The sequence below is a fragment of the Phyllobates terribilis genome, unplaced genomic scaffold, assembly GCF_046119375.1.
Source record: "Phyllobates terribilis strain yellow unplaced genomic scaffold, ASM4611937v1 Scaffold_3__8_contigs__length_932513732, whole genome shotgun sequence".
Lineage (NCBI taxonomy): Eukaryota > Metazoa > Chordata > Amphibia > Anura > Dendrobatidae > Phyllobates > Phyllobates terribilis.
Window position 1 is genome coordinate 499647542 of NW_027362763.1, and position 72089 is coordinate 499719630.

Below are 72089 nucleotides of genomic sequence, written 5' to 3' on the forward strand. Positions count from 1 at the left end.
CATATAGGTTTCCGCTTCATTACCATAGCAACCGCTCAGCGTAGCTTTCACTTTCCACAACTCTGGTAAAGTGAACGCTTCTTTGTGATTGGTTGCTATGTGGAAAAGATTCCTTAGATAAATCTGCCAGTAGGTTACACGGTCGTGCCCTGGTCTTATGTGAATAGGACTACTAGCCATCCACTCCAGTCAGGTAGCCGAGCACTAAGAAGCAACATGCCATGCAGCGCACACATGCACATGCGCAGTGCTGGACTGCCTGCTTTCCTGAACCAGTTTCAGCTATTTGATTGGCCAGCAACACTCCTGTGTGAACTCCAGCTGTCCAATCACTTGCGGCAGCCGCTCAGAGCCCTCCCCCCACCTGTGCCTCCACGTGAGGCTGCGCTCGTTATATAAGGCGGAGCTCTGGCCCAGACTGTCTCCTCTTTCTATCCAGTGTCAGGTCGTTGCGTCAGCACAAATGGGCGTGGTTCCTGGCAGTGGATGGTCGCGGAGGTCGAGAGTTCGCGCAGGCGCACAACGATATTCTACTTCACTCATTCTCTGGGCGACATTGTGTTTACTTCTCGTCGGACATCGGGACAATGAAGCAGAACTCCAACGTGCCGGCGTTCCTGAGCAAGCTGTGGACCCTGGTGGAGGATGCCGACACCAACGAGTTCATAACTTGGAGCCAGGTACTCGCCTTGTGCGCGGAGGTGGCACGGCTGCCATATTGTGGCAGCGGCCCTGGGCTGTCATGATGGCACCGCCTTGTCCAGGCCCGTGTGCTGCCTGTACTGTTCCTCCAGGCAAGCCCGTGGTACGGTCCCGTAGGCCCAGCCTATAATAAGCCGCTGAGCGCACTGCGCGCCATATACAGTGTGCACCAGGCCTGCGCCGGATTACTGCGCCCACAGCGGCGGAGAGCGGAGCCCCGGGCACCTCCCGTCTGATGGCTGCCCCTCCGATCACCACTGCAGCCTATGACCAGTCACTGTACGGGGTGATGGCTGCCCCTCCGACCACCACAGCAGTCTGACAGAAGTGACCGGCCACTATGGGGTGATGGCTGCCCCGCCGACCACCACTGCAGCCTATGACCAGTCACTGTACGGGGTGATGGCTGCCCCTCCGATACCACTGCAGCCTATGACCAGTCACTGTACGGGGTGATGGCTGCCCCTCCGATACCACTGCAGCCTATGACCAGTCACTGTACGGGGTGATGGCTGCCCCTCCGACCACCACAGCAGTCTGACAGAAGTGACCGGCCACTATGGGGTGATGGCTGCCCCGCCGACCACCACTGCAGCCTATGACCAGTCACTGTACGGGGTGATGGCTGCCCCTCCGATACCACTGCAGCCTATGACCAGTCACTGTACGGGGTGATGGCTGCCCCTCCGACCACCACAGCAGTCTGACAGAAGTGACCGGCCACTATGGGGTGATGGCTGCCCCGCCGACCACCACTGCAGTCTATGACCAGTCACTGTACGGGGTGATGGCTGCCCCTCCGATCACCACTGCAGCCTATGACCAGTCACTGTACGGGGTGATGGCTGCCCCTCCGATCACCACTGCAGCCTATGACCAGTCACTGTACGGGGTGATGGCTGCCCCTCCGATCACCACTGCAGCCTATGACCAGTCACTGTACGGGGTGATGGCTGCCCCTCCGATCACCACTGCAGCCTATGACCAGTCACTGTACGGGGTGATGGCTGCCCCTCCGATCACCACTGCAGCCTATGACCAGTCACTGTACGGGGTGATGGCTGCCCCGCCGACCACCACTGCAGCCTATGACCAGTCACTGTACGGGGTGATGGCTGCCCCGCCGACCACCACTGCAGCCTATGACCAGTCACTGTACGGGGTGATGGCTGCCCCTCCGATCACCACTGCAGCCTATGACCAGTCACTGTACGGGGTGATGGCTGCCCCGCCGACCACCACTGCAGCCTATGACCAGTCACTGTACGGGGTGATGGCTGCCGCGCCGACCACCACTGCAGCCTATGACCAGTCACTGTACGGGGTGATGGCTGCCCCGCCGACCACCACTGCAGCCTATGACCAGTCACTGTACGGGGTGATGGCTGCCCCGCCGACCACCACTGCAGCCTATGACCAGTCACTGTACGGGGTGATGGCTGCCCCGCCGACCACCACTGCAGCCTATGACCAGTCACTGTACGGGGTGATGGCTGCCCCGCCGACCACCACTGCAGCCTATGACCAGTCACTGTACGGGGTGATGGCTGCCCCGCCAACACAGTAGTCTGACAGAAGTGACCAGTCACTGTACGGGGTGATGGCTGCCCCGCTGACCACCACAGCAGGCTGACAGAAGTGACCTGTCACTCTATGGGGTGATGGCTGCCCCGCTGATCATCCCTGCTGCCTATGACATAAGTGACCGGTCACTCTATGGCAGGGGTCTCAAACTCGGCTGGGTATATGGGCCTCACATGGAAAAAATTTGAATTTGGGGGGCCGCATTCTTTGCAGGTCAAAGTGACAATTTTAGTGATACGATTTTTTTTTTTGTATACACCATCTGACCATTTTTGCCGCGTTAATTTTATTTTTTTTATAGCTTGGGTCGTTACGGATGTGGCGATAATAAACGTGCACTTTTTCTGTTTAATTTAGTTTATATATAAAACAGCATTCTTGGTGGCAAAATATTTTTTCATGCTTTTTTAATTTTTTTATTTTTACAATTGTTTTCTCCAATTGGCCACATACAGTAATATTGCATTACAATTAGCACCCTCTAGTAATTCTGGCAAACATCTAGTAATGGGCCCCATCCTGGTGGTCCCCATCTTGTCTCACACTAGCGGAGACCAGCTACACCCCATCATGTCTGATGGCATGCTTTCTGAATGTTGCCATGCTATTTGCGGGTTTGTAACAGCTGGCATCGGACACTGAATACACATTGTGTAATGCATAAAGGGGTGATCCACTTAGACAATCCCTTAATGGCCCCATGGTGCTGCATAAAGACCCTCAATACTTGTGTCCTGGATTGGCTCAGCTCTGCTGCGTCCCCCACCGGTCTCCTGACATAATGTCGCATGGCCGCTGCAGCAAGTTACTGTTCCATGCTGTTATCAGATTTGTGTTAGCCAGTCACACAGCATTGATTGTCAGGAGACCGATGGGGAACACAGGGCTAAGAGGGGTGCCGGTCCGGTGTGGAGGTCTTGATCAGTTTGTTTTTGTTTTGTTTTTATTCATCCAGCACTTTGGTCCAATGTCACAATTGACATGTCTGTTTTTTCTTACCCTGGTCTGCATGGAGACCTGTCTAATATATTGGTCAAGTGGCCGATCAAACTCTCCAATGCAAGTCTAACAAAAAATTGGACAGCACTTGGATGCCGTCCTTTTTCACAGCTGTTTGATAAAGCTTGACAATCCTACATCAATGTTTCTTTTTTTTCCCCTCTCCACCCCCCTACCCCTTTCCTTCGAGAAATACTTTTAACTCTGACCAAACTGTTAGGGTATGTGCACATGGCTTCTCTTACATGCCGGCACACCAGCTGAGCTTTCCCAGACTAAGCCGCTACTGGAAAATGCCGGCTGTCACTCTCCTGAAGCGGCTAAGCTGCTGATTTTTCGGCCGTACTTTGGGCGGCTCCGACATCGGTGTCTTTTACGCCATACTTTAAAGAATAGAGTGAGCATTTAATTTGTTTACTGCTTCAATCTCTGAACTATGAAGCAGTTAGAGGTATTCCTATCTCCAAGATCCTATCCCAATGCGTAATAATATTAGCAAATACCTTCAACTAGAAATGTGGTATAGTTCTTCTGATTTGTTGCTTACCCCATGTGCAGGGCATTGCAGTAGCTTAGGTATCCATGGTAACGACTCGTATAGTGACAGTTGGTTAGCTGTGGTTGTAACCATGGATACCTCAGCTACTGCAATGGCCTACATAAGGTAAGTGACATGGCGGATCAGAAGAACTATACTACATTTCTAATGAACATGGTGCACAGCAATGTCTAAACGATATTCCTGTGCACATGTTCAGACTTGGCAGTTCTGTTAAAGGGATAGTCCCATCTCCAAGATCCTATCCCAATATGTAGATGTAATAGGCTGTAATGAAACTGATTAAAAAAGATTGATGAAACTTGACTGTTTTTTCCTAGAAAAATCACTTATGGGAAAGGGCTCTGAGGCTAAGGTCCTGATGAGTTGTAGTTTTTGTCTTTCTCTAGCCTGTTTTTTTGTCTTTTTGGTATGTCATGTTGCAAATAAAACTGCTTTGGCTGCTTCTTGTTACTTGGTGTTAATCAAACTACTGCTAAAGTCATGTGCGGATTACATGTGTTTTCAATGTGATTCTTGCTGTGTAAATACCATAAACGCATGCGCATTTTTTTTTTTTGCATTTCATTTAAGTGGCGTGGCGTGTCTGTGTGGCTACCAGGAAAAATTGACTTCTCCCACGAGCCACCTGCTTTGTCATGGGGGCACTATACAGGGCTCCTCCAGTGATATGCTGTGAGCGGCAGCTGAACACAGCCAGCTCATCTGTGCACAGCCAGCTGTCAATACCAGGGCATATGGTGAGCAGTGACTAACCGTTCCGTGTATTACTAAACATTGGCAGCGCTCAGGAGGAAATGTGCTGCTGCACTGTAATGTCCTTTGCCTACAGATTGACCCTATATCTGCAGGTCAATGGCATTTTGAGCTGATTGGTTCCCTTATATAAAAAAAAAAGCAGTGCTGGGACAGAAGGTGCTGTTTGTTTTTTTTTCTGTGGAAATATGGATCAGAAAAAAAACATCAAATACTCATCATCTGAACTTGGCCTAAAGGATTTTCCTTCTAGTAGATAATACATAGGCTATACCATCCCTTAAAAGGAATTGGTCACCAGGTTTTTGCCATCTGATCTGAGAGCGGCATGTTAATCCAGACCCTGATTCCAGCGGTCACTTATTGAGCTGCTTGCTGTAGTTTTTGATAATCAGTAATTTTATCACTAGAAGTCTGCCATGTAGTTTTTAACCCCACCTCCTCTATTAAACGCCAGCTTTCTGCCTATTTACAGCATACACAGGTGCTGAGGGTGGGGTTAAAAGCTCAAATCCATTTTTGTAAAGACAATGCTGACTGCCATTAGATCAGTTACATATAGTACATGCCGGGGAAGGAAGGGACAGAGTGTGAGACAGTTAGACACACACCCATGTAATTTCTGTCTAGTAAGTGTTTCTCACCCCAGTGCTGGATTCACAGCTACACTGCTCAGTACTGATGCGGCTTTTGAACATATAATAGTTAGAAACAGGAGAGCAGGAACTCTCATTGTCTGTGTGTTGTGTATAGGAGACACCATAGCAACAAATCTCCATCCACCATCTCAGAGGCAAGAGAAAATTAAAGAGCCCGCAAAGGACAAAACTGTTGAAAAATGAGATGCTTTAGTCTGGGCATTATTATTGTGCCATTTATTCCATGACTCTTTACATGTGAAAAGGGCTAAACATGATAAAAAAAACAAGTCCAATAATCTTTAATAATACAAGTCAGACTGGTACAGGAGGAGAGGACCCTGCCCGCGAGGGCTCATTGTGAAGAGCCCTTGCCACACATTGGATGGACCTCAAGGCACTTTCAAGCTCGTTTTCATAAGCAAAGTTTGTTTTGTTTTTCTTCTGTGATTCATCTATATGCACCTACAAAGGAGACCTGCGAAGAGTGGGTGTGATTACAGGAAAGTGTAAAGTCCTTTATGTACAACGCATGTTATAGGGCAGCAGTAGAGCAGATTCTTGCTGAGTCTTCTAACACATGTCCTATATCATGGTGTCCACACATGGGGCCACATATGCAATTTGTCAGGTTCCCTTTAATGGGCAGTGTACATGACAGTTTGATCTCATTTGATAGATGGTGATTCTCCAGATTTGATTATTGCATCACTTAAAATTATATGGTCAACCCCTGAAAAATGTCTCAAGTGCTGTTCACAAGCTGCATACGATGAGATGAAGTACTGAAAGGGGGTTTGGGTGTCTACCCCCTTTCCCCTCCCCCACCCTCTCCTCCCTTGCTCTGCTGTTTCATCAAACTGCTTACAGGTATAACAGATGTGGGCTTTCAGTTCAGGCACACAAGCCCTAGACCTTGGTAAGGGAAATGCTTGCTAGAAAGGAGGTCTAGGCCCCTATAATGCTGGCAGAATAGTGGATAGCAAGTTGGAGAGCTTTATAACCTGGAGTTGTTCCTGGCCATATTAGACCGGTGTCCCACCCTCAATAGCAGCTTTATTGTGTGGGTAATGAGGGCAGCAGGACTATGCTTTTCTACAGTTTTTGCACAAAAACACGGGTATGCTGTGTACACTGCTGTCATCTTTGCTAATAATACTTTTATTTTATCTTTTTTCAGAACGGCCAGAGTTTTTTGGTCCTTGATGAACAACGGTTTGCAAAGGAAATCCTGCCCAAGTACTTCAAACACAATAACATGGCCAGCTTTGTGAGACAGCTGAATATGTGTAAGTCTAATGAAATCCCAGTGTATGATGATGGTGGTGGTCTGGCGTAAGCAGAATGGGGCAGGTAAAATGAGAGGACCATGATGAGACCTAGAAGTGCACCTCTTTGTGTCTAGATGTGTATCTATGTATATAAGAAAATCTTTCCAGTACCTGATTATCAGTTTGTCCTTGTGCATTGTTCCTCCCTCTCTCCCATACAGATGGTTTCAGGAAGGTGGTTCATGTGGACTCTGGGATTGTAAAGCAGGAGAGGGACGGACCAGTGGAATTTCAACATCCTTTCTTCATCCAGGGGCAAGACGAGTTATTAGAGAACATAAAGAGGAAGGTAAGACTCTGATTTCTTTCATTCTTATCAGTGATTCCAACGCTCCCACCTTCCAGTCTGCTGAAACACCTGGTAATTAGCTGGTATTGCCAGGGGAAGCTATACAGCAGGGGTGGGGAACCCTCAGGCCCACGGGCTATTTACGTCCCTCGTTGACCCTTTATCCGGCCACTGGGCAGATTCCCACGGACCGCAGAGCTTGAGTCTGCTGCTGTATTTTGCCGGCCGCCCGCCCATTAGTTTCTTTCTCTGTGAACACACGTATGCAGTATTCACTACTGAACGCTGAAGCGTGTGCAGTGATTGATTATATCTCAACACCAGTGCCAGCATCAGGGTGGACTTGGTGCACAATTTGTATGGCTTGTAAGGATGGTATAAATATCCAAATGGCCATTGGCAGAAAAATTCCAAACACCTGCTATACAAGATCACCCATATAGATACTGGCATAATGTCTATGGGTTCCAGTTTGATCTATGACAGGTCTTTGTGAGAGCCCTTAAAGGGTTAGCCTGGCACCTTAAATGTCCTTTCTAAATTTCTGTCTTTACACCCGAATACCTTTTTTCTAGTTATCTTTATTACATAATACCCTATTCTTCTCCCTATCTAGCTAATCCCTTTTTTTTCTCTTTTTTTTTTTTTTTTTTTACGTCCCTTCCTGGGACGTTTTGTTTGAGAGAAGTCTAAAAACATGATATGACAGGAGGCTGGGGCTGCACTCCCTTTTCTGCAGTGTTTATCGGTCCTTGTGGAACAGGATGTCATCAGGGGCAATGATAGAAGTGACACCAGCACCCCCCTAATGATTTATTTGAGGGTGATGCTAGGAGCTCACTCAATGCTTTAATTTTTTGCCCCACTGACAAGATCTTGTTTCACAGTTAGAAGCAGAAAGCAGGGGCTGCACTCGCCTCTCCCACAGCATCTTATCACTCAAGATCAAGACTTCTTCAGAGGGCAACGATGCAAGAAACTGTAGTAACTGCTGCACAGTCCACTGATGACTCCTGTTCCAGGAGGGGTGATGGACGCTGCAGGGAGTGAGTGCAGCCCCAGCTTCCCGTGAATTCCTGTTTGAGACGCCTCTCAAACAAAATACCATGGGAGTGCAGTAAAGAAACACATTTAGAGATTATATAGGGGAAAGTATAGGGCACTGTAATAAAGCTAATTACAAAAGTGTCTGGAGTGTAAAAATAGATATTTAGAAAGGACATTTTAGGTGCCGGACCACCCCATTTTAAGGATTAGGCCCAATTCGGCCTTAAAAGGCTGAGTTCACACGATGCGTTTTTAATGCGTTTCCGCGGCGTTTTTGCAGTTGCGGAAACTCATTAAAAACGCATGGTAGAAGGGCAGCAATGTTCCCCAATTGAAATCCGCATGTGCTGTGCCCATGATGCGGATTTTTCCGCAGCGTAAACGCTGCGCTCAAAAATCCGCAGCATGTCAATTAATTTTGTGTAAACACGGCGTTTTCGCCGCCATTGACTTGCATTAGAACGCGCCAATTCTGCAAGACTGCATTTATACTTGCGTTATTGGCACGTTCTAATGTGCGGATGGTACCCGAGTGTGGAGGAGAGGAGAGTCTCCTCCGGACCCAGGTACCATTAAAAAAGCTGTAAAAAAAGAATAAAATAAAAAATAAATGTATACTTACCTTCTGTCGGCCCGCGCACCGCTCCTGCTTGGTTCCCGGCACTTTGCAGTGAGTTGAAGGACCTGCGCTGACTTCAGAGTCATGTGACGGGTCGCGTGACGCTGACGTCTGCAGGTCTTTCAATTCAAAGTTGCCGGCGAGGGAGAACGGATTGAGCAGGACAGCGCGGGCCATCAGAGGGTAAAGTATACATTTATTTTTTTATTTTTACCACTCTCTCAGGTCACACTATATAAATCCATGCCGGTTGCATGGATTTATATAGTGTGACCTAAGCACTTTCCAGGTGATGCTAAAATAGCCTGGAAAGCGCTTGTCAACCCGCATGCGGAAACGGATGTGAATCCGCAGGAAAAACGCATGCACAATCTGCATGCGTTTTTTCTGCCAGGGAGATGCAGAAATTATGCAGAAATTTTCTGCTTCATTTCTGCATCGTGTGCACATACCCTCACAATGTAAAATGTAAAAATATACTGATTTGGTATCAGTGTCCTTGATCTATCAAAATATAAATACTGTAAAATAAATTGAACCACTTGATGTGGGTGTTCCTTTTCTTCAGGCCCGTTTCACAGCTGACCTGCCTTAAACCGATGTTCTGTACACACATCTTTAGATGAAAGCTTCTGGTATTATGTAGTGCCAGAGAAATTAACCCCAGAATTTATTTTATTTTTTTTCCTCCCCTTCTTCCAAGAGCCATAACTTTTTTTTATTTTTCCACCAATATAGCCAGGACAAGTTTCATTTTTGAATGACACCATTCATTTTACTATATTGTATACACTGAAAAATAGGGAAAAAAATCCTAGTGCGGTGAAAAGAGTGCAATTCCACAAATGCTTTTTGGGTTTCTTATTTACCATGTTCACTATACGGTAAAACTGATTTGGCAGTATGATTCTCCAGGTTAGTACAAGCATGCAGATACCAGACATAGTATATACACTGCTCAAAAAAATAAAGGGAACAGTCAAATACCACATCCTAGATCTGAACGAATGAAATATTCTCATTGAATACTTTGTTCTGTACAAAGTTGAATGCGCTGACAACAAAATCACACAAAAATAATCAATGGAAATCAAATTTATTAACCAATGGAGGCCTGGATTTGGAGCCACCACCAAAATTAAAATGGAAAAGCACACTACAGGCTGATCCAACTTTGATGTAATGTCCTTAAAACAAGTCAAAATGAGGCTCAATATTATGTGTGACCTCCACGTGCCTGTATGACCTCCCTACAACGTCTGGGCATGCTCCTGATGAGGCTCAGTATTGTGTGTGGCCTCCACGTGCCTGTATGACCTCCCTACAACGCCTGGGCATGCTCCTGATGAGGCTCAGTATTGTGTGTGGCCTCCACGTGCCTGTATGACCTCCCTACAACGCCTGGGCATGCTCCAGATGAGGTTGCGGATGGTCTCCTGTGGGATCTCATCCCAGACCTGGACTATGTGTGTATGTATATATACACATATAAAGTGGTGGAAGAAAAAAATTGGAATTTTTGTATGAAAAAAGCGTCTTAGTTTTTCGGGATCTGGGGCTGTGAGTGTGCTTATTTTTTGTGCCCTGAGCTGGACGTTTTTACTGAAACTATACTGGCGTAGATACAATGTTTTGATCACCTTTCATTGCAATGTTGTGGCAGCCAACAAAAAAATTATTCTGGCGTATCCATTTTTTATTTTTTTTTCCGCTTCTCTTTAAATTCATTTTTATTTTGATCGGATATTTATTTTGTTTTCAGTGTTGCAAAAAGAGAGCGCTTTGAACTTTGTTGTGCGGTTTATTTTTTATTTTATATTTTTTTTAAGCTTTCTACTGTATTTAATAGTCCCCTTAAGGGACTTGAAGCTGCAATCATCTGATCGCTTGTGCTATACATAGCAGTGAACTTCTGTGAAAAGTCAGTGGAGTGATGGGATGGTAAAGAACACCATGTAAGCTTTTAAAGTGATTGTAACCCTTCGCTTGCTGTGCAGTATCTGCAGATATTGGAGCTGCAGCGGCACAGCTGATCAGTGCTGTATAATGAATGGCTGAGTGTTCTCATAGCTTACTTAGCACTGCAGATATTGCACATGTGCTGTGTGCTGTACAAGGACATTACTTTTCTCTGCCATCCTTCTATATATAATCACATCTGGGTATTTTGTACTTTGCTAGGTATCCTCTGCACGACCTGAAGAGGCAAAGGTGAGACAGGAAGATATATCCAAAATCCTGAACAGCGCGGCTAAAGTTCAAGTCAAACAAGACACTATTGACTCCCGATTATTCACCCTGAAAAGGTAATTTGCCCTAGAACTGTAGACTGTAAAGACTTTGTGGATATCATGGGATGGGTCCTCCTCTATATTTAGGGGAAGAGTTGCTAAGAAAGGGCAGTTCTCCTGTTGGTGGGTGCAGCTCGTCCTCTAATACATAGGTGCTGCTGTCTGATTGCCATGGTGCTGCCTTTTCAAATTGGGGGGGGGGTTGCTGTTTTGTATGGGTTTTATTTTTTGGCTAAAGCTGTTTTAGGGATTTTAAATCCTTTTTTTTTTTTTTTTTTGCTATTGTTAACTCGTTCCTCAAGGGGACTTGAACATGTGATTGTTAATACACTGTGCTACCTAAGTTGTACAAGGCATTATCTCATCTATCCGTACTTGACGGACAGTTAATGTATCGGGCCCATCCCCCGGCAGCATCTGATTGGCTTCCATGTCTGCTATATTCCTTAGCCTTTGTCAGGAATCTGGTTGCCATAGTAACCTGTGGACCCCCTGCGATAGCACTGCGGGGGTTGCTTTTGTCCTAAAACTGTGCAGTTTTCGCATTGTTTGGAGGGGCCGCTTTGTAGACTTATTCTCATAGGTGACCTTGGGTGAAAGCACATGCTTGAAGGCCTATAAAGCCAATTGGGGATGTGATTTTTATCTTTGTTATTTCATGAACTTTCAATTTTGAGTTTTTATCCAGTTTTATTCTAAAGCCCAGAGTCCTAATATTGTATTCATTCATTACCTGCTGTATGGTGACAGTCTGTAGATCGGGTGTGATCACATGCTGCCACAAGTTCTGCAGTCAATTTTCCAAAATGTAGGAGCCAATTGCTTTGCAACCTTAGACGTGTGAGCGTGGCAGTACTCTTTGCCACCCCTACCCCCATTCCCCTAATCGTCCCCTTGTTCTCACAGAAGCCCTTCATACAGAAGTTCTCACAAGTAGTCCCGTCTCATGTATGTGCCTTCTGATGCCCCCTGGTGGTGGTAGCTATACACATCACTGCTGTGTGCTTTCTCTGCTGAGCTGTATCGGTCATTCTTTTTGGCTGCTTGTACCAGGAGAAATGGATCTAAATGCTAGATATGTATGCAGCCGAATGTATAAAGGGTGCTAACAAATGTCTGCTTGATTTGCAACTCGCTGAGACCGGGCAGGTATCTGCATTACAAAATACCTTTATGTACCTGGTTTATACATGGATGGCGTGGCATTACTGCAGAAATAAAACATTTGGGGTCTCTGTTTGTCATGGACTCTGGCTGTCTGGTTTTATACGGTTTATGTGGATTTGTGTCCCGTTTATACGTCACGTTGTAAGAGTGGTTGCATAGTGGTGTCGTCATGCAGCCGTATTAATGGTCCCGTGTGACTATTACTGGGGTGTCTGGGATTACCAATTGGGAATGTTGGTACCCCATTAGTCGTATTCGTCTGTAGTCCTCATGTCGGCATATCTTCTGTGCAGGGAAAATGAAGCACTATGGAGAGAAATTTCAGAACTTCGTGCACAGCACTCTCAACAGCAGCAAGTTATTAGAAAGGTAAGGCTTACTTTTACTTCCATGCTTGTCTCATGGGATGAACGGGGCTTCTCCAGAATTATATACAAATAACTAAAGGAAATGTCATTATCTATAAATATATCGAAATACATTTAATTAGCAAATCATTCATTTTGTCTAGAGGTGATCACTATAGAATTAAAATGGCCGCTGTCTTGTTACACTGATAGGAAGACCTGTCCTAGAAGGTTAGGACAGGAGCCTGTGAGCATGTGCAGTAGGAAGCTCCGCTCCTGTGACCTGGTGATACTTGTATTGTTACTCAGAAAGACAGAGCACACAAGTGAGCGGCCTCCCTCTCGCCTCAGCGCCCGTAGTGGGCCGCGGTGCGAGCGGCCTCCCTCTCGCCTCAGCGCCCGTAGTGGGCCGCGGTGCGAGCGGCCTCCCTCTCGCCTCAGCGCCCGTAGTGGGCCGCGGTGCGAGCGGCCTCCCTCTCGCCTCAGCGCCCGTAGTGGGCCGCGGTGCGAGCGGCCTCCCTCTCGCCTCAGCGCCCGTAGTGGGCCGCGGTGCGAGCGGCCTCCCTCTCGCCTCAGCGCCCGTAGTGGGCCGCGGTGCGAGCGGCCTCCCTCTCGCCTCAGCGCCCGTAGTGGGCCGCGGTGCGAGCGGCCTCCCTCTCGCCTCAGCGCCCGTAGTGGGCCGCGGTGCGAGCGGCCTCCCTCTCGCCTCAGCGCCCGTAGTGGGCCGCGGTGCGAGCGGCCTCCCTCTCGCCTCAGCGCCCGTAGTGGGCCGCGGTGCGAGCGGCCTCCCTCTCGCCTCAGCGCCCGTAGTGGGCCGCGCCGCGAGCGGCCTCCCTCTCGCCTCAGCGCCTCTGGTATTTCCAGCATTAGTGGAGTACATCCTAGATATGAAGGACAGAAATTCTACTGCACATGCTCACAGGCCCCTGTTCTAAGGACATCCTAGGACAGGTTTCTCTCAGTGGAACACGGTTGCGGCCATTTTAATTGTCTAGGGAGGTAATCACTAGAAAATCGAATATAATTTGCTGATGAAATGTGGTTTGCATGACCGTCACTTGACTCAGAAGAGAACCAGAACAGCGCTGAATATCGGATAAGACAACAATCGGTGAGTGTAGAACACTTAACTACACTAACGTTTACACAGGTTTAGGCAAATTTTTAAAGGGTTGGTTCACTATTTGGACAACCCTCTCTCAATTACTATTTTACCAAGGTAAAATAAAAACAGCCTGTACTCTCCTCCAGTGTTGGTGCTGGGTCTTCTGGGGATCTTGACATTTCGAGCCCTTAAGCCAATCAGCAGCCACTTCTTTTTCCCTTCCTTTGGATGATACTGACATCTGGAAGAAGCGAGATCTCCTGCTGCTGACTTCCACCAGAAATCAAGCCTATTAGCGGCCGCTGATTGGCTGAAGGGCTCACAATGCTAAGATCCCCAGAAGACCCAGCACCAACACTGGAAGAGAGTACAGGCTTTTTACGAGGGAACATAGTAATTCAGAAGGGGTTGTCCATATAGTGAACAACCCCTTTAATTAAAGTGTTCTTTAAAGCACTCCTCCAGTGTCTGTCACCCCTGGAGCGGTATGTTCCCTGACTGGTTGCTGTCTTCTGCTGTTCTCAGTCCTATCCTGGTCGTCTTATGCTAGTTGTGACTAGCTGGATTGCTAAGGTTTCATTGAATAATAAAAGACAAGGTTTACTGAAACTTTTCCACAAAAATGTCTATCAATGTGATCAGCCCCTGCTCTATAACATCTTACCTGCAGGTCAGATCTTTTCTTAACTTGACAAGTTCTCTTTTTAACATCCTAGAATTGAGTCTACAATTCCATGATCAGACATATTAGGCAGTGTAGTCTGTTGTGCCATTGTTTTGGGTTTAGTCATAATCTAAGATGACACCTATAAAAATGTTCCTCCTGTCACTACACACCTAGTACAGAAGGTAGATCAGGCTGGTCTAGTCCTGTTTTCAGCCGTTTGCCATGAGACTCGTGCTTTTCTCCCTCTCTTTCTGTTTTCAGATCGTACAGTTCATTGTGACCTTGGTGCAGAATAACCGACTAGTGAGTCTGAAGAGGAAACAGTAAGAACATTTTGTTCATTCTAGGCCCAAAGAAACAAGCAGATACTAATATTTTCTATTCCTATTCTGAAGGCCGTTACTTCTGAACACAAAAAGTTCCCCTAAAGGCACTATTCTACAGACAATGGTTAAAGAAACCGGAGCGGACAACCGCCACGTAAGTATCTTACACAGTTTAGTAGCCCACAGCCCCTTTTCATGTAGCAGATATGGCCAGTCTGAGAAATCCTCATCTAATCCCACCATACAATACATTCCCACCAACTTCTGATCCCTGCCGTATATATGCCTTCGCCCATGGCCCCACTATCAGTATTTGGTCAGTATTTTTTCTCAGCAGTGGGAGCCAAAACCAGGTGAGGAACGATCAGAGAAAAGATATAATAGAAACAAGTCACCAATTCTGCATTTATCATCCACTCCTGGTTTTGGCTCCCACTCCTGAGAAAAAATCCTGATCAAATACTGATAGTGGGGCCGTGGCCTTCCTGTGTTGCTCTGACAGGCATTATAGACTGCTGTACAGAGTGATTACATTCTTATCAAACAGGAGAAATGTCAGACTCCAGTGGCCAACAGCAAAGACTTGACGAAAGGCCAAGAGACAGAAAAAAGCCTGTCATTTTGAATGGCTCATCCTGTTTTGTAGGTCCCACATAGGACAGAAGAGATTTCCGATGATATAGTAATTTATGACATAACGGACAACATGGAAGAACAAGAGAAAACCTCCACCGCCCCTGAAAATTCAGCCAGTCCTTCTGAAACAGTAAAGTAAGACCTCTTATATTTGGAATTGTAGCATTTTTGGTGCTTTAGTTCAATGACTAATTGCATATAAAAAAAAATGTAAATCTGAATCCTTGTTCCTTCTAGCGGTAAGCTTTCACGCGAGGTTGTAATAGTGGAGGATGACAGCGAAGATGAAGATGTCCCAGTTGTTCAGGATCACAGCTCACATCTAATTGGGCAGTTAAGCCCAGTCCGTGAGGACATTTCAAGCCCGTTGATGTCTGGTCCTCTGCAGCTGAATAACCAGTCTTCACTTAGCGCAGAAGACCCCTTCACCATTATGGATTCTATTCTTAATGAAAGTGGTGTCATTTCCCAAAATATCAATCTACTTGGAAAGTAAGTGTTCCCAATCCATAGATCTGTGTTAGTCACTGTAGTGCTGTAAAGTGCCCAATAGCTCGATTTCTTATTTGGCTTTTTTACTCCTGTTTGTTTTTTTTAATCTGGCCTTATTTTTCCCATGTTGCTTTTTGTCCAATGTTGCCCTGGCCCTCCAACAATCTCCATATTCTTTCTGGCTAGAATAGAGGTCCCATTGTCCCCCAATTTTCATTGTCTGAGGTCTAAAAGCATACAAAAGGACTAGGGTGCAAAGCCCCACTAGAAATGGCAGCTCTCTAACAGGCCAGTTAAAATTAAAGGGGTGGTCTGAAGTCTAAGTAAATTTCATTGTAAATCCCTATTTATTTGCTCCCCTAATCAAAGCTATTTTCTAATGTACTTGCATTAAAAATTCCATACAGTTTCCTAACTACACAAACTGCTATTGTATGTTTTTCCCAACAGTGTCATCAGGGGATTCGCGCCATTGTCCCATCCCCTGATGATGTTGTTTCGGTGAAACCTGTTGGGTGGCAAGTGCTGCATGGTTAATGTTTTATAGGTCCTATAATTGCCCACAAATGACAGTATAAGAATAAGCAATCTGTGTACAGACTCTAACAATAGAATTATACAGGGCAATTTAAGATGATTATTTTAACAAATACTCCACAAAATAATCAATTGACTTTTAAGTTTACTACATAACAATTATATGTTATTGGCCTATTAGTGAGGGGCCATTTATAGTGGGGTTTTGCCCCCTAGCTCTTTCTGTATAGATACTATACACCTCCCAGGTGTGATTTAGTTATAGGATCTAAAAGCAAAGTGATGTACAGAGACACTGCAGCTCCTAGTGATCCTTGGTTATAGGGTAGGTTGTTTTCACAAGGCTGTTACATGTACAGATCTGTTAAGTTATTTTCTCTCATTTTCCAGAGTGGAACTGATCGATTATCTCGATAGCATCGACTGCACATTAGATGACTTCAAAGCGCTGCTATCAGGACGTCAGTTCAGCATAGACCGAGATCTGCTGGTAGATGTATGAACACTTTTCCATTTTGCTTAGTTTGTACAATTTTATTATATCCAGAATACAGAACATTTCTTGGGGGGGATATAAATTAAAATATCTTTAATCCCTTAACACAAAATGATGTACATGTACGTCAGCGCTGGGGTGCCCATGTGTTGAGGGGACTCGGGCGCGTAGATTCTGGTTGTTAAATAGTTGCTATTTGTGTCATTCAGCAGCGTCTGGAACGGACTATCTCTGCTGTAAACTATTTAAATGCTGCTATAAATTTCTAACAATGTTTAAATAGACTGCTCATGATCATGGTGCACTAATGGGTTACTATAGTGGCCTGCTAAAGTCCCATGTTGCTGCCATTTGGCTATTTCAGAAAAGCCCAGCCAAATGCTGTGTTTCAAAGGAGACCGTGATATCTTCTATATCTATCTTCTATATACTCCAGTATCGTGGCATTGCAGTATATAGTATCCGCAATCAAACTATCACAGGTTCCAGGCCCCTAAGGGGACTAAAGAATAAAGTAATTTTTTTTTTCTTCATTTAAAAAAATAAATGGTATCACTGTGTCAAGTTTTGTATATAAAACTATAAGAATAGGCACACTAAAAGCGAGAAAATGAGAAAATCAAAACGCCGTCACACATGGCTGTTGATTGACAAAGTTATGGTTCTTGGTAGTAGGTAAATGTAAACATTGGCTACAGAGGTGAGGGGGTTAATACAACTCCTGAAAAGGTAAAGCTCCTTGTCAGTAAACCAGAAAACTAACTGCTTAGGATGACTATGCAGCTGGTCATTTTGCCCCTGCAGACTAGCTTCATGAAACTGTAAATCGCCTTCATTACAATACAAGTCTGTTAGAATACAGACGATTATTGGATAAGTCCTTCTCATAGCATTAGTTTTATGGTAAGAAGTTGGGGTGATAACGTCTCATGGTCACAATTTGGAGTACTTCTCTCCATGGCTTATAGTTAGCTCACATGTGTATGCACACACACTGCCTTCAGTTATCAGACATGGCTGACCTGACTACAAGACTTTGGTATCCGTGTACCTGTAACAGTATATGACCCTTATAGGGGCTGTTTGATCTTAAGGCTATGTGTCCACGTAGCAGATTTGATGCAGAGCGTTTTTGCCTTTCTCTGGCAGAAAAAAACGCATGCAGATTTTACATGTGTTTTCGCATGCGTTTTTTCAAGCAGTTTTCCAAGCGATTTTAGCATCACTTGGAAAAGTACTTGACAAGTTGGTCACACAATATAAATCCATGCAACCGGCATATATAGTGTGACCAAGTAATAGTTAAAAAAAGAATAAAAATGGTAAAAAAATCTAAAAAAAAATAAAGATTATACTCACCTTCCGGTGTCTTCCCAGTGTCATCTCTGCTGCGTCCGGTCTCTTGCATTGCTTGCGGTGGTGTGAAGGACCTGCGGTGACGTTATGGAGTCATGTGATGGGTCACATGACTCAGTGACGTCATGGCAGGTCCTTCACAACAGCGCGAACATTGCAAGAGACCGGACGGCGACACTGGGAGGACATCGGAAGGTGAGTATAAACTTTATTTTTTATTTTAAATTCTTTTTTTTTTTTTTTTACAGATTCTATGGTACCCAGGTCTGGATGAGTCTCCTCTCCTCCAGACTTGGGTACCATCCGCACATTAGAACGTGCCAATTACGCAAGTACAGATGCAGTCTTGCGGAATTGGCGCGTTCTAATGCAAGTCAATGGCGGCGATTACGCTGCTTGTCCGCAAAATTAATGAACATGCTGCGTATTTTTGAGTGCAGCATAAACCCTGCGGAAAAATCCGCAGCATGGGCATTGAAAGTGCGGAATTGCATTGGAGACCATGGGGGAAGGTTTACCAAGCGTTTCCCAAGCGTTTACGCTATGGAAATTCTGCAGCGTAAACGCTTGAAAAACGCATCGTGGGCACACAGCCTAAGTTACAAGGCTGCAGTGATTTCAGACTTGTTAATCCTCACATCATGATCATTCTTGCTGGGAGTGGCAGCCTTGTGGCCACAAGTATGTAGCTTTCATACATGCGGTCACATGCGGACTAGATGGGTGCGGCCTCGCTCAGAGTGTATTAAGCAAGCCCAGATACAGTCTAGTCTGAATGTGGCCTCAAGTATGCAAATTGCATATTTGAGGTCACATAATTGCCCGCTCCCAGCACTGGATAATCCTCAGTGTGTGATGTGAGGGAGGGTTACTGCTGACTTGTAGCTTAAGACTGGACAATCCCTTTAATGTTCTTGTTTTTGAAAGAGGTAGAAAATCACCAGCAAGGAAACTTTTAATTGCAATTAAAATCATTAGTGTGCCTTTATCGCAATATGTTATGAAAGGAAAGTAAGGCTTGTTCTAAGCAGGAATGTTTTCATATATAAAAAAAATATTCAAAATTAACTAGATTCGTTGTTGCAGCCATTCCTATCAGAGAGACACTGCTTAAGGATGTGTCACTGGGCCAGTGAATATTACCAAAGCCCCTTATTCTGTGGTGTTCTTTGGCATTGTAAAACCCCTTCCACTGCTGTACGGGTGCAGTTTTTGTTTTCTTTACTGGAGAAACGAGGTGAACAAGCACGTTTACCTCCCACTGTGGCTTAGGTTTTAATTAACTCCAGAATAATAAATTCTCCTTTTTTTTGATAAGGAGTGATCGGATTATAAAATGATTTACTTAAATATTAATACATTTATTTTGGGGCTAAAAATAACTGCAGTTGGATTTCATTAAAAATGTTGCAGTTTTGCTCTTAAAGACATTTTTTTTCCCCTGCAAATTTAACTTTGATGTGGGCTGTGGTCATAAATCAGCTGGAATCCAGAAAGCTTTACTCCCTTTCACATAGTCGCATTAGCCCATTATTAGATTCTGACTACTCATTCTGCAGCCAGCAAAATGGTGCAAACGTTTTAATGAAACACAATTGCAAAAATGATCATTGGCCACAATTGCATGCATTTAAAAAGAGAAGAAATTGCTGCCTAAGGTGGACGACCGATTTTTAATTAAACCCTGCCCCTTCCACCCCCACGTTCCTTTATATGAAAGTCATGCAGGGGTGGAAATATTGGTTCAACCTATGCAGCTGCACAGAGGCTCAAGAGCGACAAGCAGCCCGTGTCAGAACTATTGGACTGTAATAGGTGTATATCCTGCTCTTGCACAGGGCCCTTTTTGTCTGTCAGCCACTACAGTCATAAGATTATTACTGTACAGTTATCAGATCTAGGTGATTTAGGTCTTAAAGCGCATCTGTCAGCAGGATTGTGCTCAGTAAACTACATAAACAGTCAGGTGGGCGACATTACACTGATTAAAATGATACCTTGGTTGATGAAATCCGTCCTGTGGTTCTTGTGTAATCCTTACTTTCAGTTTGGAGATAATGATATGCCTGTGCTTCGGGGCAGCCTGTGGGGGGGCGCTCTATCTGGTGCTCTGCTTATATATTAATCTATGCTCTTATGACAGCTCACTGATCGCTCACTGACCTGCCTCCTATTTTACCTAGCCCCGCACTACTAGATGCATTATGGAAAATAGGAGGCAGGTCAGTGAGCGATCAGTGAGCTGTCTTAAGAGCAAACAAATGAATATGTAAGCAGAGCACCAGATAGAGCGCCCCCCACAGTCTGCCCCGAAGCATGAGCATATCATTATCTCCAAACTGAAAGTAAAGATTACACAAGAACCAATCAAGGTATCCTATTAATCAGTGTAATGTCGCCCACCTGACAGTGTATGTGGTTTACTGAGCACAATCCTGCTGACAGGTGCCCGTTAAACCAGGGCTGTGGAGTCGGTAAGCCAAATTTTCCAACTCCTCAATTTCCACGACTCCGACTCCCTCATACATGGCTCATGTTTAAGTGATAAATTTACAGTAGCACAGATTAATCTCAGCCAAAAGTCTAGACCCTTAGATCAGGAATAGGACAGACATTTCATAACTTTCCCAAATTCTTATGAAAAAATATTTCCCACAAACTGCATTTAACTACTGTACCTAATTTATTATATATTTTAGGAGTCGGAGTTGGTCCATTTATACCGACTCCGACTCCACAGCCCTGCTTTAAAGTACGCCTGAAAAGGTTCCAATTAAATGACTGCAAGCAAAGAACATGAAGGTTGTGAAAGGTTGATACAGAAAGTATATTGGAAAATGACATAAGTGTTATTTCTATAATGAGGGAAGCTTTATATGCTGACGTTATTGCCCCATAGAACAGTGCTGTGAACAGGTGATTGGCCTTCTGCCATGTATTTCTGAGGCTGCTTGCAGCATGTGTTAAAGGGGCAGTCTGAAACACAAATTAATTTTAATCCTATGCCTATCGGTTTTGATCTCATAATGTAATCTTTTTTTTTTTTTCCTTCTAATGCACTTTAAGTAAAAATTCCCTATCCTTCCCTCACTATACTAACTGCTTTATTTTTTTTCTACTTCGTTGACTCTTCCTTCAAGTATCACAGTGCATGCTGGGATACCCAAATTAAGCGTCACCAGGGGGCAGAGGCTGCAGTCACTACCGTAGCCCCTCACTGAAAATAAGCATCATCAGTGATGTTCATTTCAGGGGCTGGGCTAGTCCCTGCTCTGCAGTCCTCACTTGGGGAGTGGCACTGGTTTCTGCACACCGAGTATTCTTACAATGTGCACTGACAGTGCACTCTTCTGCCGGCTCCTTACGTCAGATCATAGCTGGCGAACGAGCGCAGTGTTCTGCATATTGAACAGTGATAGGAATCTACTGAGGAGGCTCTAGTCCAGCCCCTAAAATGGAGGCCACTGACTGCTCGTTTCAGGGAGGGGGGGGTAGGCTACAGCAGTGACAGCAGCATCTGCCCCTGATGAGTCTTTGAGTATTGGAAACCGCAAAAGGGTATTTGTGTGTGTGTGTGTGTGTGTGTATGTATACTTTTTTGTTAAGTATATAATTCCACATGTGTTAATTCATGTGGAATTATATACTTAACAAAAAAGGGTGAAACAACTGAAAATATGTCTTATATTCTAGGTTCTTCAAATTGGCCACCTTCTGCTTTGATGACGGCTTTGCACACTCTTGGCATTCTCTTGATGAGCTTCAAGAGGTAGCCACCGGAAATGGTTTTCACTTCACAGTTGTGCCCTGTCAGGTTTAAGAAGTGGGATTTCTTGCCTTATAAATGGGGTTGGGACCAGTTGTGTTGTGCAGAAGCCTGGTGGATACACAGCTGATAGTCCTACTGAATAGACTGTTAGAATTTGTATTATGGCAAGAAAAAAGCAGCGAAGTAAACAAAAACGAGTGGCCATCATTACTTTAAGATATGAAGGTCAGTCAGTCCGAAAAATTGGGAAAACTTTGAAAGTGTCCCCAAGTGCAGTTGCAAAAACCATCAAGCGCTACAAAGAAACTGGCTCACATGAGGACCGCCCCAGGAAAGGAAGACCAAGAGTCACCTCTGCTTCTGAGGATAAGTTTATCCGAGTCACCAGCCTCAGAAATCGCAGGCTAACAGCAGCTCAGATTAGAGACCAGGTCAATGCCACAGAGAGTTCTAGCAGCAGACACATCTCTACAACAACTGTTAAGAGGAGACTTTGTGCAGCAGGCCTTCATGGTAAAATAGCTGCTAGGAATCCACTGCTAAGGACAGGCAACAAGCAGAAGAGACTTGTTTGGGCTAAAGAACACAAGGAATGGACATTAGACCAGTGGAAATCTGTGCTTTGGTCTGATGAGCCCAAATTTGAGATCTTTGGTTCCAACCACCGTGTCTTTGTGCGACGCAGAAAAGGTGAACGGATGGACTCTACATGCCTGGTTCCCACTGTGAAGCATGGAGGAGGAGGTGTGATGGTGTGGGGGTGCTTTGCTGGTGACACTGGTGGGGATTTATTCAAAATTGAAGGCATACTGAACCAGCATGGCTACCACAGCATCTTGCAGCGGCATGATATTCCATCCGGTTTGCGTTTAGTTGGACCATCATTTATTTTTCAACAGGACAATGACCCCAAACACCTCAAGGCTGTGTAAGGGCTATTTGACCAAGAAGGAGAGTGATGGGGTGCTACGCCAGATGACCTGGCCTCCACAGTCACCAGACCTGAACCCAATCGAGATGGTTTGGGGTGAGCTGAACCGCAGAGTGAAGGCAAAAGGGCCAACAAGTGCTAAGCATCTCTAGGAACTCCTTCAAGATTGTTGGAAGACCATTTCCGGTGACTACCTCTTGAAGCTCATCAAGAGAATGCCAAGAGTGTGCAAAGCAGCCATCAAAGCAAAAGGTGGCTACTTTGAAGAACCTAGAATGTAAGACATATTTTCAGTTGTTTCACACTTTTTTGTTAAGTATATAATTCCACATGTGTTAATTCATAGTTTTGATGCCTTCAGTGTGAATGTACAATACATACACATATATATATATATATATATATATATATATATATATATATATATATATATATATATATATATATATATATATATATATATATATATATATATATATATATATATAATATTATGGAGCCGCTTTATATCAGATACAAACAAGCAAAAAAGTGGTGAGAAAAGTTAAAATGTAACCTTTACTAATAAACAGCTAAAATATACCAAATATAAAAAGTCACAAGGACCATAAGTGCATCAAGATACCTGCCACAGGTATTAAAACACACACTTCCCTAAACAAATAGGGGTGTTTAGGGGTGTACAGGTCATTAAGTGGCACATGATAGGTATTTTCCTATGCCACTTAATGACCTGTGCACCCCTAAACACCCCTATTTGTTTAGGGAAGTGTGTGTTTTAATACCTGTGGCAGGTATCTTGATGCACTTATGGTCCTTGTGACTTTTTATATTTGGTATATTTTAGCTGTTTATTAGTAAAGGTTACATTTTAACTTTTCTCACCACTTTTTTGCTTGTTTGTATTTGTTTGAGTATCCCAGCATGCACAGGGATTCTCAAACAACCAGCATCATAAAAGAGGACGTTGGGGAGGGGGGAATAAAGCAGTTCGGGTAGTGAGGGAAGAATAGGAAATTTTAAATTGAAGTGTTTTAGAAAAAAAATTAGATGACCTCAACTAGATAAGCATTTAGGATTAAAAATTAATGTGTTTCAGACCACCCTTTTAAATGTTTAAGCCCCCAGTGAAAGTGTGTGCATGCACTGTTTGGTTGCAACACTGTTCAGACTGAAAACAAAATGTGGGTGTGTTCCTTGGAGACTGAAGTTCCAAACCCGAATTTTACCCGTATTATTTTTTTCTTTTTACATTTTTTCCTCTTAGATTTTCTCCAATGTCCAAATGAGTCCTTCAGACTATCTTGATGGTCCAAAGGTGCGGATCTAGAAAGGAAATGGCTTTATTCTCTCACTTTATGCATTTAATGACAGTGAGTCACAGCAGACTGCTGACTGTGCTAAGTGATAGCCTTCTCCCGGGAATACCCTAGCTCTTACATGGTGGATAGCGGATTCTGAAAAATCAGACCATGTAGTGGACAATTTCTAGTGACAGGAAGGTTCACCATGTGCCAGTGTAATGGATTCCAAGTGGCCAGTTATTAAAGGGAATCTGTCAGCTGTTTTTTTCTGAGAGCAGCATAATGTAGAGACAGGAGACACTGTTTCCAGCTTCGCTTACTCTAGTTCTTCTAATCTGCTGATAAGTTTTCTCACTAGAGGACTAGTAAACATGCTGCCATGTAGTCCAACCCTGCCACCACTACTGACCGCTTTCTACCTATACATAAAGCACATAGAAAGCGATCAGTGGTGTGGTTGGGGTTATACAGGGCTCAGCATTCAGACATCTGCTAGAGCTACAGAAGACAAAACTGTGATTTTAGCAAAATGTCAGCAAACAGCCCAGTAAGGAACACATCACTGGAATTGGGGTCTCTGCTCCTCCATCATGCTGCTCTCAGATGGGATGGCAAAAGCCTGCTGACAGATTCCCATTAAAACATGGGCATGTTAATTCTGTTCTCTGCCAATATAGCTACTAGAGAGAAGACACCCCTTTCTATTTTACAACACAGGACCCCTAATTTTGGGGCGGGAGATGATGTAAACAGCGGGGCTGTGGAGTCGGAGTTGGTGTCCATTTTGGTGAGGTCGGACTCTGTATAAAATGGGCCAACTCCGACAATATATAATAAATTTGGTACAGTAGTACAATGCAGTTTGTGGGGAATATTTTTTTTTCAGAGGAATTTTGGAAAATGATGAAATGTCCTATTCCTAACATTCAGAAAAGAACTTTACACATTGTTTTTTTTCTTCAAAAAAAATAAACATCTAAGCCCTTTCTATTTCAGCAGTGGTACAGAAAGCTGTGTATCATACATTGTTTTATAGAATTAAAGGGGTTGGCCACTACTTTTCTATTGAAGGCCTACTCTTGGGATAGGCCATCAATATCTGATTGGTGGGGGTGCCACACTTGTTACCCCCTCCGATCAGCTGTTACATGTGCCAGTCACATGGTCCAGTGGGCTATTGTAACATTTGAGTACATGCAATAAAGGTCGTAACAAGATTGTATTACTCATGGAGATGTAGTGGCTTGTCACAATCCTGCTGATAATACGTGATTGCTCCAATGTATAACATATGAGTATTTGTACTTGTATTGCTACGACGCAAAGTGTTAAGCCATCAGTGGTCTAAGGCAGGGTTCCCCCAACTCCAGTCCTTAAGGCCCACCAACAGGTCATGTTTTCAGAATTTCCTTAGTATTGCACAGGTGATGGATTTCTTGCCTGTCCAGGTGATCTAATTATCACCTGAGCAATACTAAGGAAATCCTGAAAACATGGCCTATTGGTGAGCCTTGAGGACTGGAGTTGGGGAACCCTGCTCTAAGGTACTGATAGTGGTGCCGCAGCAGGAAAACAAGTTATGGGCCCCTGGTGCCTGTGCGGTTTCTAAGTTCCAGTCTTATAAATAACACCGTCCTGCTCTTGATCATTGATGGGGGTGGGGTGGAAACCATGTGATGAGCTTAAAAAAAACAAACCCTTTTTGGCCTTGGCACATTTAAGCGTAACTGTACGTCCCGCGCTGGACTGAAGTGTGGAGGGAGCTCAGGAGCTAAGCTCTATCCACAGCCGGTTAATGGCAGCTATGTCCCATAACCGGCCGTGACGGCAGCATTCAGAGCTGGGCTCCAATCACTGCTCTGAAACCATTTAGTTGCTTCTGACAATTCTTTGAAATAATATGCGTGCATACCGCATCCTATCTGCTCTCCGCGACACAGAGGAGTTACCCGGGGGTTTGCTGAAAGTGCCGCCTCAATCTTGGTATTCCTGTAATGCTCAGTAGAAAACAGTGACTTCCACTATATGCTGCAATACAGTATTACTAGATTGTGAACTATTCAGTATTTTCCATATCTTTGTATGAATTTGACCCAAAACTGCATCAAATTTTCACACAAGTCCTAATAGGAGCATATCAATGAGAAAACCAGTGCTCTCTTAAAATAAATAAATTTCTGCAGTTTGCTAAACCTCATCTGAACAAGCCAAAAGACTATTGAAGCAATGTTTTATAGATTGACAAAACCAAAATAACACTAATTTAAACTAAAAAGCTGTGTTTGGAGAAAGAGAAACATTGCATTGCAACATAAAAAGCTAATTTCATCTGTGAAACCCAATGTTGGTATCTTGGTTTGGACTCATTTTGCTGCATCTGGGCCAGGACAGACTGCAATCATTGCTGGAACAGGGAAGTCTGAATTTCATCAGCAAATTCTAAAGGAAAATGTCAGGACATTTGTCCACAAGCTGAATCTCAAGAGATTGCGGATCATGCAGCAAAATAACTGCTCAAAGCAGGCAAGTTCTTCAAAAGAATGGTTAAATAATAATTTTGGAATAGCCAAGTCCTTAAAGGGGTGGTACCAAGATCAAATACATTTTTAATCTAAATTCCTATTTATTTAGTGCTGTAATCTAAACTAGTTTCTAATATACTTGCATTAAAGACTCCCTACTGTCCCTTAACTACGCTGTCTAACTGCCATTCTATTTTTCCCTATTTCACGTGTGATGACTCTTCATTTTGTGTTTCACAGTGCAACCTAGGATACTCAAACGAAGGGTTATCAGAGTGCAGAGGCTGTGGTCACTGCCACAGCACCTGTCCCCTCCCCGAAACAAAGCGTCATCAGTGATGTCCGTTTCATGGGCAGGCTGAGCTAGTCCCTGCGCTCTTTCATTTTGCAATATGCACAATCAGAGCGGACACTGTGTTTCTGGCTCAGATCAATAGTAAGAACTGGCAATAGAGCAGCGTGCATGGTCAGTGCGCATTGTCAGGATACCCAGCGTTCAGATACAAGCATCGCCCATGCAAGTGACGTCATTGCTCTCTACACGCCGCTGGGTATTCTGCCACCACGCTCTGCCACTGCACTCCTCTGTTACTAGCTCATTACTACTGATATGAGCCAGCAACACAATGTGTTCTGTGACTCTGCGCATCGCACAATGACAGCGCGCAGGGACTAGCCCAGCCCTTTAAACAACACGTAATAGCTGTTAGATACTGTAATTGGGGAATAGTAGGACATTTTTATTTAATACAAGCACCACCCTTTTAATCCTATAGAAATGTTATGAAAGGTACTGAAGCAAGCAATTCATGGGAGAAACCCCCTAACATAACAGTTGAAGCTGTTTTGTATATAGGAAAGGGCTGCAATTCCTTCAACGGAATGTGCAGGACTAAGCCATTACAGAAGCTTTAAGATACAGCTATTCCTGCTCAAAGGGGTCACACCAGAAGCTCAAAGCAAAGGTTCTTAATTTTGTCACTCAGGCTTGTAATGTTGGATTATTTTCCTCAAACAGACCATCTAATGTTTGACTTATTTGTTTGATTTGGATCTTTTATCTTCTATTAGGACGTATGACAATCTGATGTAGTTTTAGTTGTAATTTATGCAGAAATATGGGAAATGCTGCAGGGTTTTCAAGTAGCACTGTAGTATAAGCGAACAAATGGTTGCAGGTTTAAGTTTCCTAAGGATACTAAAAAATATACAAATCTGAATTGTCCATTCACCACCGCCTTTATAAATAAAGAAATAAAAAACCTTTGGCATTGCCATATCCATAAAAGTCCAGCAGGAAAATATAAAAGTAACCATTTGGTAATTGCTGTAAAGAGAAAGAAACTTGACATGCCAGAATAGAGTTTATTTTGGTCACCCACCACGCCTCCATAAAGATAATATAATATGCAAGTTTGTTAGTGCCATAATTAAACTGACCTGGAGAATGATGCTGACAGGTCATTTTTACCTTTACAATGAACAAGTAAAATTTCCATGTTTAATTTCCTGGAGGAGCATTGCATGGCCTAGAAGTCTCTTTACACTGGCATGTCACTCTTCACAAGGAGAGACTTGACCCCCTTTAGATACCAGTCTTTCATACAGCCAAATCAGATTACTTGCTGGAAATAGCAGAAGACGGCGGCTGGTACGTATTTTACTAGAGGCAGGGGACGGTTATTGGTGATTCCAACTCTGGTGTGGGTGTAGGGTTTCTTTTTAAATTTCACCACCAGAGTGATGACACAAAGAAGCCATCATATGGCTGTCAACGTAAAAGTATGTTACGACTCTTTCAGAGGAGAAAAAGAGCACAAATGAAACCTTGCCTGGTCCTGAAGTATCAGAATATTTTGTTATATCTGTGTCTCTACTTTGGCTGGTAGACTTGTGAACAAACCCTTTTAAAGGGAAGCTGACACTCTATTCATGCCACCTAACTCAAAGGCAATGTGAATTAGAGCCTGGCTGTAGGATTGCAATTAGGTATGTTCTTCTCAAACGTTCTGATGTTTAGGGCAGGTAGACACTAGCGTATAACTCGTCTGAGGATCGCATGCTAAACCACGTACTGGCCGTCGCCTCTCCTGACCTGAGCGTGACAGCATGATGGATTTCTATACAGCTGTCAATCTCAGGTCAGGAGAGGTGCCTGCCAGTATGAGGTTTAGCATGCGATCCTCGGACGAGAAATACGGCAGTGTCCCTGCCCTACGAGAGAACCTAGTTTGGAGATCAGGAGGACTATATTGAGACCAGACTAATCTGCTTCTCCGTGCTGAGCTCTAGTTGATTGACCAGTTCAGTTTATTTTGTGTGTGTACATGGGGAGAGACCGGTCAATCAACTGGAGGGGGCAGGGAAAATGTGTAAAAATAAGAAGGATAAAAAGCTGTCATTTCATGCATGCTTCTGCATATACATTGGCCATTCTTTAAGCTGATGGTGTTTTGAAGGTTATTTTCCCTCGTTTTACAGCTGGAGAACAAAGGAAAGGAGCCTTTTAGAAATGGTGACACTTTTCCTGAGTCTCCAAATTCCACAGAGGATAACCGGAAATCTGGTAAGTTTGTTGGTATGAAATCCAAAACCTATAGAACGAGGGGTCCCCAACCTGTGGCTCTGCCAGCATTAGGTCTTGCAGACTGCTATGAAGGGCAGGTTTCCATTGGTGGCTCTTGTGATTAGGCCTGCTCAGAAGAGCAGATTTGGATGAGCATATACTGGCCTTGCTATAGGATGATGCTACAAGTCAGAGGGAGTGCTTGAAGCTGGATGCGATAGTGTGATTACAGTGCCTGATGCAAGGATACCAAGGGTAGGTAAGGTGGGATTCCCTGGATCTAGGAATACTGCCTTAGCCAAAACTTCCCCATAGAAATCACACTATCAGTGTTATTACCGTGAGGGAGAGCAGGAGCTGGAAGTCCCTGCTCAATAGGGGACAGGGGCTGGCTGTGGCTGGCGACCCTCCATCAGTACTGAATGTGGCTCTGAAGGCAAGAAAGGTTCGGACCACTGATATAGAGCATTTCATTCTGGTTATTATATTCTGGAGAGAGCAGCCGATGGCTCCTCTGCGTGTTTGGCAATGGCAACACTGTGTAAAAAAAAAAAAAAAACTATTGCCCGAATAAGACCAGATTGGTTGTCTCTGCCCTTTGTTGACACAATTTAGTGAAAGTCATGGCGAATGTCAGCACACCCTAAAAGGCTCATACTAGCCTTTGACATGTCCTTGTTCTCCAGCTCTGGCTTTTCCTTATCTGTAGCATTTGTGTTTGCAGATCAGCAACTTGTACAGTATACAACGTATCCATTGATGGCTTTCTTGGACAGCGACCCTGGCACCTTCCTTTCGGACACGCAGACAAGCAAAACGCATGAAATGGACAATGCTTTGGAATCTAGTCTGGAGTCCCAGCCAACACAGAGCAAACTGGTGCGTCTCGAGCCGCTGACTGAGGCGGAGGCCAGCGAAGCTACCCTCTTTTATTTATGTGAACTTGCCCCTTCAGCCCTGGACAGTGATATGCCTCTTCTGGATAACTGACATGCTGGGCTACCACATACCTGTATATATTCATCAAAATGATGAACTATTTATTGAAGTATCATTTTGGTACTGTTTCTCCTTGTTTTTTTGCTATTTTGAGACACTGGGATTTTACATCTTGTTTTATTATGCACAATAACCTGTTAGATTTAGGAAAGAAATAGCAATTGTTTCATAATTCAAGTTTCCTTTGCTGTTTAATTATAAGTTAGACCCCAAGCTCCATTGTAACATTCCTGTAGGCCTGCTTTGTGGTGTCCAAAAAAAGGCAACATCTTCCACAAGCATTTACAAGACTGCACCCCTATACTGCCCCATGCATTGTTCTTGGCAAGCATCACCACGCAGGGGGCAGTGTGCCTTGCCATAGAGCAGAGCATATGTATATGCACACAATGCTCAAAACATACTGTCCGTGCAGCTGGCTATGGAACGTGCAAGGAAACGAGAGCTAGGAACTAAAGTGCCTGTCCTTTTTAGTGTGCTTTGAACAACAGGTTTATTTCAAGGGACCAATGAATTTCACTGTTCAAGAGTACATTGTCGATCTTTTATGTAAATCTGCTAATGCACTACTTGCAGAAGGAGGCTATGCCACGGCAGTGACTTCTTTTACCTAAATAAACTGATCTGTCCACTGAATGTTGTACTTCTTTTAAGAAAAAAGTCTTGCTTAAAGGGAATTTGTCATCCTAAGGACAGTGATATAGGAACAGACCATGATTCCAGCGATGTAACTGACTGAACAACTTGCTGTAGTTTTGAGAAGTTCTATTACTAGGAGATTATCACTAGAGGACTAAATAATTCTGCCATGTAGGCCTCCATATAAATGAGCTCTGTATAAACCTGCCCCCACCCCCATTCAGACCACTATACTGAGCTTAGGAGCATAAATATGCTTGAAATGCGTCCAGTGGTCTAACGTACCTCTTTTTTTTTCCCCCACATCAACCATTGTGGTCACACCCGAATTCCTGTTTTTATGGATTAAAACAAAGCAAGATTGTTTTATCGTGGAAGCTGGATCTCTTCTTCTTCCACCACTGATTAACAGCTTTCTGCTTAAAATGTGCATAGGCAGGAAGCTACCAATCAGTGGTGGGAGTGGGGCTATACAGAACTCTTAATATTCAGAGAACTGGTAGCTCGGCAGCACATAACAGTGATTTTATCAAAACTGCAGCAAGCAGCCCAATAAGTGATGCATCTCTGGTCTCTGACCCTACATCATGTTGCTTTAAGATAGGATAGCAAAAATCTTGTGACAGATTTACTGTAAACGCCACCTGCATTATTGTGTCCAATCAAAGTAGCATAAAGTAGGTACAGAGACCCCTTACTGGGCTTAAAGAAGTTGTTCAACCACGAAATCCAAATTTTTTTTTAACCTAATCTTTGCTGTATTGTAATATCTAACACCCCTATAAAAAAAATTCTGCCTTTCTTTCCTCCTGAATTTCACCTCATTCCCTGCACCTACTTTGTTTGCCTGCAGCTCTACCAAACTTGACAGCTCCCTGTGCTGTATTATCTAACCTCAGGGCCAGAGCTGGCACCGCCCAGTGTCCAGCACCGGCCACTGGCTGTCAGTATCTGCCCCAGCTTCATCACTCCAGAGCTGGAAATAACAGCTCAGTGTCCTCATCTAGGGAAAGCAGCACAATCATTGCACTCCACACCACATCTGCAGTGGTGATAGAGCTTCACATGTCCCCACATCACCCCTGCCATATGAGTACTGTGAAGTGAAAGGTCTATAGTGATGTATGTGTGTATATCTACATCTGAGGTATATATATGTAGATATACACACACTTACTCATGCAAACACACATCACTATAGACTGAGGTTCTGCAGCAGCCGAGGTGTGTATTATGAGGTTCTGCAGCAGCCGAGGTGTGTATTATGAGGTGTATATAATACACCTCAGATGCTGCGGAACCTTGTAATATACACGCCTCGGCTCCTGCAGAACCTCACAATACACGCCTCGGCTCCTGCAGAACCTCACAATACACACCTCGGCTCCTGCAGAACCTCACAATACACACCTCGGCTGCTGAAGAACCTCACAATACATCTTAGGCCTCCATCACATGTTCACGTGAAAGTGTGGCCCGGTCCATTTTTACCATCTGTGTGCAAGTGTGCCATCTGTGTGACACATACCGGAATAAAATGCGTTCAAGAAATTACAGATTTTTGTGTGTTAAAGGGAACCTGTGACCAGAAAAAAAAAAAAACACTATATAGGGTTAATCTGCAGGTTCATATTATTATTAACCTGCCCGGTGGCCACACCTAGCCAAACACTGCAAGGAGAAAATGAACTTTATTTCCTCCACAGATTCTCAGTTTCAGTCATGGGGCAGCGCTGGTTCAGTCATCACTCTGAGAATACAGATCTGCGGCTGTTACCGCGCCCCTGTGCTGAATGACACTTGCTCTGCATTGGGGTCGGCTGTCAGTCAGGGCCAGAGGTGCGGTTACAGCCGCCAATTTGTACACTCAAAGCGGTACCGCCCCCGTAATTGAAACCGGAACACTGCGAGGGGAATAACCTTAATTTATTCGTACTCCCATGACAGCACCACGAGAGAGAGGATCCGCCCATCAAGGACAGGAAACCTACAGGTTAAAAAGGGCGGCACCTCTCTGCCGCCTCAGTTTAGGTTTCCTGTCCTTGATGGGAGACCTCTCAGGCTTACCTGCAGGAATGAAGACGGTCTCTTGCCCCAGATGGAGTCGACAGGGTGTTTGGAGTAATGAAGTTTCCCACCCTGGGTCGGTCCTGGACTTCTGGAGACGCCACGGCAGGGCTCATTGGGGCACCTCCATGTGCGTTGCGGCGGGCATGACATTCCCTCCCGTGGAGGTCGATGTCCGCCATGTGTGGAGCCGCTTGCGGGCATCCTTTCCCCCCGCTATACAATGCAAGAGATCCGGGCCGCGCCGGCGGGGAACGTGACAAGCGTGGCCCTGTGACTTGTTTCCGGTGTGTCGGAGACTCCACCGGAAATGAGTGTAGCGAGCGCGCAACCAGGAAGCCGCGTGCGAGCATGATAACGCCGAAGCAGGAGTCCAGGGGCGTTCCGCTGGAACTGCTAACAGCGGCGTTTAGCCCACCGGGGGGGCGGGGGGAGTGGAGATGTGAATTCCTTCCAGAGCCGCCCCCCCAAAAAAAAAAAAATTCCACACAGGTACCGGGTATGGCTAGAATAAAAGGTTCCTGGCAACATACGGAGGTGCTTCCCAGCCCATTGTTTTTTTGTCTTGGTAAACATGGGAGATACACAGGAGCAGCAATCACCTCAGCAAGAACAACTGCTACAGGAGCAGCCCTCTGGGGAGCCCTCACAACTGGCGGTGCAACGACGTTCCCGGTCTGGGTCCAATCGTTCGGCTAGAAAGTTCACCGCAAAAAGCAGAAAAGAAGGACCAGTTGTTCGGCGTGATTCTCCGCCGGTTAAGATGGATTCTTCTGCTTCTACGGTACCAAATATTCCATGGGGTAAGTGGAATCTTCGTGAAAGTTCTACTAATTCTCCTCCTTCTCTATAACTTTCCTTCAGAGCAAGAAATGTTCAGTTAAGTCTAAACAAGGAATGTGCCCTATGCAGCAATCCGCTCCCTGATGCATATGTTAAGAAATTGTGCCAACCTTGTATTGACAAGATAATGACGGAAGAAACCCCAGGGTTTTCCTTGGGCTTAAAGACTTTAATTAGAGAAGAAATAGGCAAGGCTTTACAGGGGAATTCTGAGTCCAGTCATGTTCCTCGGGACCCTCAGCCGGGATCAGACTCTGATATATCAAACATTTCTTCCTCCTCTCTCTCTTCCTCTGATAGCGAGTCGGATAGACAGTGTTTTCCTCTGCAGGAGGTTGATGCCTTGGTGAAAGCTGTCTGGACTACCATGGGCATTATAGACACGAGGCCAGAAAAATCTGTAGAGGATGTAATGTTTGGGGGATTAGGTCAGAAGAAGAAAAGATGTTTCCCCGTAAATACAAGAGTCAAAGATCTCATTGATAGAGAGTGGCAAAAACCCAGACAGGAAGGGCAGCGTTCCTCCCTCTTTCAAAAGGAGGTATCCATTTGACGATGCCGCATGTACCTCTTGGTCAAAAGCACCAAGGTTGGATGTTGCAATCGCTAAGGCATCAAAAAAGTCTTCTCTCCCATTTGACGACATGGGAGCATTAAGAGACCCCCTGGACAGACGAGCCAATACCTTCCTGAAAGGTGCATGGGAGACAGCTGCTGGAGCTCTGAAACCAGCAGTAGTAGCCACCTGCACATCGAGATCCCTGATGGTTTGGCTGGAACAACTAGACAATCAGCTAAAGGAGAGTGTCTCTAGGAAGGAGATTATTTCTTCTCTTCCCCGGGTCCAGGGTGGCCTTTCTTGCTGATGCGTCTGCGGACTCTGTTTGGCAGCAAAATCATCAGCTCTATCAAATGCTGCTCGACGAGCCCTATGGATTAAATGCTGGCCTGGAGATGTACAGACGAAGTCTAGACTTTGTACAATTCCTTGCGAAGGGGAATATCTTTTCGGCCAGACCATGGACGAATTGTTGGAAAAAGCCGGAGATCCTAAGAAGGGATTTCCATCTGTACCTCTACCCTCTTTTAAGAAATCGTTTCGGAAAAAGAAATTTATCCGAAGAAGATTTTTCAGAGAACAAGAGAAATTCGAAGAAAGAGGTCGCAAAGGTAGAGGCCTACTCTTTGGTGGTTCTTCCAAAAATGACTAGAAGCCAGGGAAATCACAATTGGCCCAGGTGGGAGGGAGATTGTCATAATTCTTCCCAGCTTGGGAAGGAATTTCTCATAGTAATTGGATTTTGAGCCTGATTAAATTTGGTCTTAAATTTCAATTTAAAGCTCTTCCTTACAGAAGATTCATGATTGTTCCCTCTAGTTCCTCCCCAGAACGGCAGACTGCCCTCATATTGGAAATTCAAGTCCTAATAAAGAAAAACGTCCTGATTGAGGTTCCGGATTCAGAAGATGGTCACGGATTCTACTCCCCGCTCTTCCTAGTCCCCAAACCAGATGGGTGTTTTAGAACAATCATAAATTTAAGATCTTTAAATAGCTTCCTTAAAATAGACACCTTTAAAATGAAATCCTTGAAAAAAATAATAAAATTACTTTTTCCCCACTGTTATATGGTAGTTCTGGATCTTAAAGATGCTTATTACCATGTTCCCGTTCATAAGGACTATCAAAAGTATCTGAGGGTGGCCATTGAAATAAGTGGGGTGGTTAAACACTTTCAGTATACTGCACTTCCCTTTGGGTTAGCTATAGCCCCGTGAATTTTTACCAAACTAGTGGCAGAGGTTATGGCCCATATAAGAGAAAAAGACATCTTAATAATCCCTTACCTTGATGATTTCCTGATAGTGGGGAACTCCTTTGTTCAATGCGAGGTCCACCTTCAGGTAACTATTTCTGTCCTGGAAGGACTAGGTTGGTTTCTAAATCTGGAAAAATCTAGATTGACTCCACTAAAAGCTCAACAGTTTCTGGGGGTCATTTTAGATTCTGAAAGACAGTTGTGCTATTTATCAGAAGAAAAGATTGCAAAGATCCAGGGCTTGGTAAGACATTGTATGGCTAGACCCTCTATGTCACTCCGTAAAGCCATGTCATTATTAGGGACCTTGACCTCGAGTTTTTCCGCGGTGCGTTGGTCCCAATTTCACTCAAGGGCACTTCAATGGGATCTATTGTATAACGACTCAATCCTAGATGGACATCTAGACCGGGAGTTTACCTTGGCCCCTCGCTCCTTACAATCCCTTCGTTGGTTAGTACACACTAATCTTTCTAGGGGAGTCCCTTGGGAATGTAAGCCTACTGCAGTCTTGACTACAGATGCAAGTGCTACAGATTGGGGAGCTCATTTTGAAGGTAACTTAATTCAGGGGACCTGGTCAAAAAATGAGGTGCGGTTTTCCTCAAATGTTAAGGAACTTTTGGCGGTTGATTATGCGTTCAAGTTCCTTGTATATTTACAGGGCCAGGATGTCCGTATACTCTCGGACAATCAAGTCTCAGTAGCTTATATAAATCATCAAGGGGGAACCCGTTCAAGAGACTTAATGAGAGTAGCGGACGTAGACTTCTTCAGAATGCAGAAGATCATTGTCTCTCCCTTTCTGCTGTTCATCTAAGAGGGAAAGAAAACGTCACAGCAGATTTTTGTCAGTCGTACTTCCATAAAAGGAGAATGGTCCTTGAACCCTCAGATATTCTCCAGTATTGTGGCAATGTGGGGTCTTCCAACAGTGGACGTGTTTGCGACAAAATCCAATCGAAAGGTGACAACATTTTGTTCCCTAAACCCCAGGGAAAGACCCCTTTTAGCCCAAAAGACCGTGGTTCCCTTGTCTCCGGAGAATGTCCATAACAGACCCCTGGGTTCTTCCGGAGATTCCGGACCTTCTCACTCAGGGTCCGGTTTCCCATCCTCCAGCCTCAAATCTCCATTTAACAGCATGGAATTTGAAAGGGCGCTGTTAACCAGCAAAGGGTTCCCCACAAATGTAGTGAATACTCTCTTATGTAGCAGGAAACCCGTTACTACCCGCATTTATGCTAGGACCTGTAGGAAGTTTCTGTCCTTTTCAAAATTTAAACCAGAGGATGGGCCCCCTATTGGGAAAATACTAGAATTTCTGCAGCGGGGTTTAGAACAGGGCCTTACCCCTAGTACATTGAAAGTACAAGTTTCAGCTGTGGGAGCCTTGGTTTCTTCCGATATAGCGGCTAATTATTGGGTAGCACGGTTTATAAAAGCTTCTTTTAGGTGTAGACCTATTAATAAAACTAAATCCTCTCCCTAGGATTTAAATCTAGTCCTAAATGCCTTGACTAAATCTAGGGGCTCGAAGGGAGGGTTAGCCTCCCATAAAATTATTCTTAAAACAGCCCTGTTAGTTGCCCTGACTTCAGCCAGAAGAGTAAGTGACATACAGGCTCTTTCTATATCCCCACCATTTACTCAAATTCTGGATGATAGAATTGTATTAAAACCTGACCCAGCCTTTCTTCCAAAGGTAGTCACTCGGTTCCATAGGACTCAGGAGATTAATCTTCCAACTTTTTGTTTTCCCCCTAAAAATCAAAAAGAGGAGAAGCTGCACACATTGGATGTTAGGAGGTGCGTACTCAAATACCTGGAGGTTTCACACAGTTTTAGGAAAGATAGTTCCCTATTCATATGCCATCAGGGGGCTAGGAAAGGTTGTAAAGCTTCGAAATCTACAACTGCGAGATGGATTAGAGAGGCCATCTCATTTGCCTACTCCTCAGGGGATAAGGAAGTACCGGAGGGGTTGAGAGCTCATTCCACCAGAGCAGTAGCAACCTCCTGGGCAGAGAAGACAGGGGTTTCCATCGAAGACATATGTAAGGCTGCCACCTGGTCTTCTCCCTCCACTTTCTATAGGCATTATAGATTGGATTTGGGTGTCTCTTCTGATCTCACCTTTGGGAGAAGGGTGCTTCAAGCTGTGGTCCCTCCCTAATCTCCTTTCGTCTCTGTAATTCTCTCGTGGTGCTGTCATGGGAGTACGAATAAAGCCTTAGTTACTTGCCGGTAACGGGATTTTTCGGAGCCCATGACAGCACCCTTATATTCCCTCCCTAATTTCCCTTTTTTGCACCCTTGGGGGAAGTTAGTCAAAGTAATTGGCTTAAAATGAATTTGTTGTAATTAACCTTGGCGGTCCTCTCATGCTCTGTTAACTAAACTGAGGCGGGAGAGAGGTGCCGCCCTTTTTAACCTGTAGGTTTCCTGTCCTTGATGGGCGCATCCTCTCTCTCGTGGTGCTGTCATGGGCTCCGAAAAATCCCGTTACCGGTAAGTAACTAAGGCTTTTCCCCCCGCAGCGTTTTGCTATGTGTAGGCGCTGGGCAGCATAATAACAATGTTAACCTGCAGGTTAATAGCGTTATTTCTGCCGATAAGTTCCTTTTAAAAGATGTGCAAACATGATAACTAATTTATATCCGGCAAATGTATAACTTCACAACCACGCAATTACAACCTTTCATGCCTCGCAGGTGGAGTTTATTGTCCAGCTTTGTATTAACCAAACAAATAAGTAGAAAAAATGGCGGTGGGTCTCCCATATTTCTGATAACCAGTCAAGGTAAAGCAGACAGCTGTGAGCTGATATTATCTGGCTGGGAAGGTCCCTGGTCATTGGACCCTTTCCAGCCTAAAAATACCAGCAGAATTGGCACGTCACATGAGATGCGCCAACTCTGGCGCATTACCTGCCTCTTCTTGATTACCATGGTGCTTTAGCAATTGGGGTAATATTTTTGGGGGTTAACGTCAGCTGGCATCAAGCCCTGGGGTTAGTAATGGAGAGGCATCTATCAGACACCCCCATTACTAGCCCAGTAATGAAAAGGAAAAACGCTACTACACAGGGGTGGCTGGAGGAGGGGGAAGGTCTGGCAGAGACTGGAGGAAGGTATCTGTTGTGACTTCACCAACCAGACAGGAAAACTTTAGTGGGGTTTTCACCGGCTGCTCCAGAGTCAGGAGAGAGGCTAGTCATATGACGTTTGTATCTAGGCAACGGAGCAGAATGCTGACTGAGTAAATTACAAACTGTCACTATTCTGCAGCCTAGATACACTGATTACGCGGAGTTTTGCTCAACCTCTTTTAAGCCCTAGATCAGAATGGGATGGGGATTCCTGCTGCACATGCTCACAGGTACCTATCTTAAAGCACCACTCCAGCTTTTTTATTGCAATACTGGAGTGGTGCTACTGACAGAAGATTCCTGCACCTAATATTATACTTTCCCCACCCCCAGACCATGCCGTCTTCAGCTCTTCTTGGTGCCGCTCTGGTACTGCGACACCATCTTGTGACCGCAACTTCTCATTCACCGGAAGTAACAGTCACACGCTCTCAATGCAAGTCTGAGAGCCAGAACGAAAGTGACCTCCGGCTCGTACCCGCAAACTGCTGGAGACTGATAAAAGCAGCAGGGATAAAAAGATGGTGACTTGTAAGTATGAGAATAGGGGCAGGGGACTTACTCCAGTGCTGCAATAACAAAAAACATTGGAGTGGTTCTAGGACATCTTAGTGTATGACAGTGATTGCCTTCCTAAACAAAGAGTGTAATTTGGTATATAGGAATCTGACACTTCCTATTTTATATTTTTCCTTTTCCATAGAACCGCTTTTAAAGTTAAAGGTGTTTTTGCATCAACATAAGTCTTAAGAATGGTACTTTTAATGCTATAGTTTACTGCTCATCGCCTAGGTTATTGGCCGTCTCCTGCACTCTATCAATGGTAACCGATCTTCTAGGCAAGGAGCACAGCCCTTACCAACTCATTCTATCGAGCTTGTAAGCGCAAACTCTGTAGCTGGCTGGATTCGGCCAGGATCAATGCCCCTGCGCTACTCCGATGTTAGAGGCAAAGCTCCCTCTGCTTGCAACAATGGACAGCATGACTACGCTGCTGATCTAAACTGTCAATCGCACTGTGCCTACCAAGAAGGTAATCTTGATCTTAACATTTCCATGTGGCAAGAGAAGGAAAAATTTGGCAGATGTAATAAGAATGAGCAATTCTGATATGGGCCAAATTATTATGGCTGAAGTCAAAAGAATTTGTAAAAATGGTAGGTATTGCGAGCTACTGTAGCACAAAGTGCTGAAAAAAAATAATGCGGTTATAATAGATGTTACATAACCGCTTGCTGGCTATGTACTCTATGGTCATGGACTGGTCAGAGCCCATACTGACTCCTGTCCACCATAGAAAGTGCCTACACCAGGCATGTCAACAATCGGACTGGATAAATAGAAGGTGATGGTGTGTGATTTAACTACTGTACATACTGTCTAAGCCAGGGGTCTCAAACACGCGGCCCGCGGGCCGCATGCGGCCCCTGAGGCTGCTTTATGCGGCCCGTAGGCACAGACCCCTTGACGATCCCGACCTGGTCCAGGAGGAGCCGCCGACAGCAGCGCTGAATTGCCCCACAGAGACTGTTTCCCAGCACTGCATTTCCAATGCCAGCCGCCGGCCAATCAGAGGCCAGCAGCTGATATCTGCGTGTCGGCGCAGCGAGTATGACGTCATTGCCATATGCAGATGTCAGCTGCTGGCCTCTGATTGGCCGGCGGCTGACATTGAAAATGCTGTGCTGGGAGACAGTCTCTGTGCGGCAATGCAGCGCTGCTGTCGGCGGCTCCTCCTGGACCAGGTCGGGATCGTCAAGGGGTCTGACTCTGTGGTGCCTGCGGGCCACATCTGCAGGAAGGCCGCCGAGGGAACGGAGGACAGGTGAGAATCATCTTTTTTTTTTTTTATGTGTGTGAAGAACAGCACAGGGGGCACATAGCCACAAGAGGGGACCTGGATGGGGCACATAGCCACAAGATGGGGACCTGGATGGGGCACATAGCCACAAGATGGGGACCTGGATGGGGCACATAGCCACAAGATGGGGACCTGGATGAGGCACATAGCCACAGGATGGGGACCTGGATGGGGCACATTAGTACAAGATGGGGACTTGGATGGGGAACATTACTACAAGATGTTTGCCATTATTACTATATGATGCTAATTGTAAGACAATATTACTGTATGTGGCCAATTGGGGGAAACAAAATTGTAAAAATCAAAAAAATAAAAATAAAGCCTGAAAAAATATTGGGCACTAAAAATGCTGTTTTATATGTAAACTAAAGTAAACACAAAAAAGTGCACGTTTATTATCGCCACATCCATAACGACCCAAGCCATAAAAAAATAAACACGGAAAAAATGTTCAAAAGGTGTATACAAAAAAAAATGGTATCACTAAAAATGTCACATTGAACAAAGAATGCGGCCCCCCAAATTCAAATTTTTTCCATGTGCGGCCCATATACCCAGCCGAGTTTGAGACCCCTGGTCTAAGCCATGAAACATGCAACTACAGGGACTCGAACGTGTCACTCAAGCACCCACCATACTCTCTGCATACCCAAGCACCCACCATACTCTCTGCATACCCAAGCACCCACCATACTCTCTGCATACCCAAGCACCCACCATACTCTCTGCATACCCAAGCACCTTAGGAAAACTTGAGTAATGAGCACTTGCGCTCATCATTAATTAGTACCACTTACTATTATAGCCTTTTTTTTTTAACCCTGTCCCAACTTTTGAGATGTGTTGATATAATCAATTTCTAAATGGAAACATGACCAACTTTCATTTTTTGATATGTTCTGTTGTGTATTAAATAAATATTGCTTTGAGATTTAAAAACATTAACATCACATTCTTTGTTTCTTTATATATTTTACACAGAGAGCCAAATTGACTAGAACCCAAAATAAAAAGTTGAAAGTGTAACTACGCAGTAAGCTTGAGTATGTTGTGGTGTGTCTGCAGTAATCTTAGTTCTGTCACAAAATGTTTGTAGGATTGTTTCTGGTACCTTATCTATGTAGTAAGCTTGGGTCTGAATCCATAGCTTTTGTTACATGCTTGAGCTGACAATATAGAGTATTTGGGTTTAGGCTATGTGCCCACGATGCAGAAATGAAGCAGAAATTTTCCTGAGCATTTCTGCATCTCCTTGGCAGAAAAACGCATGCGGTTTTTCTATGCATATTTGCCATGCATTTTTCCAGTGCATTGTATAGGCAAATATGCATGCAGAAATGCACAAGAATTGGTCGTGTCCGTATTTTTTCTGCGAGTAAAATCTGCACAGAAAAAATCCTGACCATGTTCACAGAACTTGCAGAATGTCATAGGAAGTCATGAGATAAGGTATGCAATGCGTTTCTGGAGCGTTTACGCGCTGCAAATACTCACCAAACATGCATGGTGGGCACACAGCCTTACACACGCAGTCCCAATATGAGCACAATAGGTCTCAGTCAGACTTAGGCTGTGTGCCCACGTAGCGTTTTTCAAGCGTTTTTGATGCGGAATTTCCGCAGCGGAAACGCTTGTAAAACGCTTGGTAACCCGCACCCCATGGTCCCCAATGGGATTCCGCAAGTTCTATGCACATGCTGCGGATTTTTCCGCAGCGTTTATGCCGCGTTCAAAAATCCGCAGCATGTCATTTAATTTTGCGTTTCCGCAAGCGGAATTGCCTTTGTCCAATGCATAAAAAACGCAAGGCAATTCCGCATGTGGAAAACGCGTGATAAACGCGCGAAAAATGCGCGATAAACGCGTGCGGAATTCCGCATGCGTTTTTCCGGGAGAGGACTTGCATTTATGCAGCAGAAATTTTCTGCTTCATAAATGCAACGTGGGCACATAGCCTTAACAAGAGGCTACATTTAATGGGATTCTGTTAATAGGATCAATTCTCCACTGCAGTCTATATGTGCATGTAGTACATAGAGTTGAATAAAATGATACGTTGATATCTATGATCTAATGTTTTCTTTATGAGAGAAATCAAAGTTTTTTTCTTTGCATGTAAATGAGCTGTTAAGAACTATGGGCTGGACACAGATCTCAATGAGAATCTGCCTACAGAGCTTATTTTAAATTTAAGGGGGCATTACCAGTGTGAGACATGTACATCAGGAGAGCAGACTGTCAGTCCTTCCATATCTCACACTGGTAACACCCCTATTCATGTAAAATAAGCTCCAAAGGCAGATTCTCTGGGAGATCTATGTCCGACCAATAGATCTTAATAGTTTACATATTAAAAAAAATGTGTATTTCTCTGGAATAAGACATTGGATTGGCGATATCAAGGTATAATTTTATTCACCTTCCGGCTTAGGAAGGTTGATCCTATTGACAGATATCCTTTAAAGCTTGTTATCTCTGTTGCTTGTATAAAAGGCAGACAAAGGTGAATAAGTCCCCATACGCCATAGAAAGCTGTCAGATGAAAACTGGTTCTGCCAACAGCCTGATGGTTTCCTCGATTTCCCCAAAAACAAGAACATTTGGATCAACTGAATGCTTCTGTGTTCTTCATGACACAAGCTGCCGAAAGTAGTCTGGCACTGGCTATCACACAGAGAATAAAAGGATCAGCCATTGGAAATCCAGTTGTCTGGATCTCTCGCTCCCTTGAGATTAACTGTAGGAGGAGTGTTGGGAGACATTAGGCTGTCAGCTGATTGTCCAACATTTTGCCTTTAAAGTGTGGCTGCTACTCATTTGCCAGTGCTGTATGCTTGCCAGCCAGCCCGTTACTCTGCACTGACGTTCTAAAACGTCAATACAAAGTAAAGTGTCGACCGCCCATATGTTTAAAAAGGGAGTGTTCCAGAAGTAGTGAAGTAACATTATTTCATATCGAGCAAAAAAAAGTCTGTGCTGCAATTAAAGTCTTTGCTTTATTTAGTAAGACAACACACAATTCCACAAATAGGAAGAAACGGAAGGAATTGTATTTTAATATCACAATGATATGACCTAGGCTTCAATTTACACAAAGAAAAAAAAAAAAGCTTGAAAAAAAAAAGTACATAACTGTCACACTTACACAATACATCTATTGTCACAAAAGCATCGGAGAGCGGGTGTCCCACTTTACAATACTGACCTGCGGACAAGTGGCTGCTCATTCTTCACACACAATTCATTCTCAGGACATCCATGCCCAACTAAGCTGTCTTGTTATCCATTCTCTTCTGTGGAACGTCAGGTAGATACAACACAGAACTACCATCTATGTCCAGGCCAAATGTAGGTTGTGTGCAAATATACATCTGTAGCCATTAACACTGGTAACGGCAAGTTTCCTCAGAAATGAATGGATTAAAGAGGATACACCTTTTTGTCATTGACCTAAATGCTCCGACCTTTTATAATTAACTTGCCATCAGTTTTGATCACTTTAAAGCACAGTACATCGGGTTAGGGAGACTTTATTGAACATATCCATGTATAATAGTAGTAATAAAGCATTTTGACTTTCTTAGGACTCAAGTGTTGTGGGCTATAGGCCATCTTGTGCAGGGAACATTGAAGATGCCTAGATGTAAAAGGGCACTTGCCTGCTTAAGGAATTGCTGGCAGATGCTTCCAACGTCATTGCCTGCAGCACAAGAGTTGTTCATATATGCTTTATTGCCACGGCTATACATAGGTGTTCAGAAATGTCTGTCTAGGCCCTATATACTGATTCAAGGTTGCCACATCTGACAACTTCCCTTTAAACGTCACGTTATTTTCCCACTGCTAGTGAAATTTCCTATCTGCTTGCACAGGGATGTCTCCTCCATTGTCTACTACTACTGCCTTATGTGCCAAATGATTATTTTACAAGTGTGCATTTTCTTATTAAATATAGATCACTTCAGAAGCAATATTTCACACAATTACACTAAAACATACCGCAGAGAAAATGGGAATGGGCGATGCCGGTTCTATGGAGTGTAGCTTTAAATGACTAATCTTAAGGGGCAAACTGCGGCATCATGCAAAGGTAATGGGAAGACAACATGCAAAACTGGCAAATGTTACTATACAAGTCTAGTGCTCCTGGCACGTGGTGGCATACTGCATACAATACTGAATTCACTTCACTAGTCAAAGTCACGATTGGTCAGCACCAATGGGGCAACCAGTGTCCAAACATACAGAACAATGCACACCCAGCTCGATGAGATCTTCACCCAGACAGAGGGCCATTTGCTCGTCATAGTCTCGTAGGAAGAGTCAGGGCTGGGAACAAAAGAACGAGAAGAAAGTCAGTAGATGGTTCTCCATCAGATACATAAAATAACTTTATACAGTATGAAATATGTACAGCAACAAACCGGACTTTCAGACCTAAGGGGCGTTCACACTGCAAGATAATCGTGAATGAGCATTGGTAGAAACACTCGTTTTATGATTATCTTGTAGTGTAAACAGGATACCGAACACCTGATCAATGAGCAAAATACTTGTTCGTTAGGTGAAATGATCTTTTGTGCAGCACATAAGATAATTGTTAGAGGAGGTGCATCATCCAATGCAAGCAGCACTACTGGGAATAATGGCAGCCTATATGCACTGAGTGATCTATTATAGTGGGCATTGTTTCATTTGGACTGCCTGTGAGAACAGGCATTCAAACGACCTCTGATTGGTAAAAGTTTATCAATTGGCGGTCATATTTTGCTGCTGGTCGGTCAATGTGTGCGGACCCTAAGGTTATTAAAGTGAACCTGTCATCAGGATTTACATGCAGTGTCGGGTTAAAAGGATACCTGGATTGATTAAATCCGTCCTGCGGTTGTTGTGTAATCTTTATTTGCAGTTTGGGGATAATAACATGCTCGTGCTTCGGGCGGCCTGCGGGCAGGGCTTTCTTTCTTTGGTGCTCTGGCATTATCTTCATCATTGTGGCTTTAAGTCACTGAAGAATCCCATTTTAAATACTGCGTTTGCGCAATTCATATTGTGGCCTGTTAAAAAAATGTTTTAACTCCAGCAAAATGGAGCCGGTGCCCAGCGCAGTAGCATCCATCGCTTGCAGTAGCAGGCGCCATTTTGTTGGAGCAAACAATTTTTTTCTAGCTCCACCAAAATGGCCTCGTCGCATGCACAGTAGCATCTATCGGCACGCGATAGATGCTACTGCGCCAGCGCCATTTCGCTGGAGCTAAACATTATTTTTTGAAAAACCACAATATGAACTGTGCAAGCGCAATATTTAAAATAGGAGGCAGGTCACTGAAGGATCCGTGATCTGTCATTCAAGCCCTTAAGGATGTATATGAGAACAGAGCACCAAGAAAAGACCCCCCCCCCCCACAGGTCGGAGCACGGGCATATCATTATCTCCAAACTACATTCAAATATTAAACAACAATCACAGGACGGATTTCATCAACCAAGGTATCATTTTAATCAGTGTAACAGCATCCACCTGACAGTGTATGTAGTTTACTTAGCAAAATCGTTATGACAGGTTCGCTTTAACATTGGTGTAGGGTCCTATGATAAGCTATGGTGTCCATCTGCTGGGACCAGAACTGATTGGTTCTCCCAACAGATTACAGCCAATCAGTAAAGCAGGTCACACACAAGATGGTCTGCTATGCAAACTTTCAGATGGCAGTTATGTCTCCCAACTCCCCCATACACATGGGTGTTCAGCTCATCTGAGCATTCATGTGTTTTCAAAAGGGGTAGAGGATAAAAGGCACGGCTGATCTCCCTATAAAAATAACAAAAAGGATCAAGGGTTGAAACTCCAACCTCCCAATCCTTTTCTCCACTGACTACATCTGTCGTTGAAGCGTTGGGAGGTCAAGCCACCATGAGTGGGTTCGGCCATCTTTCACCCAGTGTGTATGGGGGCTGTAAGTATTCAAATACCAGCAGAGAAAACAAAGTGTTACAAGGTCCTCACTGAAATCATGGACGTCCAGGTAATACACTGACGTGCCGCAAGTTTCTAATAGGATATTAAAAATGCGATGGCCTGCAGAAGTTACATGAAATAAAATACACGGCAAGCTGCTCTGTGTCACTCGGCGTCAATCCCAGCAGCCGAGCTTCCTGATGGCTCAGTCTCCAGCTCCTTCTGTATTCATATGAATAAATCTAAACTCAATTCTAATTAAATCAAAATCTGAAATTGGTTTTGTATTCAGAAGACAGGAATAACTGGAGCCAGAACTAACAAGGAGCCCAGCTGCGGGGGCAGACATGCTACATGCAAGGAAATCATATTTATAAAAAAAAAAGACACAAACGTGTTCATTTGTCTGTGATCAAAGGTTTCCACACATCATCTATCATTTATAGCATTATGCTATTGTAGTGCAAGACGACGCAAGCAATACACTGGATAAAACCTGAAGGCTACACTCCCAAAATAAAGCCCCATGCATGTTTTAGAACAATACCAGGCTGGCTCAAAAAGATAAAAAGTCGCAAAGATTTTGAGCAAATAACATTTGCAACAAATTTTCCAACTTTCGTAGATAAGTATGTGCATTCATTATCAGCAGCAAAGCTGATTAGCTTAGACTGGTGATAGTACCTGTTACCTGGTGTGCAGGGCTAATATACAGGTGCATCTCACTAAATTAGAATATCATCAAAAAGTTGATTTATTTCAGTTCTTCAATACAAAAAATGAACCTAATATGTTATATAGAGTCATTACAGACATAGTGATCTATTTCAAGTGTTTATTTCTGTTAATGTTGATGATTATGGCTTACAGCCTATGAAAACACAAAAGTCATTATCTCAGTAAATTAGAATACTTTATAACAGTTTGAAAAATGTTTTTAAAATCCAACATGTTGACCTATTGAAATGTATGTTCAGTAAATGCCCTCAATACTTGGTCGGGCTCCTTTTGCATCAATTACTGCATTAATGCGGCGTGGCATGGAGGCGATCAGCCTGTGGCACTGCTGAGGTGTTATGGAAGCCCAGGTTGCTTTGATAACACCTTCAGCTCGTCTGCATTGTTGGGTCTGGTGTCTCATCTTCCTCTTGACAATATCCCATAGATTCTCTATGGGGTTAAGGTCAGTCAAGTTTGCTCGCCAATCAAGCACAGTGATACTCTTTTTATACCAGGTATTGGTACTTTTGGCAGTGTGGACAGGTGCCAAGTTCTGCTGGAGAATGAAATTTCCATCTCCAAAAAGCTTGTCGGCAGAGGGAAGCATGAAGTGCTCTAAAATTTCCTGTTAGACGGCTGCGCTGACTTTGGTCTTGATAAAACACAGTGGACCTACACTAGCAGATGACATGGCTCCCCAAACCATCACTGATTGTGGAAACTTCACACTAGACCTCAAGCAGCTTGGATTGTGTGCCTCTCCACTCTTCCTCCAGACTCTGGGACCTTGATTTCCAAATGAAAATTGGAACTCTGGGACCTTGTGGAGTGTGTCAATGACCGCCTTCTGGACATCTGTCAAGTCAGCACTCTTCCCCATGATTGTGGAGCCTACTGACTAAGGGACCTTTTTAAAAGCTTAGGAAGCCTTTGCAGGTGTTTTTTGATAATTATTCTAATTTACTGAGATAATGACTATTCTGTTTTCATTGGCTGTAAGCCATAGTCATCAACATTAACAGAAATAAACACTTGAAATTGATCACTCTGTTTGTAATGACTCTATATATGAGTTTCACTTTTTGTAATGAAGAACTGAAATAAATTAACTTTTTGATGATATTCTAATTTTGTGAGATGCACCTGTACAAGGCTCCGTGCTTGTAATGCCCATTATTAGAAAATCCTCTAGTAAAGTATTTGGAAGCTATCACATGTTGCAGTATACCATGTTCTGATGCACAAAGGCTCATTTCTCATAAGGCAGCACGTGAACTATAGAAATGCCAGGACTTGTGGAAAGACATTACAAGGCCAATAGTACAGTGTTATGGAGACCCAAAAGGACTATGTTACCCTTCATCAGAGAGACGGTGGCATATCCCTGCTTTCCTCAGACTGAATGTGATTTCTCCCACTATCGTGTGTATAACGCTATGCAGTAGCATGGTCTTCTAAATGAAGGTCATTTTAGAAATATGATAAAACGCACCTGTACCAATTGGTAAGGGTCATCATGATGTAAAGAGATGCCAGGAAAAGCATGAAGTGAAAAAAGGAGTAGCTGTAAGTGACCCCATCCCGCTCATTGTCTACAGCACGGTGCACATCATCAGACTCGCCCAGGGAGCCATCGCTTCTGCTCCCATCTTCTATCAGAGTGGACTCATCACTGGTCAGCGTCAGCTTGTTTACCTGGCTGTTAGTTGATGTCCGGATGCTGTAGAACAGAAGCCATAATAAATGTTGTTAAAAGCCTGTGCAAGAACTAAGGATACAGAGTAATGAAAAAATGTAAGTAAAGAAGATATTCCTCTATACCAGAAGGCACAACCTGTGGCCCTCAATTATATGCTTAAAGACATGCCTGACCGTGTCCGGTGACTGCTCATATCTACAGTATCTCCCATGCCAGGGATTAGAGAAGTGTCAGGTAGCACCGTAGGGATGGGTAACTATTATTGATGCACTGCGCAGCCATGTCATCATCTAGGAAGGAAGAGATCAAGTAAAGACGTGGCCATGCATGAGTGCTGCCATAATCACTGTAGTTCATGGGAGAAGCGAAACACTCAGCGTCACATAAGCTACAATGGAGAAAGTGGAATCCATGGTCTCTTCCTTTCTGGATTGTGCATAGGAGAAGAGGACCTGTATTCTCCTGATAGGTGGGGGTTCTAAAAAGCAACAAGCGCCTTGTGGTGTTTAATTGCACTTTGTTCAATTTGACAACGTGGCACTAGGACCAAAAAGAGTTGTGCGCCCCTGCTCTACATACCTGGAGTACAAGACGCAGAGCAAGAAGAGAACAAGTCCAACAATTCCTTGCGCGTCCCACCACTGCACTACCTGAACCTGACCTGGAGAGGTAGTGGAATTGTAGCCGATGATGCGGAGCAAGCTGGGATTACATTTCCGATCTACAAATCAAAGCAGAAATACAGACATTTTTTATCATGTGGGTTTGCTGGGAAGTCTTTATTAGACCAAATTAAAAAAAAAAAAAATCTGTCTATTGGTTTTTGCTGCCCCATCTGAGAGCAGCATGATGTAGGGGGAAAGAGCCTGATTCCAGCAATATAAAACTTACTGGACTGCTTGCTGCAGTTTTGATAAAATTACTGTTATATCGGCTGCTGATCTACCAGATCTCAGAATGCTGAGCTCTGCATAACCCTGCCCCCACCACGGATTGGAAGCTGTGTATACTGTGCATAGGCAGAAATCTGCCAAATCAGTGGTGGGGGCAGCTTTGAACACAGCTCATGTGCCATAGAGGACTGCCTGGCAGCAGGTTTACTAGTCCTATGGTGATAATCTCCTGCCGATAAAACCAGTGATTATATCAAAACTACAACAAACAGCCCAGTAAGTGACACTTCACTGAAATAAGTCTCTCTCTCTCTACATTATACTGCTTTGAGATTAGGTGGTAAAAACCCATTGATAGATTTTATTTTAAAGGGACCTGTCACGTCCTAGTTGCTATGTACAATGCCCCCATTGGTTTGTTAGTGATGCAACATGCATCACTAACAAGCTTTTTTCATGAAAATTGGTGGTATCATAATGATTTTATAACGTTTTATATACTTTGTCCTACCTGCTTGTATTCAGTCATAGGGGTGTGATTCTCACAGTCAGTCAGTGCTGGTGCCGCCCATGACATGTGAATACTGCTCCTGGCAAGCGCTAGGTTTGTGGGGCGCATGCGTATTTGCACACGTCGGGCCGCTGGTCCGGCGCGTGCGCAGTGAGGCTGTGTGATTACCAGCTTCAGTGCGCACGCGCTGTGACCTGTGGCTCGCGACGAGCAGTGACACTACAGCGGTGACCGCAAGATACATTGACCGCGCACGCGTCAGGAGCCACAGCGCGTGCGCACTGAAGCTGGTAATCACACAGACTCACTGCGCACGCGCCGGACCAGGGACCCGACGTGTGCAAATACGCATGCGCCCCTCAAACATAGCTTGCCGGGAGCGCAGCGATCGCCCATGACTGAATCTGAGAACCACACCTCTATGACTGAAGACGAGCAGGTAGGACAAAGTGTATAGAAAACTTCATATAATCATTATACTACCACCGATTTTCATGAAAAAAAGCTTGTTAGTGTTGCACATTGCATCACTAACAAACCAATGGGGGCAGTGATGATAGTAACTAGGACGTAACAGGTTCCCTTTAAAGAAAAACAAGCCTAAAAATGAGTAATTTCTTCAAACAAATACATTTTCCTCACTACTTGTTAACCCCCCGCCCCCATACATTTTAGATAGCCGTCAACCGAACAATTCTTAGTCAGATCATTCATGCGGAAACTAACTCTCCCATACACAGAAGAACTCACTCCGCCGAGACCTCCCGTGTTCTTTATTAAGGGAGAACACCAGGATCGGTATTTCAAAATCGGACAAGCCAGATCATTATCTCCATTGACGTCAACTTATTGGGAAGTCAGGAGCCATCATATACATTGTAAAATCAGAGAAGTCCTGACACTTGTAATAAAGATATAAGGTTACACCTTCCACATCACACTGATCCAACTGAAAGTTTCAACCCATCCCGAACTTCCCATGAGTTTCAGGACCTCCCAGATTGTGCACCATTTACCCCCCAGAGCACCACAGCTACAGTAGAGTGCTGATCATTATGGAATTCACATACATTGGACTGTTGGCTAAATCCGTTGAGATCAGCAGGTTCGGCAGATGTTAGTCTAATGTGTATGGGGGCCTTTAGTATGCTGCATTTTATCCTGTAGAGAACAAAGGATAACTAGCTCACTAGCGCCATCCTGTGTCTAAAACCCTACCCGTAGCCACCTTTTGGCCAACCCCAAACATAACCAATGGAGGTTTTAACTGCAACCAATTATCTTACAGCCAGGAGACAGTGAGCAGGACATGGCTGATCTCCTGAGACACAAAGATGATTTCTTTACATATTTCTAAGTTTTAGGGCTCATATTTTCAGTGTGCTGTCTGTATGTTAATGCACAACACGCGGATTGAATAATAACCAGAGTGCATGTACACACCAAAATCATAGCAAGCACTAGTCTGGTCCAAATTACGGCCCAACTTAGTGCATTTCAATAACAGGCAGCTAATGTGGACAAACACAAGAGATGCACAGGGAACCAGTCATGTCTGTGAGTTATAATACAGCTGTTTGAACGAGACCTTAATAAAAATACAATTGGATCAAATGAATGGAGGAGATAAAGGAATAAAGTGCTTGGATATTTATTTGTGGAGCATTTTCTATGTTTGATATTCCTTTAATTGCCCAGAGTGCCATGTAATGTACATACCGGGCTCATTGGTCATGGCTGACCAAGTGAGATACATGGTGTAAATGGTTATCACAGAAGATTGCAGCAAACCAGATCTGGGTTGTGATTCCTATAAAAGAAAAATCAGAGATATTGGTAAGTTTCCAAAAATATTTAACTCATCTGTATCATTTAGCATGTGGAAGAAGGTGCTCTAGTCAGATGATACCAAACTGGAACTCAATGCAAAATGCTATGTGCGGCGGAAAACTACCACTGTACATCACCCTGAAAACACCATGCCCATCGTCAGATATGGTGGTGGAAGCATCATGCTGTGGGGATGCTTTTCATCAGCAGGGATAGGGAAGCGGGTGAGAGTTGATAGAAAGTTAAAAGGAGCTAAATTAAGGGCAATCCTGGAGGAAAACCTGTTAGAGGCTGAAAAAGACTTGAGACCTGGTGTAACTTCACCTTCCAGCAGGACAACAACCCTAAACATACTGCCAGAGCTAGAATAGAATGGTTTAGATCAGGGTTAGGGAATCTTTTTTTCTGCCAAGGGCCATTTAGATATTTATACCGTCCTTCAGGAGCCATACAAATTGCTCGCTAACTCTGCCCACAAAGTACGTCCTGACACTGGAACTGGTGTCAGGACTTAATCTTTCATTGCATGCGCCTCAGAACTCATTAGTGAACACTGTGTGCGAATGCTCACAGAGCAAGAGGAAATTAACGGGTCGTTGGCCATCAAGATACAGCGGCTGGCCCAAGAAATTCCATAGGAATCTGCCCGGGGTATGGATAAAAGGTCATCAAGGCCCATAAACAGCCCACGGGCCTGAGGTTCCTCACCACGGGTTTAGATGATAGCCTATTCATGTGTGTGAATGTCCCAAAGTCCAGACCTAAATCCCATTGTGAATCTGTGGCAAGACTTGAAAATTGCTGTTCACAGTCGCTCTAAATTTCAGCCTCTAGATGTGCAAAGCTGGTAGAGACATACCCCCAAAAACTTTCAGCAATAATTGCAGAGAAAGGTGGTCCTACATAGTATTGACTAAGAGGGACTGAATATAAATGCATGTTTTCAGATTTATATTTTTATAACATATAGAAAACCATGCATCATTTCCTTCTGCTGGCATATCACATAAAATCCATTTAAATTTGTGGGTGTAACGTGAAAAAAATGTGGAAAGTTCACAGGGCAAGTAGTTAGTAGGTAATAGTACTACCAAAGATTGGCGATTTAGCATCTTATAGCAGAACTAGAATTCTATTAGCTGATGAATGTGGACATTTAGGTGAATTTCCTCTGCTTTTTACAAATAAAACAAGTGAAAGATCCACTTATGGATAGTCCTATTTAAGAAGGATGGTAGTGAAAGTGTTTCAGACATACCTGGCTGAAATGATGGAGCCAGTTTCTGATTCATGCTGCTGTTAGTTCAGGCATCATGAATCAGCTGTCAGATTCCCTTTAATACTATATAGACACACAACATGAGATGCCACTACTATCCCATATGGCCATACCTGGATTTTAGGTAGAACAGACATTATAGAAGCTCCGACGCACAGGAGTAAATTCACACTGATGAAAGCTTTATTTTCAGCGCAGCCATCGGGATGAGTGTAGTAGACATAGAACAGCACTATTGCCACCAGTGACAGGGCATAGTTAATACCAGTGGCTGACAACAGAGCTATGGAAACAAAGGAATATGGATTAGACAAGTTAAAGTGAGGAGCTTTTTTACACAGATCATGATAAATATATTCACTGTATTATCCTAATACTATAATGAAGCTATTATCTCTGTATAACTTACACTGTGATCCCGAAATTTACTCGTGTCTAAAAAGACCATGCTTCACCTTTGGGAACCTTTTTTTTAATTAAATGCATTCATTTATGGCTAAAAATCATTTTTGCAATTGGGTTTCATTAAAAATGTTGCACAGTTTTGCTTTTACAGACTTCATGTTCCTGCACATTCAACTTTGATGTAGCCATAAATCAGCTGAGAGGAGCCCAGATAAAGACAGATAAAAGACTTACAAACTCTTACAGACCATCTTAGCGGACTGACGGATTCTCAGTTAACTCATTCTTTAGCTAGCACTAAACAGTGGAAAACAGATGATATAGAAGGTAAAAGGTGCATCTTAAGCCCCAATTACATTCACTTAGGTTAAGAAAATGTCCCTAAAGGTAGAAAACCTTTAAATGTATGGGCTTGTACCCTTTACTACACAAAACTGGAGAAGTGTGGCTCACCTGCGTACCAGCACCGCGAGTTTCCTTCTTCCATCTTTTCAACCCAGGATTCATTCCAAGAATGAGCAAAGTCAATCAGCAAAACAAGCTGGATGAGTATGAAGCAGAATGCACCACCCATGCCAACATAGAACCACACTGAAAAAGAAAAAAATAAGTCATCATAACTACTGATGTCACCAACATGTCCAAAACTAGAGCAGCAGAAGCACAATGTCCATCACAGCCCTGACCAAATAACTGGAAGAACTTCCAAACTTTACACTACGGATCACCTTCCAATGATGTCAGGGAGCACAGATCAGATTTGGTAATGTACACGGCACTGATCATCACTGACCGTCTCAGTCCCACAGCAGCAGCGGCCATATGCGGTGTTACAACATGGAGAACGTGTGCTTCTGTCAGGTGGACATTATGCCCTTCACCTTTATTTATTCCTTTAGTTTGCCATTGGTTCTTCATTTGCATTGAATTACTACATGAAATGTCCTCATGAAAAGGAGAGGCTTCCCGGCAAGGGCGTAACGAGCGCGGTCGCAGAAGTCGCGAACCCGTCCTTGTGGGAGGGGGCCCGCCGAGGCCACCACAAACTTCAACTGCATGTGCGCCCTCGAACGCACATTCAGCTGAAGTGTAAGACGTGCACATGACTGGGGGGGGCGCATGGCAGTGACGTAATGGTCTCTTGACGCTTGCACACTGAAGTCAGCTGCCGGCTTCAGAATGGGATGCTGTAAAGCGTGGGAGGGGAGTATAATTGTTTTTTTCTTCTATGCATTAAACAACAGTCTCAGAATGGTGGACATATACCAGGCAGGAAAAGGCACATATATACCTGGTTGGAGATATTCCAGTTGCAAATCTTTACTCATTACATAGTGGAATGCGTTGAGAACAATAAACCATAAAAATGATCAATGTAAATCAAAAATTAATATCCATGGAGGTCTGGATTTAGAATGATACTCAAAAACAAAGTGTAACATCAAATTACAGGCTGATCTAACTTCAGTGGAAATGCCTCAAGACAAGGAGATGATGCTCAGTAGTGAGTGTTGCCTCCGCATGCCTGTATGACCTCCCTACTACAACTGGGCATGCTCCTGATGAGGCGGCGGATGTTTTCCTGAGAGATCTCCTACCAGACCTGGATTAAAGCATTAGTCAACTCCTGGACAGTCTGTGGTGCAACGTGACGTTGGTGGATGGAACAAGACATGATGTCCCAGATGTTCTCGATTGGATTCAGGTCTGTGGAACGGGAAGGCCCCCTCCACGTCTCCTGGTACAGAATCTACTGCATGCTCTTGACATTTAGCTGTGTCTGTCAGCACATCATCTTGCCACAGCTCTTATTGATGTGCCATCCTGGAAGAGCTGCACTACCTGAGCAACTTCTGTGGGTTGTAGACACCACTTCATGTTACTGTACCTCTAGGGGTGAGAGCAATGACAAAATGCAAAAGTGACCAAAACAACAACCAATAAGGATGAGAACAGAGAAATGGGCTGTGGTCACCACCTGCAGAACCGCTCCTTTATAGGGGGTATCTTGCTAATTGCCTATCATTTCTACCAGTTGTCTGTTCCACTTGCATAACAGCAGGAGAAATTGATTCACATTCAGTGTTGCTTCATAACTGGACAGGTAGATTTCACAGAAGTGTGATTGACTTGGATTTACATTGTGTTGTTTAAGTGTTCCCTTTATGTTTTTCTTTTTGTTTTTGAGCAGTGTGTTCGTGCCCGGTCCAAATCTTGCACCACAGCCCAGTTACGCCACTCCTTACCTGTGGTAAAAGGTCCTTCTGGGATGAAAAACGCACCAACTGTAATCCCAACGGCTGCTACAAACTTGAAGAACCAAAAGCTGCAGAGAGAAAGTCCCATTAATCATCCATATGTAAGGAATAGTGACTGATCTGGAAATAACTGAGAAATCATGAACTTGTATGAGTAGGACATGAAGCTGCAAACCAGAGGTTAAACATTACTGTCCCTAAATTCAGAAAACCCTACTAACATATTGCAGCGCTTTTGTATGTCTCCTGCCACCATGAGACCGACGCTGAACTCAACTGTCTGTCATTCTGGTAGATTCTGAATGAAATGATGAGAAGCGTGATGTATCAATCTCGCCAACACCCCCATTTAACTCTTTCTCTGCCATGGGTTTCAATATTTTGTGTGTTTGGTAGTCAAAACAATTTTTGCACTTTTGATATGTACAAAAAAAGAAAGAAAAAAACCCCTAAAATTGCAAACTAATTTATATTTAACCCCCATCGCTATATATTTTGTGAAAGCAAACACCTGTCAGATTGCCAAAATGCAAAAAACATTATTTCAGTAGCTAAGAAACAGAAAACTATATACACTGCACCTCCTTAAAATAAAAGTGTAACACATCAAGTGTCCAGAATTAACACTCAGGTCTATATTTTATCTTTCTAAACTCATCAGAACTTTAAAGACCAAAAATCTGCTTTTATTCTGGAACATACAGTACATATCTGGCATGTGTTACTTTATGCAGCAATAACTTTGGGGTGCCTGTATGTATTGCAGTGGTGCTCAATGGATTTTAATGACACATTGCACTTAACATTAAAGAAATTGTTCACTACTTGGACAACTCCTTCTCATACCCCACGCTCGGCCCCGATAAAATAAAAAATAAAATAAAAAAGCTTATACTCACCCCCCCGTGCTGGCGCCGTTCCTGCCTGACAAAGTGAAGTAGACCAAAAGATCCTCAAAAGCTAGACATCATGTTGTGATCCAAAGAAATTCAGAAACAAAGTAATTGAGATCTATCAGTCTGGAAAAGGTTATAAACAACTTCTAAAACTTTTGGACTCCAGCAAACCACAGTGAGAGCCATTATCCACAAATGGCGAAAATATGGAACAGTGGTGAACCTTCCCACGAGTGGCCGGCTGACTAAAATTACCCCAAGAGCACAGCGACGACTCATCCAAGAGGTCACAAAAGATCCCACAACAACATCCAAAGAACTGCAGGCCTCACTTGTCTCAGTTAAGGTCAAGTGTTCATGACTCCACCAGAAGAAAGAGACTGGGCCAAAATGGCATGCATGGCAGAGTTCCAAGACAAAAACCACTGCTGAGCAAAGAGAACTTAAAGGCTTGTCTCAGTTTTGCCAGAAAACATCTTGATGATCTCCAAGACTTTTGGGAGAATACTCAAGACTTCCCGGTGCCTGAGCAATAGAACCTTGCGGCGCAGTGCACAGACAGACGGGGATGGGAGGAAGCAAAGTGTGCTCTATGTGAGCGGTGCTTTGCGCATGCCCGGGAAGTCAGGGAGAACAATGCACGTCACACGGCCCTGTGTCGTGCAGGGGAGGGGGGGGGGGGGGGATATGATAAATTAGCACATAGGTGGGGATTTCGGGAATTACTAAGATAGGTGGGGATTTCTTGGCATCCCCCGGGCGCCAAGCCTGAGCAAAACCGAGTTGATAAAAACACATTTCTCTGCAATCAAACCTCTGCTATGGTCCATGCAGGTAAGTATAGATTTACATTTCTATAACCTGTGTGCCCATAGTAGAGGTCTGATATCTCCCAGGGGGTGAAAGATTCCCTGTAAGACTCTGATCTTTCTGGGATTTTGATTTTTAATGGTGCCTGCAGATTATAATCCATTTTCACATTGACAGGTTCCCTTTAATTATTTATAAAAAGAAGGTTGGCTATTTTGGGCCAGACTTCGTCACAACCATAAAACTTGTTTTTTTGTCGTCCAAAAATAAGGATCAGAATACAACATGCTCTGAGTCTCACAGATTTCGCACTCAGATCTGTGATTTTCATCTGTGTACAGATCCATGAAACTCTTGTGGGTCCGTAAGCTGACCAAGAAAAAAATCCCCAGACATTTAACAGGAATATGTGAATGTAGCCTCATTCTGTGGGCCAGTAAGATTAATAAGATACCAAAGTTACATTCTTTTATTTATGCTTTACTGCGTTTGCACATAAAAAAAACTTTAGAAAAGAACAAAAACTGTCACCATATTCTAAGAAGCGTAACTTTTTTTATTTTTGAGAGACGGGGGCGCATAATGGTTGTTTTTGGTGGGATGAACTGTAATTCCAATTGGTATAATTTTTGGGCCAGTGACTTTTTGATTAATTTTTTGTGTGTACTAAGCGACAAACAGCTGTGAATCCAGCTCTGGGAGGAGATAAGACACTTGGAAGAAAGCAGCACAGTTTGTATGTCCTCCCTCCACTTTCTCCCCTCTCTGTAGACATAGTCAGCGGTAATATGGCACCTCAGTGAGCTGAATGCTCGTCTTCTTTTGAGCGGTATGGATTTTAACAGTTTAAGAAATCTGATAAGTTCAAGAAACAAGGTCAAGTACTGTCTGCAGAGAAAGATCAGGCTAGCCAGTGCTGTCAGTCACCAGTGAGGGAGGCGGAGGCACGCAAAACCAGTAGGAGGAATGGTGCACTGATTTTTTTGGCCATGCCAGGGGTTCGCCCTTAAAGGAGACATCCGGAAATATAAAAAAAAAAAAGGGCCTAAGCACTAACAGGCAGGTAGCTTCCACCTACCTGCCTGTTGTACCCGGCGCTGTTCTCCACCAGCACAGAGCGGTCTCAGACTTCCGCTGACGTCACATCAACAGAGAGGCAATTTGTCTTCCTATTGACAGGGTAGGACTACTGGCATCATGCTGATTGACAGCCGGCTCTCAGCTGCCTAATTGCAGGAAGCCGGCTGTCATTCAGCATGATGCCAGGAGTCCTGCCCTGTCAACAGGAGGAGAAGCCGCTAGTCTGGTGACAAGGAGCAGCTGACTTTCCGACAGGAGCGGTCAATGACCATCGCCAGGTACAACAGACAGGTAGTTCCCTCTGTTAGCAACTACCTGCTTAGGCACTTTTTTTTTTTCTTAAAGCCCCGGATATCCCCTTTAACTCAGATTAATGTTCAGTTTCTGCAGCACAGAGGCAGCGATCAGAACACTAATTACAGGTTTTTATACCGTCTATATCCCATATAGGCTATGTGCTTAGTTTACACTGCCAGTTTGGGCTGACAGACTCCCTTTAAAGAAAGAAGATGCTATAATGCATGATTAAATAAATTCGCCATTTAGGATACAAGGAAAGCTATATGATAACCAATATGGAGGATGTAATAGCAGCATACTGGTTGTCATCCAGCTTTCCCAGAAACATCTTCACATGTTAGAAATCTATTAATCGTTAGCAAAACAGATAAACCTCACCCATTATGCACAGCAGCACGCGGATCCTGACTACTCTTCACTTTAATCATAAGAAGGGAAAAGAGAAGGAAAAACATGGCCATTCCAAAGCAAACGCGATACACCGCTTTGTACCCAACCAGCACGTCACAGTTCACATGTGCACTGACTCCTGGAATTGAAGAGCCCATTCCTCCCTCACAGAAGCCAGGAATCTGGAAGATAAGAGGCCACAATGTTATAAAAGAACATATAGACGTGATAGAGTATACACGGGTTGCTTCCTTACTGTTAGAATATGAGATTTAGCGATTTTCTGACCTTTTTTAGATGCTCCTCCATTCCTGGCATTAACATCACACAAGCAACTCCAACCCCAAGAAGTAAAAAGAAGGCGTAGATGAGGCGAGTAACGGTGGAGTTGTTCCCACTCGGGCAGCAGCGACACAGGAGACATGGCGCACTGCCACATAGGCAGGGAAGCTGAAAGATAAGCACCCAGGAGCATTTATCTGAGACCTCCACTTACGAACACCAGAATAAACCAATTAAGTCATTGGATACTATTCAGAAAATTGGGATTAACATTAAAAGAGCCTAAAGGTGTCTCCAACACATGACATATCACCTACCCAGAAGACAAGTGACACATGTATGATTGCTGGGGAGAATGGGGGTCCAGAGCTACTGGCTGCGGTGGGGTTGTATCCTGCCATGTGATTCAATGAAGATCACAGAATACAGCGCCCATAGACAATAAGGAGTATAGAATGAGTATGCGATCATACTGCTCCATTCAATCCCAATTGCAGAGAGGGGGGACAGAGAGCTCGGGACCCCCACTCTAGTAATCAGTGGTCTCCCCAACCATTCATTTATCTCCTATCCTGTGGAACAGTACTAAAGGGAATCTGTCAGTAACATTTGCCCTAGGTGGAGGTAGTGCAGGAGAGGGCAGTGCAAATATTTCCATCTGTGGATACCCATTTCATCACTATTCAGAACCCCATTTGTGTCTCATTCATCTATAACGAGCAGCACGTGGCTCAGTGGTTAGCACTGTTGCTTTGCAGAGCTGGAGTCCTGGGTTCAACTCCAAAGACAACATCGGCGAGAAGTTTGTATGTTGGGTTAGCGTGGGTTTCCTCTCACTCCAAAAGGAGAAGAATGATTGTAAGTCCCGATGGGGACAGTAATAATGATGTCGGTAAAGAGCTGAGGAATATGATGGTGCTGTGTGAGTAAAATAAATAATTACTCACAAATGCAGTGCTGCCTTATGCTGCTTAATTGACAGTGGAGAGCAGAGGTGACAGCTTGCAGAAGAGGAGTCTGTGGAGGGTGGTGCCAGTGGGGAGAAGTGAAGAGGACGCCAAAGACTGATAGCGCACCCACACACGGCTGCCAGTGCTGCGCACCCACACACGGCCGCCAGTGCATTTGTAAGTATAATTTGCACATGAATAAAATACAAATTTCTGCGCAGTGGGGCACAAGATAGCAGCGAAAATGGTGTCCATGAAAATGTTTGACACTGCCCTATCCTGCTAGCCTAGGGCAAATGTTACTGCCAGATTCTCCTAGATGCTTTATATGTAATAATTGTATTCCGTGCATATTCCCAAGCCATAACACACTAGTGCATGAGGAGCAGTCCCACCACACCTGTCTGATACCCAGCGAGTATCGCACACAGTGACTATTCCAACCAATCGGCCCCTGTAAGATACCCGCTGAGCGATTTCCATACGAGTGGCAGTGTCTGCATGCACAACCTTTACAGGCTGAAAGGACATTCAGGTGATAACCGCTTTATGTCTGGAACATAGAATTTAAATAATAAAAAAAAAATGTTGACATGTCAGAATTTTTTAATCACAAGTGTCTGGGTGTCGAGACTCCCCACCAATAAGAGCAAAAACAAAGGATTATTTGTGCCCCACTTGTGGTGCCGTCACAGCTGAGACCCCAGCTGATCACTCACATGCTCCAGTAGACGGACGTCAGAAGCCAGCCCACCTCCTGATGTGGAGGTCAGGAGAGGAGGAATCCCCCTTTAAGCTGAGTGCAGCTGGGAGCGGAGGGAATGTATTCATGGGAACCAGGGCTGTGGAGTTGGAGTCGGAGCCCATTTTGGTGGAGTCGGTATAAAATGGACCGACTCCTAAAATATATAATAAATTAGGTACAGTAGTTCAATACAGTTTGTGGGGAATATTTTTCATAAGAATTTGGGAAAGTTATGAAATGTCCTATAAATGTCTGTCCTATTCCTGATCTAAGGGTCTAGACTTTTGGCTGAGATTAATCTGTGCTGCAGTAAATTTATCACTTAAACATGAGCCATGTATGAGGGAGTCAGAGGTTTGGCTTACCGACTCCACAGCCCTGATGGGAAGTATAAGAAGCCTGCGTGGGTCTCGAGGGCCGAGCAGACAATGGTACATATTAACCCTTTCACAGTTCTTGGAGTACAGGTATACACAGTAATAAGCAGCTCAGCATTCAGACTGACATTGCTGGAATCAGGGTCTCTGCACCTACATCATGCTGCTCTCAAGCAGGGCAGCAAAGACCTGCTGACAGAGTCCCATCATCTGTATGTTAATATTAGACATTTAACCCTTACTTTGCTGTCACCATCCCCCCATTTATTTATATCTGAATGTTCTATGATCCCAGGCCCAGATCAGTCACTAAGGTCTCCTGATCGGTGGAGGGCTGAACTGTTGGACCCCCAATCGTACACCTGGATGAGACCCCAATAAATGCCTCCCCTGGTCTCACAAACAGCAGCCATGTCACTGGCACACGTCCATGGCGAATGTGTCAGCAGCAGCACCACACACGCCCTGTCACCCAGACTGCAGACCCCGGTAATTACCCAGCTGGCAGCGGAGCACAGGCCGAGTACTCCCCCCATATTGGCCTCGATGTCGTAGAACAGAAAATGGATCCTCCACTCCTTGTTTACAGCCAAGACAAGCCGCTGTACGTCACTTCCGCCGCTAGATTCCACCCACTGAGACGTCCCTACTGCACGATGACCACCATTTTACTGGAGACAAGTCTGCCATTAGAATCCTGTAGTGACACCTACAGAAGAGACAGTAAGAGTGGAGAGAGCAGGCCCTCTTGTGTGCAGTATACTGTCACGTGTTATTGTTGTTATGGTTTTCTACGCCACAGCGATGCTGGGTGACGTCACTTTTCCGTACAACATGGGAACATAACGTAAATAACTGTTATTTTACATCTCTAAGGATTTAGCGCTGACTTTCCTACATGTACATCCATATTGTGCAGCAGAGCAACAGAAGTACAGTAGGATATATACACTCCAGACTCACACTATATACTGTATGCACTCCACACAGACACTGCACACCTTATACACACACACTGCACATTGTATACACTCCACTGAACACATTATACACACTGCACACCAGTATGCACACTCCAGTCACACACGCTGCACAGGTTCATACTGCTCATGATATAAACTGCAGACACTGCACACAGTCTAGATCAGGGCCGGCTCCAGGTTTTTCTGGGCCCTGGGCGAAAGAGTCTCAGTGGGCCCCTTTAACACATACCACGATTCATGATGCACAGATACCGCAGAGAAATATACACTGCTCAAAAAAATAAAGGGAACACTCAAATACCACATCCTAGATCTGAATGAATGAAATATTCTCATTGAATACTTTGTTCTGTACAGAGTTGAATGTGCCGACAACAAAATCACACAAAAATCTTCAATGGAAATCAAATACAGGCTGATCCAACTTTGATGTAATGTCCTTAAAACAAGTCAAACTGAGGCTCAGTATTGTGTGTGGCCCCCACGTGCCTGTATGACCTCCCTACAATGCCTGGGCATGCTCCTGATGAGGTTGCGGATGGTCTACTGTGGGATCTCCTCCCAGACCTGGACTAAAGCATCTGCCAACTCCTGGACAGTCCGTGGTGGATGGAGCGAGACATGATGTCCCAGATGTGCTCAATCAGATTCAGGTCTGGGGAACAGGCGGGCCAGTCCATAGCTTCAATGCCTTCATTTTGCAGGAACTGCTGACACACTCCAGCCACATGAGGTCTGGCATTGTCCTGCATTAGGAGGAACCCAGGGCCAACCGCACCAGCATATGGTCTCACAAGGGGTCTGAGGATCTCATCTCTGTACCTAATGGCAGTCAGGCTACCTCTGGCGAGCACATGGAGGGCTGTGCGGCCCTCAAAAAAAATGCCACCCCACACCATTACTGACCCACTGCCAAACTGGTCATGCTGAAGGATGTTGCAGGCAGCAGATTGCTCTCCACGGCGTCTCCAGACTCTGTCACGTCTGTCACATGTGCTCAGTGTGAACCTGCTTTCATCTGTGAAGAGCACAGGGCACCAGTGGCGACTTTGCCAATCCTGGTGTTCTGTGGCAAATGCCAAGCATCCTGCACGGTGTTGGGCTGTGAGCACAACCCCCATCTGTGGACGTCGGGCCCGTGTACCACCCTCATGGAGTCGGTTTCTAACCGTCTGTGCAGACACATGCACATTTGTGGCCTGCTGGAGGTCATTATGCAGGGCTCTGGCAGTGCTCCTCCTGTTCCTCCTTGAACAAAGGCCGAGGTAGCGGTCCTGCTGCTGGGTTGTTGCCCTCCTACGGCCCTCTCCACATCTTCTGGTGTACTGGTCTGTCTCCTGGTAGCGCCTCTGGACACTACGCTGACAGACACAGCAAACCTTCTTGCCACAGCTCGCATTGATGTGCCATCCTGGATGAGCTGCACTACCTGAGCAACTTTTGTGGGTTGTAGAGTCCGTCTCATGCTACCACGGGTGTGAAAGCACAACCAACATTCAAAAGTGACCAAAACATCGTCCAGAAAGCATTGGTACTGAGATGTGGTCTGTGGTCCCCACCTGCAAAACTACTCCTTTATTGAGGGTGTCTTGATAATTGCCAATAGTTTCCATCTATTGTCTATTCCATTTGCACAACATCATGTGAAATTGTCAATCAGTATTGCTTCTTAAGTGGACAGTTTGATTTCACAGAAGTTTGATTTACTTGGAGTTATATTCTGTTCCCTTTATTTTTTTGAGCAGTGTATATATAGTACAATGCAAAGATTTCACTTCTTACATTACATGAGTGATATCTATTGTAAATTTTACAGTAGCTCAGAAATCGGTGAATCGCTCCACACAGTATTCTGGCCTCCATAAAATGCTCCATACGGAATACTGGCCCCCATATAACGCTCCATACAGACTACTGGCCCCCATATAACGCTCCATACAGGATACTGGCCCCCATATACTGCTCCATGCAGGCTTTTCCCCCCACATAATGCCTTATGCAGGCTGTTCCCCCCCTTATAATGCCTTATGCAGGCTGTTCCCCCCCTTATAATGCCCCATGCAGGCTGTTCACCCCTTTATAATGCCCCATGCAGGATGTCACCCACATATAATGCCCCATGCAGGATGTCACCCCCCATATAATGCCCCATGCAGGATGTCACTCCCCCCCATATAATGTCCCATGCAGGATGTCACTCCCCCCATATAATGGCCCATGCAGGATATCACTTCTCCCCCCCATATAATGCCCCATGCTGGATGTCACCCCCCATATAATGCCCCATGCTGGATGTTACTCCCCCCCATATAAAGCTCTATGCAGGGTGTCCCTTTCCCCCCATATAATGCCCCATGTAGGATGTCCCTTCCCCCCCATATAATGCCCCATGCAGGATGTCACCCCTCATATAATGCCCCATGCAGGATGTCACTTCTCCCCCCCATATAATGCCCCTTGCAGGATGTCCCTTCCCCCCCATATAATGCCCCATGCAGGATGTCCCATCCCCCCATATAATGCCCCATGCAGGATGTCACTTGTCAACCCCCATATAATGCCTCATGCAGGATATCACCCACCATATAATGCCCCATGCAGGATATCACCCACCATATAATGCCCCATGCAGGATGTCACTCCCCCCCCATATAATGCCCCATGCAGGATATCACTTCTCCCCCCCCATATAATGCACCATGCAGGATGTCATCCCCCCATATAATGACCCATGCAGGATGTCACCCCCCCATATAATGACCCATGCCTCCATACATTAAAAAAACAAAAAAATCAAATACCTCACTCCTCCTCACCTGCTGCCACTGCTTAGGTCCGGACTCCAGCGTCGCCGGCGTCGTCCCGCTCTGCGCTGCCTGCGACGGCTCAGGGGAGAGCGCGGTGGAAAGACGTCACCGCGCCCTCTGACCTGAGATGTCACAGGAAGCGCACAGCAGGAAGACTGCGGATCTGCTGAGGCACGGGGAGAGATAAGTATACGGCTGCCGGGGCCCTGAGCAAGCGGGGTAGAAGGGCGGGCGCTGGCACCGCTCTCCTCCGCCCATAGCCCGGCGGGGTGCTCACCGCAAGTGGGCCCCCCGCCTGCTCAGGGCCCCGGCACTTGCCCGGGTGCTGACGCCGGCCCTGGTCTAGACACACACTGCACACACTTCAGTCACACACAATGTACACGTTACTGGTTCACACTGTACTTTATACACTCCAGATATACACTGGTCACTGAGGGAGAAATAATGAAAGGATATCAGCTCACCTCTATGGGATTTGCCGCATGTTTGGGTGCAGTGCAAGGAAGCATCAGGCTGATTCCTGAGTAACAAAATGAAAGAAAAGTGTGGATCCAACAACCACAACAGAATATAGGAAAAAATCTAAAACCTCTCAAGCAAATGATTAAAACCAGGGAAAGTGCATTAAAAACATGAAACAAGGGAAGGGAGAAAGGAAAAAGACACCGGGTCTGCGAGTTTCGAGCTATGTTGCTCTTAGTCCTCACCAACATAGCACGAAACGTGTAAACCAGTGGTCTTTTTCCTTTCTCCCCTTGTTTCATGTTTTTAATGCACTTTAATGTATTTAAAATCAGTTATGTGCCTCAGACGTCTTGGCAGAGGCTAGGCATAAGTCATACTTTTCAAAAAAGGAGGAATATAACTCAGCAGTATATTGCAACAAATATTCCATATTTTATTTAAATATAATACACAAAAGGGATACAAGTAAAATTTCAGACATAGAGGTAGTATCAGATGATAAGGTGCTTGTTGGTAGGATGAGTATAATGATACATTCACAAAAAAATCTGTGAAACTGCAAAATTGCACGTTGCCGACAAAATGGCCTAATTGTAAATAGTATTATAAGAAAAGTCAATAGACGGGGGCAGGGATCACAGGATTGACATGAGTAACCCAACCATGGGAATCATAACCTAACTAAGTGTATATGTGTAAGGAGATTGAAGATAAAAGGTGACAGTATGAATATTCTTGGTGTACAACCGTATACCCATCTCCATATAACCAAAAACATATAGCACAAAGAGAGGTAATTACCTGACAAGGAAGCACAGCGGGGGGAGGTATGAGGGTGGTATAATTCATACTTTTCCAGGAAAAAAACAAAATATCACATCACAGAGTTCTAAGTAAAGATACTTAAAAATTGTTAGTCCTTGTTCACATTATGTTTTTGTCTTACATTTAGCAGTTACTCAAGGAAAGTCCCTACCAAACAATGTTTATGGTTCCTTGTGAAAGATTGATTGATTGCTTCATCCGCTCCATTGTGGTGAGTCTTAAAGGGATTCTGTCAGCAGGTTTTTGCTGTTTAATCTAAGAACAGCATGGGCTGAGACACTGATTTCAGCGATGTATAACTTATTGGCTGTGTGCTGGTTTTTCAATACAATGAGTGTTTTATCAACTAGAGATTATCAATACAGAACTAGCTGCTCACATGTCTCCTGCTCCAACTTGGCCTCCCACACTGATTAGCAACTTACTGTCATATACAATGTACACAGAAAGCTGCTAATCAGGGGTGAGGGCAGGGTCCACTTTTGAACTCTGCAACATGATATATTTAAAAACTCTGATCGTGCCTACTCGTCCAATTACACCCACACCACTGATTATCAGCTTTCTGACAATGTACATTGTGTTACGGATCCGGGTGGTGGAACCTCTGTGCTGCGGTGCAAGGAGGGACCAGAGGGGCGTAACTAGGTATCAACTCGGACTGACCAAGGTCGCACGGCGGCTCAATAGACTCCGTGAACCAGGGAAGGACCGAGCAGAGGGACCAGGTGCTACTCTGGACCAGTCCTTGTATGAGAGCAGGTGACTCCCACGGGTCAGAAGGCAGGGACTGACCGGTACAGCAGATGAGCACGGCAGGCAGGCTGACAGGTGGTCCGGGAAGACGGACTGGCAGACACCACGGGTAACTGGCAGGAGCCTCCAGGTAGGCTGGCTGGTAGGCACGGCAGGTAACTGGTACGTTCTCCGGGTAGGCAGGCAAGCCTGGCCCATAGACAGACTGGCGGGTTAGGACCGTAGGCAGACCATCGGGCTGGAGAGTGTACTTGGCTGGCTGACACAGGTAGACAGGCTGGCGGACTGGACTGGTAGGCTGGCGGACTGGACTGGTAGTCAGGCTGGCGGACTGGACTGGTAGTCAGGCTGGCGGACTGGACTAGTAGTCAGGCTAGCAGTGGGACCTGAGGGCTGAAGCAGAGTTTAGAACACAGAGCTACAACCTTGCACGGGCACCTCCATTTTGGAGGAGGTGCCTTCTATATGAGAGGTCATCCGGCCATCGGCCGGGGACTCCTTAGGACGGCGCGCGCAGCCCCTTTAAGAGGGAGGGAGCGTGCCCTAAGGACAGTGCTTGGGAGGCTGCGCGCACCGGCAGCAGCAGCAGGAGGGCCGGAAGACGCCGGGCCAGGAGCGCGGCGGTAAGAGGGACGGCGTCTCTGCCTGTCATGGGGCAGAGACGCTGATGCTACACATTGTACACAGAAAACTGCCAATCAGTGGTGTGGGTGGGATTACACAGGGCTCAACATTCTGAGCTCTGCTGGATCTATCGCAGAGAAAACTGTGATTCTACTGCTGCATGCCGCTTGTATTAGGGTCTCTGTCTCTACATTATGCTGCTCTCAGATTGCAAGCAAAACTGCTGACAGATTCCCTTTAACACCAATGTGGGGACTCTTTTCCATAACAAGTCCATGAGATATGGCCCATGCAGTGGAAAATGCTCAAAAATGCCCATGCTCAAATATCCAGCAGGTGTGAATCGAGCTGTGTAAAAACAGTGACGCGCCCCCGTGGGGTACCCGGTGCCGGGCCGGTAGATGCTGGGGGATGTCACAGTGGCGGTGACCTGGTCCATGACCCAGGGCGGTCAATAAAAAGGGGTTATTGATAGGGGATTTATAATGTTTATGGAGTTCGTGACGCCACCTGTGGAATGCGGCTAAAGGGAGCTGCCGCTGCGGAGCAGTCCTCTGAAGCTGATGTTACTGCAGCAGGGATGGTGTGGCTCTCCACAACAAGAGCTAGCTCCGGGGCAGTGTAGATGTTGCAGGTTGTGCTGGGCGTTGTAGTGCAGGGGTTGATGGCGCAGCAAGAAACACAGAGACAAGGAAGTGCAGTCCCAGGGTCTTTACTGGTGCTGATTAGACAAGCCGGTACTAGGGTACTGGCTAAAAGTGGAAGTCCGGGCAGCCTGGAAGCAAGTAAAGAATCCTCCTTGTCAGGTGAAGTTGGAGGCCTTCCCCTTCCACTAAACTCTTTGGCCCTGCTACTTGTAGCTGTGCGGTGGCCCTCGTCCCTGAGTGCGGCGTGTCTGTGCTCACCCGTATGGCAGGCAGCTCGGGCCTTGCTGTTGCGTCACTCCCTCGTGGCGGTGCTGGACCCTGCGGTGCTGCTGAGCCTCCGGGCGTCTGATGGGGCCAGGAGACCTGCAATCTCCTGCCCTCCGGTTTCTACTGCTCGGCCTTTGGTGCCCCACAGCCTCAGACTCCGGTGTCCGATTCTTCTGTGTCTCTCTGGGGTGAGCTGCTGCGCAGCTGCAGTCCCCTGCTCCTCTCTCCTCATCGTCCTTGCTTCAACTCCTCACACTAAGACTAACTAACCCCGCCCCCAGATCCCAGTTGCCAAGGGGAGGTGCTCCCCTTGCTGGTCTGGAGCCAGGAAAGTGTTGCATGTTTAGTATACCTGACTAGTGGATCCCTGCTTGCTTCCAGGCATGGCATTACCTCTTTTGAGGGAGGCAATGCCACTGTGGAAACCGGACCCCCGGGGTGCCACATTCCCCCCTAGTTAACTTCAGTACTCCCGGACTGAGGATACTTTTCAAAATTAACAAATAACAATTCACATTATAAGATTGCAAATTTAACATTTCTGGTTATCAAAACATTATAAACACTGTTAATAACATTCTTCTTTAGTCAGGTGCAATTTTGAGCAACATGAGGGACCTGTCTGAAAACCCTCAACGTAGGCCCTGGGCGTGGCTGCAGGGCATAGATGATCCAGGTGTTGGACCACGTCTTCGTCCACGCCAAACGGGTTTTTGTTCTGAGGTCATTTGTTGTAACCAGAAAACCAATAGGGGGCACTCTAATAAGTGCAACTATTTACAATGGAAAGTTTTTTGGTTATTCACCGTCCATAACCTACAAGTCTTTATACCCTTACCGGGTAACTAAATGCACACATGACCAACTTTTGCAATTCACTTTGAAAACACAACTTTTCTGCTTTACCCTTACGGGTAACTATATACAGCATACATTTTAGTTCTTATCCTTTAATTATTTACATTTTAGTTTCTCCAATGGACAGGGAGCTGACCTTTTGTACTCCTGGTCGATCTACGTAGTACGTTGCTAGTCACTGCTCTACCCTGGTCCCTTGTGTCTACCCCTGGTGTGGTGGGTTCAGTGTGAACTACTCTACGGGTAGTCTGAGGTAACACTGGTAGGCTGGGTAATTTCCTACGAATTCTTTGACTCACCATGGGCACGACAGGTTCACTGTTAGCAGAGGGTCGATTCTCCTGGTCTGCTGATGATGAAACCTCTGTCTCTGGGGCCGACTGGTCTTCCAGCTGTTCTGGGACTTCTGCAGCTTCCGGTGAGGCTGCTTGGAGAAAGGTTAAGACCGGTACTACAATTGCATTGTTCACCTGCGTCCAAGACCGGGGAAATTCTCCGAGTACTGTTTGGACCACTTCCTCCACTCCTTCTGTGGGTTGAGGGTTGTCTTGATCTTCTTCCGTGTGTTTCAGTTGTTCAGGACATATCTTCAAGTGGTCTCTTGAGACTGCCGCTGAAGTTTCCCCCCCATCTTTGCTGATGAGGCACACTTTGGTGTTATCGTAGTTTGAGGATAGGACGGTGTATGGCTCAACCTCCCACTGGTCATCTAATTTGTGAAGTCGTCTCTTTCTCTTAAGTACCTATTCTCCAGGTGACAAGGGAACGGCATGTGCGTGCTGATTATACGTTTTCTCTTGCTTCTGTCTTGCCTGGGACAAACTTCTTTCAACACACTCTTGCACTTTGCGGTATTGTTGCTGCCGCTCGATATCCCAATCCGCATCTGGTGAGGTCGTCTCTGGTGTTAAGACTCCCATGTCTAAGTCGATGGGTAGCTTACCAGGTCTTGCTCTCATCAGGTAAGCGGGTGTACAGTGGGTGGAGTTCACCGGGATGTGATTATATAGGTCCAGCAAATCTGGTAACTTCTCTGGCCACAGCCTATTTTCTTCAAGGGGCAATGTCTTCAACAGGTCTCTCACCATATGGTTCATCTTTTCACACAACCCGTTGGTCTGGGGATGATACGGCGTCGTCCTGATTTGCTAGCAGCCGTACAAGTTACAGAATTCCTGGAACACCTCTGCTTCAAAGGCTTAACCTTGGTCGGTAAGCACCCGTTCAGGGTAACCGTGCGGGCGACAAAAGTGCTGTTGGAACGCTTTGGCTGCCGTCTAAGCCGTCTGGTCTTTAACTGGCACTACTACCAAGAACCGGGAGTAGTGGTCTACTATGGTTAGAGTGTAGACATAGCCTGACCTGCTTGGGGTTAGCTTCACGTGGTCCAAGGCTACCAGTTCTAGTGGCTGTTTGGTGATGATGGGCTGCAGGGTAGCCCTCTGTCTGCCACGGTCTTTTCGTCTCAGGTTGCATGGACCACATTCTCGACACCATCTCTCGATTGCTTTCCTCATGCCAGCCCAGTAGAATCGCTCACGTAGCAGGACTTCCAACTTCTTCCACCCGAAGTGTCCTGCTCCATCGTGGTATGCTTCTAAGCCCATTGATGCATCCCGCCTCGGGACTACCACCTGCCAGACCAGTTCATGTGTCCGGGAGTTGATGCTTCTTCGACACAGCTTTCCCTCGTAGATGAACAGTTTGCCCTTCTCCTTCCACTACTGTTGGGTCTCTGTGGAGCATCTGGATCAGGGTACGAGTCAGCTTGCGTCAGCAACTCCTTGACTAGGTGGACAGCCGGGTCGCTATCCTGCGTTTCTGCCCATCCATGGTGGGGCAATGGGTTGAACGTGGCCTCTCTGTTGGCGGAGCGCTTGTCCCTTACACAGTGGGAGCACTGGGTCACCCCATGATGATGGAAAGCGGGTATCTCTATCTCTTCCAGCTCTTCCGGGTCTTCTCCCCCATCTGGCAAGTTGGGCATCCTGGACAGCGCATCAGCATTTGCATATTTATGCCCCGCCCGATACTTGATGGTGAACTCATAGT

The 72089-nt window shown here is 44.9% G+C and overlaps 2 protein-coding genes across 2 annotated transcripts; one reads left to right on the top strand and one right to left on the bottom strand.

Moving 5' to 3' along the window:
- Positions 1–442: 442 nt before the first annotated feature.
- On the top strand, positions 443–30666 carry HSF2 (heat shock transcription factor 2). The gene is made up of 12 exons (XM_073675947.1): positions 443–680; positions 6419–6527; positions 6731–6858; positions 10706–10830; positions 12276–12351; positions 14363–14424; positions 14497–14581; positions 15074–15198; positions 15301–15555; positions 16483–16588; positions 28952–29036; positions 29761–30666. Exons 1-12 carry the CDS (start codon positions 588–590, stop codon positions 30024–30026), a joined length of 1515 nt encoding a protein of 504 aa, XP_073532048.1. The 5' UTR covers positions 443–587; the 3' UTR covers positions 30027–30666.
- Positions 30667–43395: 12729 nt separating this feature from the next.
- On the bottom strand, positions 43396–62458 carry SERINC1 (serine incorporator 1). The gene is made up of 10 exons (XM_073675949.1): positions 62300–62458; positions 59737–59898; positions 59437–59630; positions 55961–56040; positions 54168–54305; positions 53423–53592; positions 51920–52010; positions 49376–49517; positions 48590–48817; positions 43396–44747 (listed from the first exon to the last, which is right to left on the bottom strand). Exons 1-10 carry the CDS (start codon positions 62336–62338, stop codon positions 44609–44611), a joined length of 1383 nt encoding a protein of 460 aa, XP_073532050.1. The 5' UTR covers positions 62339–62458; the 3' UTR covers positions 43396–44608.
- Between the last annotated feature and the right edge of the window lie 9631 nt (positions 62459–72089).

Excerpts from the sequence above, each read along its gene's own strand:
- HSF2 (XM_073675947.1), top strand. The coding sequence starts at position 588 with ATGAAGCAGAACTCCAACGTGCCGGCGTTCCTGAGCAAGCTGTGGACC. Across the intron at positions 681-6,418 it reads AGTTCATAACTTGGAGCCAG|AACGGCCAGAGTTTTTTGGT; the intron begins GTACTCGCCTTG and ends ATCTTTTTTCAG. Across the intron at positions 6,528-6,730 it reads TGTGAGACAGCTGAATATGT|ATGGTTTCAGGAAGGTGGTT; the intron begins GTAAGTCTAATG and ends TCTCCCATACAG.
- SERINC1 (XM_073675949.1), bottom strand. The coding sequence starts at position 62,338 with ATGGGGGGAGTACTCGGCCTGTGCTCCGCTGCCAGCTGG. Across the intron at positions 54,306-55,960 it reads AGAAGGACCTTTTACCACAG|TGTGGTTCTATGTTGGCATG; the intron begins GTAAGGAGTGGC and ends TTTCTTTTTCAG. Across the intron at positions 49,518-51,919 it reads AGCCATGACCAATGAGCCCG|ATCGGAAATGTAATCCCAGC; the intron begins GTATGTACATTA and ends TTTGATTTGTAG.